Source organism: Clarias gariepinus, chromosome 11 (assembly GCF_024256425.1).
Source record: "Clarias gariepinus isolate MV-2021 ecotype Netherlands chromosome 11, CGAR_prim_01v2, whole genome shotgun sequence".
Classification (NCBI taxonomy): Eukaryota; Metazoa; Chordata; class Actinopteri; order Siluriformes; family Clariidae; genus Clarias; species Clarias gariepinus.
Window position 1 is genome coordinate 10,234,787 of NC_071110.1, and position 72,089 is coordinate 10,306,875.

Sequence of the window (72,089 nt, forward strand, 5' to 3'; positions counted from 1 at the left end):
TCTGGATAAATTGCACATGATGTGGGTGTAGTTTGGGAGATGTGCGTCTAGTATAAGTGTAAAATGTATGATTCATCTTGTGCTCTGTGTATATAGGATCAGCCTCTGTATGATGTGATTCATGAAGCTCTCCAGCGCCACATGCAGGGCATTGAGTTCAGGGAGAGGAACGCTGGACCACAAATCGATCGCAACATGAGGGACGAAGGTGACACATTTAGTAAAACAGAGCTAATGTTGTTGTTTTTTTAATGCTAAGCATAATTCTCCTTAATTTGGTCTCAGTCATTATCAGCCCTGGACTATTTCTTTACTATTTGTAAATTTACATTTGGTTTCCAATTGCCATTGGATCTCTTCTTCTGCTGCCTTGTACATTTTCTGCCAGGATTCAACATTGTGGCCAAGGTGAACCCGGACACCGGCTTTGTGTATGGAGGAAATCGCTTCAACTGTGGCACGTGGATGGATAAGATGGGCGAAAGTGACCGAGCTCGCAATAAAGGGATTCCTGCTACACCCAGGTACATCATCTAACTCAAACACACAGTGGCTAGAGAATGTGTATTCAGTTGGATATTTTGTTTGGTTTTTATGGTCTGCTTTATCTGTATATTTATTAAAGTGGTAATACTTGTCATTCATTCATCTTTAGTTTCTGCTGTGTCCGACTGTATCCTATTGATTGATTTATTAAAGGTAGACTTAAGTAAATAAATAAATATCTGTAGTTTTATTAGAGACTCTTACTTTTTTACATTTTACAGCAAATATCAGTACCTTTGCACTTCACAATTCTATACGGCGTTGCGTTACATAGCCACAGTGGAGTGGAGATTTTGAAGTGGGAATATTGCCACCTCCTGACTTTTATGTGTAATTGTATGATTTGACTTCCCTCTGTTGAAATCAGAAGCAGACATTCACAGGGGTGGAGGGAGTGTGTGTGGGTTTTTTGTCTTTTTTTTTTTGTCTTGTTTTATGTGTGTGACTTAAAGCCAACTAAAACCAGATCAGTACTTTTGATACTTGAGTAAATTTGAACGAATATAGTCTTTAAAAGTTTTTTTTCTAACAATATGTAAATGGGAGACTTCTGTACTGTATTTACTTGAGTAATATTTACCTGGGGTTTTCCCTCAAGTACTGCATTCGTGTGCTTTGCCCACCACTGCCAGCCTGACTTGACATATAAATGGGTCGCCTCATATTGACTATATTTTTTAATTGTATCTTGTTATTTAAACTGGGGAAAGTTTGGTTTTCTCGTAAATTGCTTTGATTCATTTAATTTCAGCAATTAATCAATTAACACACACAGTACTACACAGTATCCCCCCCACTAAAAAGTCTATCTATAACTTGAGTGTATATATAAATAAAACACACACACAGTACAGTATGTAGACATAGAGACATGTGGACAGGTGCTGAATGGTTAAAATGGATGCTCATCTGTTCCACTCTAAGACCCGCCAAGCTCCAGTGTGGTCTTTCTTTATTTTGAGTGCTTAATGATGAGTGCATGCTTGTGCTCGACTGTAACAGGGATGGCTCAGCTGTGGAGATCGTGGGTTTGTGTAAATCAGCTGTGCGCTGGCTGGTGGAGCTCCATAAGTGGGGACTGTTCCCTTACAGCACCATGACCATCCACAGAGATGGTGAGAACACATCACTCTCTGAAATCCTGTCATGTGGTGCAAAGGGTAGCATCATTAATAAACGCACACTTCATTCACTCATCCAGGTAAACCACTCACCGTGTCCTATGAAGACTGGAACAGAAAGATCCAGGCCAGCTTTGAGAAAATGTTCTATGTGTCTCATGACTCCAACGACCCCAATGAGAAACATCCTGAGCTGGTTCATAAGAGGGGGATTTATAAGGACAGCTGTGGCGCCTCGAGCCCGTGGTGCGACTACCAGCTCAGACCCAACTTCACCATTGCCATGGTGGTGGTAAGAACCGAGCCTTGAATTACTTGTGTTGTTTTATGTCTTCTGTACTTTGCCCTTAATGGGGTTACTGAGGTAAAGTGTCAGCTGAGTTATTGTCAGCACCAAATTATTGTTTCATTCCCTACAGGCCCCCGAGTTGTTCACAGTGGAGAGGGCCTGGGAGGCTCTAAGTATCGCTGAAGAAAAGCTGCTTGGACCACTGGGAATGAAGACACTGGATCCAGAGTAAGACTGACGTACTGTCACAGATGGTGAAGCTTTGCTAACGTCTAATTGTTAAACCTTAATCGATCTCTTCTGTGTTAAACAGTGATATGGTTTACTGTGGTGTTTATGACAACTCTCTCGACAACGACAACTACAATCTGGCCAAAGGCTTCAACTATCACCAAGGCCCAGTAAGACCAATCAGTTCTGATTCCTGATAACTGATACCAAGTAATCTAATGAGACTTATTCTTTGAACAGGTTTCTTATCATAACGACACGCCCTTATTCCTTTCTCAGGAATGGCTTTGGCCAGTCGGTTATTTCCTGCGCGCTAAGTTATATTTTGCCAAGAAGCTTGGAAAGGAAATGTATGACAAGACAGTGTTTCTGGTGAAGAATGTTCTCTCTCGCCATTATGTCCATTTGGAAAGGTAACCATGCTCCCACTTTCATATCTTTTTAAATTCTTATTGAAAAAGAATCCCTTGTAGAAACCCGTAATGATTTCTTTGGCTTGTTCCTCTGATGAACTTGTAAACAAGTGGTCACTTCAGACAGCTAGAATCTTCAGAGTGTTCTTGTTGAAGAGTGTGTGGGTTTAAAAGTAGAATTTAAAAGTATGACTCCACCATTTCTTAAGTAATAGGTTAAACACTTTCCAACAACAGCACATCGCAAAAGTATTTTGTACATCTCTTACCACAGTGGTTTACCAACAGTTACAGTTTTTATCTATCCCTGTATAACACGGCATACTTTTGATATGTTTATAGTCCCTCTCTGGTGATGAGACATAAGATCTGATGTACAGTAAGATGAGATGAGATTGAATGATCTGATATGTAAGATCAAACAAACCCCTTCATGACAAAATCTTTCCTGTATTTCTGTAACAAAGCAGTGGGAATTCTTAGAACTACTAGTTTCTTTTGGATTCTCTCGTCAAGGGGTCGTCACAAATAGAACAGGTTTTTACGCTGGATGCCCTTCCTGGCACAATCCTCCCATTTTATCTACCCGGGCTTCGGACCGGCACTGCGCCAATGGCAGGGCTCGAACCCCGATCTTCAGATCTTCAAATCACAACCTAGAGCATTAATACTAAATAAGTACTAATCCTAAATGAACTTTTCCTTTGTCAGATACAAATACATCAATTTTTCTGGTGCCACCGAATTGTTAGAACTTTTAACTTTTTCCTTAGATGAATAAAAAAAATTCAAAGAAGTCCGTTTACATATCTGAGTTTGCAATGTGAGCAAATGTTTACATTAGCATTAGCTCTGAAACAAACCTTCATGGATTTAGTTTTACTAAGAAACTGATTGACTAATTAAATTTGAAACGTTAACTTCTAAAGCTCAGATCACATGACATCATTTTGAATCTGTGAACAACAGGGCCACATTTTAATGCATTAGTCATTCTGTCCTGCACTGTAAAAATGCACTTCTGGTTGATGCTAACTGTATTTTTTATTGCCTTGTACCTACATGAGCAATGACAATAAAGTTGAATCTAATCTAATCTAATCTAGTGACTTTCACTTCATTCACTGTATTTTGTATATGTTTTCAGGTCCTCATGGAGGGGGCTGCCAGAGCTGACGAATGAAAATGGTCAGTACTGCAAGTTCAGCTGCGAGACTCAGGCCTGGTCCATTGCCACTGTTCTGGAGGTCCTTCATGACCTTTAAGCCTTCAGAGGCTTTTCAAAGGTCTACGTCTTCCTGAATATGTAGATAGTTCCATGGAGCCAGTAGAAATGTTATACAGCCGTGAATGTGCAATGTGTGGTACGAAAATGAGCTACTCTGTTCTCTGTTAGGATTTCTAATGTGTCTGATCCTCATTTTAAACTCCCATCTCATTTTCCCTAAATAACGCAATATCCCTCGACACTTAGAGTCCATTTAATATTGAATTACAATGAGGCTTTCTCCAACGGGATTGACTTCAAGCCTGTCGGTGCTACTGTTGTGTCTGTACCTGTGTGTTACTATGTGTTAGCATGCTAGTACCTACTGTAGTCTGTCAACTGCTGTGTTTTAGCATTATATTTGAAAAGAAAAGAGAGTATTTAGATTTAGTTTACATGTTATAGAATAACGTTTTGGTTCCGGTTTACAGCATAAGGATAAATGGATTATAAGAACTAGTAAAAGAAATAAATCTATAAGAGACCCAGAGTGTGATGGTTTTTTATTGATTTTATTCTTTAAACACACCCACAGTGAGGGGGAAAAAGTTGGTTGTTTTTAGTCATTTCTTCTTTTCTTTAATGCTAGCCAGTGTTTAAACAAGCCAATTAGATTTCCCCCTAACATGACCTCATATTAGGAGATACATTGGAACCTTGAATTACGTACATAATTCGTTCCGGAAGCGGGCACGTATTTCAAAACACACGTAAATCAAAGCGAATCTCCACAGAAGAAATAATGGAAACTCAAATTATTCATTCCACAACCCAAAAAAAGAAATACATAAAAATAATTAGTACCAAATAAAAAATAAAGTATAATTAACCTGCACTTTACCTTTGAAAATAATCGTGACAGAGCAGTGTTTCTGTTAGAGAAAGAGAGAGAGAGAGTGTGTGTGTGTGTGTGTGAAGGCTAGAGGAGGAGGGGTGATTGTGTGGATGTGAAGGCCAGAGGTGTTTAATCTCACGCGTGCACAGACACAAAGTGCAGGCTGATGCAGAGAGAAAGAAAATGGATTTTTAACCTCTCTAATGAGACTTATTTTTGCTTTACAGGTGTGTTATAATAAACAGTACACGCACGCTGTACACATGCATACAAACACAAAATAAAATATGTTTTACGCACACACACATGGTCACAGTGTTATAATAAACAGTACACGGGTGCACAGCTGTTGATTATACCAGTAAGAGTGGTATATTAAGACCGATCAGGGGAGACGATTACCCACAATTCTGTAGCACAAAAGAGAGAAAAACCATTGGCTCAGTTATGATCACGTGACGCTCGGCGTCAAAACAAGAAGCTCCTAATCCAAGACTTGCTCGTTTTTCAAGTAAAAATTTATAAAAAAAATGCTCATCTTGCGGAACACTTGCAATCCGAGGTTTCACTGTACTCTGCCCCGGCCTTCTGCTCAGCTTTGTCCAGCCCTGATGGTGGGTGTGGTTTAGCAGTAGCTTTTTTACAAAATGACACTGTTATGGTGAGGAAGTGGAGTGAAACAGAGGGAGTATGAGGCTGGAGGATAAAACATTGTATCATCTGAGGTGGACATCTGCTGTAACATCAACAGACACACTAGGGTCCTAGGAGACCTGGGTTTAACTTGGTAAAGAAATAGATCTTAAAGCATCTATTAGTGGACAGAGCAGTGTCTGAATTGAAAGTATTTTAGCAGCTAAAACTGATTCACAATGACAATTGTTAAAAGCGCTATACAAATAATTGAATTGAATTGAATATTAATTCATTATTATTTACCTTGCTGTGAAGAAAGTATTTACCCCTTCCTGATTCATTTATAGGCGACACGGTCGCCTTGCACCTCCAGGGTCTGGGTTCGATTCCCGGCAAGGCTTGATTCCCGTCTCTGCATAGAGTTTGCATGTTCTCTCTGTGCTTGGTGGGTTTCCTCCGGGGACTCCGGTCTCCTCCCACAAAGACATGTAGGTTAGGTTAATTGGTGTTCTCAAATTGGCTGTACTGTGTGAGTGTGTGTATATCTATGTGCCCTGCGGTGGATTGGTGCCCTGTCTGGGGTTACCCTGCCTCGTCCCCTAAGTCTTCTGGGATAGGCTCCAGGCCCCCGCGACCCTGAATGCAGGATAAAGCGGTACAGACGATGAGTGATTTATTTATTTTTTTGCATATTTGTCAGACATTAACGATTCAAATCATTAAACAAATTTTAGTATTACACAAAGATAACCCATGCAAATACAAATTTATTTTTAAAATGATAATTTTAATTATTATGGAATAAAGCTTTCTAAGCCTATGTGAAAAAGTAACTGTTTCTAAACCTAATAGCTGGTTGTGTGCAACTGTTGGCGAAATCAACTGCAATCAAGAGTCTAGCTAAGGAGTCTTTCATACTTTTTCACATAGGCCCAGATCGGTTTGGACAGCTTTTTCCACTTTATAAAATGAAAAAAAAATGTTTATATTTACTCGGGTTATCTTTTTGTAATATTAAGATTTGTTTGATGATCGGAATCATTTAAGTGTGACAAATTTGCCCAGAAAAAGAAGAAAATCAAGAAGGGGGCAAATACTTTTTTAAAGCACTGTATATTTATTAGACAATTTGAGCCAAGCACTACAACAAAGCATAAACATTTCATAATGACATTTAAATCTTTACTTTTAAATCATTTTGACATTAACAAAAGGGGAGTAAATTAGAAGTGTTCATAATAATGCGCTTGCGTCCATTACTGCAGATCAAAGTAGAGGTAAAGGTGTAGATCTGAAGTGTCCGAGTGCAATCAGAATGCAGAAAGCCATCATCTGAATTGTAACAACAAAAGTGTTTGAGAATAAAAATTGAGGTTATAGTGCAGAAGTGTAATTACACTGCAGATAATAAAGTTCCTGTATTTACCAGACAGTTCACAGTTGGAGCAGGACTGTCAGACAGCAGGATAGTGGGGCTGCTCACCATCGTCCAGAACTCAGGAAAGCTCTTTACGAATGTTGCACTGCAAGAAAAGCCCCATCACTTAAATACTGCATCTCTTTTTATTTTTAAATAAGACTTGATAATGCATGCAAAAGGAACTAAAACGCACTGATACCATAACACAATATTGTCTGGAGCAGGTGTAGGCGGTGCAGTCCACATGAACTTAATCTGGGTTAGTTCGTTTTCTCCAGAGTGGCTGATGGCTGAATTCTGGAGAACGAAAATGACAGATTCATCAGTTTTATCCATGCTCCTGTAATGGCACTCATACACAGAAATAATAAGGTTTATTAAAGATAAAAGACATAAAAATTAATGACTGAAAAACAGGTTGATAAAAAAATACTGTTAGATTAAAATAGACTTGATTAGCTTTGTTTAGGAAATTTAATTTAATCGACTATTTATGGCGGTACAGTGGCTTAGTGGTTAGCACTGTTGCCTTGCACCATCAGGTCCCTGGTTCGAATCCCGAGTCGGGTTTGTGAAGGAGATTCCTCGAGGTTCTCCGGTTTCCTCTAATAGTTCAAAAACATGCAGATTAGGATAACTGGCGTTTCCAAATTACTTGTGCTGTGTGAGTGTTGACCGAGAGTTGTACGAATGGGAATAAATACAATGGTCACTGTTGGACTACAAAGTTTCCTAGATAGATATGGAATAAAATCATTGTCAAAAATAAATGTATGTAATTCAAAGCATTTGTGTGTAATTTTTATTTAATCGTGTGTAATGTAACTTTGTTAAATTCCAAAATCTACGTCCACGGCAGTTTACAGATCCGAGATTTTGTGCGTCTGTTAGAGTACAACTTCACAAGTAAATGAAAATTACACAGAAATGCTTTGAATTACATACATTTATTTTTGACAGTGATTTTATTCATCCAGTGGCTCGGAATTGAACCCGGGCCTCCCGCATGGCAGGTGAAACAGGCAGTTAAGATTAGAATACTGTACATAGAATAAATAGATAGGTTCAACGAATAAAGAACAGATGGAATAAAAAAAAAAAAAAAATAGAACCTGTACACTACTTTGTTGTTGAAACAGTTGTGCAGTCGGACCAGACTGGTGGTTTCCGTCATGAAAGAACCCACAGCGCTTTTGCCTGATGCAGGTCGCGCTTGCAGCATGAAGCCAATAAATTTGGTGCTGTCCACAGTCTCCAGAGTCACTGGTGGTTAAAACAAAATAATTTTAGCTCTGTAGTCCATATTATATACTGATTCATGATAAAATTTTAAGTACGGATTGCTGATTAATGTTTTCCATCACGGTAGCTCAGACAGTAACTCCCACTGAAACTCAAATCACAGGTTTATATTAATGTGCTTGGTCTAATATATTTTTGTCTATAGTAACAGTTTATTCACAGGGACATGTACTGTATATACAAGGTAATACAGGGTCAAGATTAAAAAAACTAGATTATTACCTTATTTAACAGAGGGGAACAAACATTTTAAATAAGCACATTTTTAAGCACACAACTGCTTAGCTGCTATAGTGTACGTGATAACAGGAACTAATTTGTTTCACGAACAATGCAAAACTTTGGCTGCAACTACAAATAGGTTTAAAAAAATGTGTCATTTATTACGTGTTGTTATTGTATAAAAGGAGTTATGGAAAATACTCCACTTCGCATTGGGTTGCACCTCACCACCCTGGTGTAGATTATTTCTCATGTTATATTCCTTATTTCCTCCATTTTAACATGATCGCTCTTTTATGCATAAGCACTATTCTTTAAAACACCTCAAGTGATTAGCTGACCATTTCTAAAATATTATTACAGTATGTATTACCTGTGCCATTTTTTCACTGCTTTCATTTTTCCAAGATCTAATTTAATTTAAAATCCCTAATCATGTTGTTATAAGACCTGTGATCATGTCTCCTGGTCTGCATGTCCTGCGGTCCACTGTGACTCGGTACGGTGCTGTGGTGTTCTGAGGCACGTAGTTTGTGTGAGCCGGTGTCATACTGTCACACGCAGGTGCTATCGATCCATCGCGGTAGGCGTGCACAGAGCTCAGTGTGTATGTCGCTAACAGCACAAACAACCAGTGATGCATCTGAAGGAGAAAAAAGGAGGTATATACTGTATTTGCAATCACTATGCATGTTAGATAATGTAGTTAAAATAATGCACATTTTGCATTTTAAATGGATTAACAGAACCATCAATAACAAAATAACCACTAATCATTTTATCCCACTAATCCAGTTGGTCTATTATCATTTTAATAATTATGGAGTTTAATGACCAGCTACAAAAAAGATCTTAAAAATAGGGGGGGATTTTTTTTATTTCCCGTCTTAATGTTGCTTTTTTTCGTGCAAATCCATACCAAATACAACACAGGCTAGTGTTTGAAACTCTAAAGCTTAATCTTACCTTCAGCAGTTCTTGATTGTTGTACAGAGTGTTGTGAAGTGATGATGGAACCAGACAATATCTGACTAGAGGGTGGGAAATTCACCCTTTTCAGAGGGATTCGGTTTCATGTGGGTGGTTCTATGGTTTTTCATAATTTTTTGCAGTTTTTGTTGTTTTAAGCAGTTTTCTACAGGGCCCATATAATATGATACGGACATTTGATACACACGATGTAGGATTTGAAAAGGTGAAATGAATCTTTTATGGCTTCCATATGGTATTGTACCGACTGGATCAAAGACAGCTCAAACCTTAAGAATGAAAATTACATTCAAACTCCATAAAACTGCCAGTCCGCCACAGTTCAAGGCCGATTTCAGGGTTTAGATTCTGCTAATGTTTGACCAAATGCTGTGTTTAAATTCATCAACTACTTCACCAACATTTTAATTAAATTCACACTGATGTAGCCAGATTTTAAATATTAGAGATCGATACTGTACGTGGAACAATTCTTTTGTGTGGAAATTCATGTGGCCATACAGTTTCCAAAATGTATTTTTTAAATTATTTTTTAAAGTAACATATGTTTGCATTTGAGCTGTTAATGCAGTGCCAGTTCCAAGCTTACTGTAAATAAAATTGGAGGGTTGCATCAGGAAGGGCATCCCACATAAAACCTGTGCCAATTTTGTTTGTGGATTGGATGGTTTATATATAAAAAAAAAATCAATTTCAATTCAATTCATTATATACTCAGCAAAAAAAATAAACGTCCTCTGACTTTCAACTGTTTTTACTTTCAGTAAACTTAATGTGTAAATATCTGTATGAACACCAAAAGAGTCAACACCATAAGACATAAACTAAAAATGTTTCACAATGTGTCCCTGAATGAAGGGAGGCTCAAAATCAAAAGTACCAGTCAGTATCTGGTGTGGCCACCAGCTGCTTGAAGTACTGCAGTGCATCTCCTCCTCATGGACTGCCTATTGCGGACAGTCTGAGCACTGATGGAGGGATTGTGTGTTCCTGGTGTGACTCTGGCAGTTGTTGTGGCCATCCTGTACCTGTCACGCAGGTGTGATATTCGGATGTACCGATCCTGTGCAGGTGTTGTTACACGTGGTCTTCCACTGCGAGGATGATCAGCTGTCCTTCCTGTCTCCCTGTAGTGCCGTCCTAGGCGTCTCACAGTGCGGACATGGCGATTTATCGCCCTAGCCACATCAGCAGTCCTCATGCCTCCCTGCAGCATGCCTAATGCACGTTCACGCAGATGAGCAGGGACCCTGGGCATCTTTCTTTGGGTGTTTTCCATAGTCGGTAGACAAGTCTCTTTAGTGTCCTGCGTTTTCAGAACTGTGACCTTAAATGCCTACTTCCTGTAAGCTGTCAAGGTCTTAACGACCATTCCACAGGTGCATGTTAATTAATTGATTATGGTTAATTGAACATGCAGGGAACACATTGTTTAAACCCTTTACAATGAAGATCTGTAAAGTTATTTGGATTTTTACAACATTACAATATTGTTGAAATACACAGTCCTGAAAAGGGATGTTTCTCTTTTTGCTGACACCCCATCATCCAAGTTTAGTCATTGTTGATGCCACTCTAACAAGTTCTGAGTACATAAAGATAGCAGCCCATGCTCCCAGTTTATAAGCAAATATGTTATCAGTTCACTGGAATTGTTTTACCTGAACTTGGCAGGTAGAAAGTAGACGAATAACATTGAGTCAAACTGGCTTGCAATTTATTGATTTGATTAATCCAAATCTGGTGGCAAGTTAACTTTAGTGGTTAGCCCTGTTGCACCTTCAGGGTCTGATTCCCACCTCCGTGTGCATGGGGTTTGCATTTTCTCCCCATGCTTGGTGGATTTCTTCCATGTACTCCGGTTTCCTCCTACAGTCCAAAGACATGCAGATCAAGCTAACTGCCATTCTCAAATTGCCTGTAGTGTGTGTAATTTGCCTGCGATGGATTGATGGATTAAGCAGTAGAGACGGTGAGTGAGTGATTAATCCAAATTCCCGAATTTCTAATGCAGAAGTCTGATAAGGGAAGTGTATTACGACCCATGTCATGCAATACTACGGAACCTGTAATTGTGAAATGTAGCATAAAATACCATTTACAGTACACTGTATACCTGATGTAACAGAAAAGAAAGAAAAAACACCATTCTGATGATTCTGTCTCGAGCACAAGAACACACCAAAGCCAAACAACATTGAGTTTATTTCTTTTATTTTTAACGTCCATTACAGGTCACCACAAACACAAAGTAAAAACAAGAAACTGTACAAAACAGGAAAAGTGTGAGTCAGTGAATCAGTGATACAGTACAAGAGAGTGTGTTCCATACACTCTAATAAAACAGCATATCCTTTACCATGGATCAGGAACAGCCTGTGCAGTGAGGGGAGCTGCCTGAGGGGCCTGATGAGAACAACCCCTTTTAGTATAGCACCTTCTGTATACAAGGATAGGGATACAGGCTAGAGTGTAGTATAGAGTGGGGTTTAGTGGAACGTTAGTGGAATGTAACAATGGACGATCAGAAGTCTGATGAGATGTACGAGTTGGGATTAATGCTGGGAAGGAAAGTTTGCTGTGAGAGTTAAGTTTAAAGTAAAAGTTGCCCAAGCAGTTTAGGTAAAACATTGAGTAGTTTAGGCAGAACAAACTGTGTGTGATTGATAGGCAAAGGATCAGATCAGTGGGTAGTATAATGGTATCAGTTAATATTCAGTTTCAGGGTACGCTATACGTGAACAAAAGTGAGAGTTTGGTACTTTTGTTAGCCACGAGCGATCCAGAGAGGCCAGATCATCATAATGATATATAAAACCTTACATTCAGACTGGAATGGATCACGAAACACCACGAGAATGAAAAATGAATGTCTACTCTTTATTATTACTGTATGCTCAGGAATTTTTATGAGTATCATGTTTGAGGCAGTTTAAGGGGTCGTGTACGTAGTTTATAAAAAATCAAGGTTATGGTGCATTGTGAGGTTTACAGTGTAAAAGTTTAAGTGTAACATAGGGATATATTTTGGGCGAAAAGTATATATACACACAGTGGGCAATAATTCCTAGATCAGTATACCAAATACCCAAAACTTCCATGTGTAGTTTCTTGGTATAACATGTTAGGATGCTTTTTAATAACTAGTTATAAATTAAGGTTTTAGGCATAATTAGTGTAGTTTGTTGATCACAGGTTGCCATATGTACAATAGCTATAGGAAGATTACATCCAGCTGGTGTGGGGGTCTAGAAATTTGGGGTAACAGTTTAGGGTCATAGAGATACAGTGCATGTGAATAGATGTGTACAGTTGGGGTTCTTCACATTGAGTGGAATGGCCCAGTTTGGGTTCAGCAGCTCTTTAGTGACCTTTGGTCTTGCAGGACAGACAGCAGGCCTTCCTGTAGTACCAGTGTGTGCAGAGCTTTACTTTCAACACCAAGGCACAGTTTGCTGTCGCTTTGTCCTCACAAACATCCTCTGCTAGATGAGAGATAGAGGGGGAAAAAAAACATGTAACCATATTTTAGTATGATGAGCATGAATAAATAAATACGGCATGTGCCTAAAGTGCAGTATATCCTGTATATAGTCTAGGGACACACTGATTGGGCTACATTATTAATTTTTGGAATAAGATGTGTTTCATCTTCATGTTCTGGGTTTTATCATCCATTAAGCTCTGCTAAGCAATTTCCCTTAAAGGCCTTTTGCCTAAATAGTTCGATTAAAAAAAAAAAAAAAAAAAAAAATTTCACCTCAAAGAATTTGAATAAAATAATCTCTGTTTTAACTGTTTTTTTTTTTGTTTGTTTTTTTTACATCATGCATGCACAAGCAGTCAGTCAGAGTTGAAGCTTAAGCTGGGGAAACACTAGATGACTTTCATGATCCTAAAAGATTCTGAAAAGATCAGGGCCTGTTTTCACAAAGCTTCTTGGAATTCTTTGAGAGAGCTCCTATCTTAGCTTAAAAAGTCCTAGCTGGGAGTCCTAGACTAAAAGTGATTTAGGAAACTTCTTAGAGCAACTCTGAGTAAGGAAAGTACAAAAACCTTTATCTTAGTGAGGGGGTGTGGTTGACCCCGTTGCTAGGGATGATGCAGCCATTCAAGGACTTCGATTGGTTGATAAAAATAACCTCTGACCTCTGTAAAGGTCTTGAAATACACTCTTTGTGAAAATAGAACACATGATATCATATTGTTTGTATATAATTAAATTGTATAATCATGACTACAGGCTACTTTATGCAAATTGTTCGTTATAGACCAAATATCTTAAAGATAATTAAACAGCCAAATGTTGAAAATATGTCTACATTAGAAGCAACAAATTTCCACACAGTAGTTACTATATTAAAGTTCTTACATTTATTTACCATACTGATTTTATTATTACTTTTATTTTACCATTTCAGATTGATTGGAGCAAAATGGCTGACCTTTTACCAATTTACATGATTGCAGGACAGTCTATTTAAGTTGCACTTTTGGATGGTATGTAGTGAACAATCCAAGAGAGATGTAAGGGAGTAAAACAACAAGAAAACCTAATTGGACAGAAAAGCAGTGTTTTCTTTTATCTTTATGTTCAGTATTTAAAGAATATTTCTTCTTTCCACCATTTCGTCCTTTGCTATAGAAACTCTTAAGCCTATTAAAAGTCCTCCCCTCTACTCTCAACAATTTTTACCTTAGTAGCTGTTTTTAGGTCTAAGATGTTTTGTGAATCATTTTTATCTTAACTAAGATTTAATCCTAATTTTAATGGAAAATTCTAAGAAAATGTCATAATTCTAAAAATTTTCTTAGAATTTCGTCACTAAGAGCAACTTTTAGGCTCAAGAAGCTTTGTGAATACGGGCCCTGAACTAAAAGAGGGATAATGAACTACACAATTTGTCACTCAGGCTGAGGCCAACTGCACTCAGTAAACCCTTTATGCACAACTCTTACAAGAGCAATACTCAACTTTAAAATCGTATTTATATTTAATTTAGATTAATAATAATTTTATTAATGTTTAACATTTATTTTTTATATTTCACTAGTACTATTATATTTCCCCTTCCTCTATTGACAGTATGCATTCCCTGTTCGGGTTGGTGACCACAGCAACGGTGTCCAGAGTCGTCTCTGAAAAATCAAACATGCTTCTATACTCTGACTCCGATATACTCTGACTCATATCAGAAAAAGCTGTTTTTTTTTTAACAAAGGTGCCCGGAGGTGTTTCCTGGTTTTATTCAGTGAGCGTTATGTTTTGTGTGAGCTGCCACACATTGTGCCACTGGGGTTGTGTTCACTGTTATCGGTTGCATGTTACCTGGTGCCTCAGTAGGACAAGCCTGTACCTCGCAGCTCTGTCTGGCCTGAGGTTTCAGTGTGGAGTCGCAGCTGTGGCCGATCTCCTCTCCCTGGTAACACCTGACTTCCCTCACTCTCACACCACTTCCACATGTCTTACTGCACTGCAACACACACATACACACACAGTCATCACATACCCACCCTTGAGTTCGCTGTAATAGCATGTATAATTTTCTCATGGTTGGGGAGAATAACATATAGCGTGCTTTAACTTGTGTCCGGATTGGCAGGGTACCTATAAAGGTTGGAATTATTCCAGTAGACTATGAACTAATCCTGCTACAATAGGGCTCAAGTTTCAGCTCTTGTTGTTCATTGGGTAACACCTAGTCTTTGTTCCATATGCATTTATAGAAGCATGTTAAATACTGCTTATACGATTACACTTCTTTTATTCATTTAGTTTCAGTAGATGTTGTATCCTGTTCAGACTCATGGTGGGAAAAGTGGGAACATACATTTCTGATATAAAATTTAAATGTATACATTTATATTTGTGTCACAAAGAAGGAAGGACAAAAAAATTCATGCACAGGCCAAAATGCATGGAGGATTTATCTGAACTTAGGCACCATCCTCGGCCACTTTAAGCCCTCGACCCACAACTGACCCAATTGGAGGTCTGGAAAGTGGAAGGTGTGTCTGGTCATGTACCTGGTAATAATGTAATGAGAATGTTGTGACCCTCCTTACGTGGGATTAATTAGTGGTTCTAAAATAATGCCATTCCTTAATCTGACTATAATGTCAGGGTCACTCTAATGCAACACAATAATGAGCACAAACCATCCAAAAAGTTGTCAATCAAAGGCTTCTATCGTCATGTGAGTATGGCATGCATGCATATTTTATTTAAACTCGTATTATAACTACACAGAAAACTAAAAATAGTTTACACCATGTTTGATTATGTTTGATCATGTTTGAATACTGTACATAAGTTAATTAGCTGAAGTCTTTCGAATTCTAATTCTAATTTTATTTGTCACATACACAGTCATACACAGTACAATATGCAGTGAATTCACCCTGGATGGGACACCAATCCATCTCCTTGCACACGCTCAATCACATCCATGAGTAAGCACTTCACACCTACATGCATGTGTTTGTGAGGTTTAAGTAAATCAGAGAATACAGAATATGTTCATACTTTATTAGATCTTTAACAGATAGATTGAATTTGAGAATTGTCAAACAAAAGCCTGATATCATCCGTGTTGAAGAGCACTTGAGTGTGGCTCAACTCAGTGAAGTTACCTGAGACCAGGAGGTGGTGAACCATTTGGAGCAAGGCCTCTCGAAGCATGGTGCCCTCTCCTCGGGTTTGGGCGAGTGAGCACATGCATGATCAAGAAACTCCTTAAACACTCCAGCTTCAAGCCCGGCACACACCACCTGCCTGCTCTTTACCCCACGCCCACATGTCGCATTACACTGCAACACATTTAAAGAGAGATGCTAGAAACCAAATGCCACTCACACACAAACACATTTATTGGCAGAACTAACACACTGTTGCGCTTTGACTATCTTAGTACACTATCGCACTTTCAGGGCTTTAAAATTCTGTGTGTGGCATAAGTATGTGAACTAATCAGTCCTGAACACTGGCTTAGAGGAATTTTAGCCAATTTAAACACTACATGCTACCCAAGAGCATTTAGGTCAGACATTTGACCCTCCATTCCAAATCCCTAAATTTATTCTTATTTTACCATTTTTTGATAGAACAGTTTTTGTGGTTAGAGTAATGGTCTTGCTGATCTTTTGAGATTCAGTTCACTGCTACTACCGCCACCATGTTTCACAGATAATTTAAATTTCTTATGCTAAAATACCATGTATTATTTATGCCTGCTCTTTTTAAGTCTCATCTGCCGACAAAATCTTTTTCCTTCTGAATTGTCCACATGATTTTTAGCGAACTGTATATATGTGTTTTTAGAGAGCAGTGGCCTTCTCCTTGTACCTCTGTCATGCACACCATTTAGGTTAGGGTTCTCCTGATGGTGGACTCAAACATTAAAATTAGCCATTGTGTAGATGTTTAGAAGTTACCCTGGGTTCCTTTGTTACTTCCTTTGTTACCTATACTCTTTTGGAGTGATATTTGTTAGTTGCCCACTAGGGAGGGTAACAATAGTCTTGAATTTCTTCCATTTATGCACAATCTATATAGATTGGCAGAGTCGAAACTCTTTATAGGTGTAACGTTTTCCAGCCTAATGAGCATCAAAACAACCCTTTGTGAGGTTGTCTGAAACATCCTTCACATGGAGGGACAGATGCCCCCCAGCCTTGGTGTATATGCATCGTTACTTAAAGAGTTGGGTGGCCAGATCAACACCTGATTTACCGTCATTTACATGCAAGTCTGTGGAATGTGGGAGAAAACTGGAGTACCCGGAGGAAACCCACCAAGCATGGGGAGACACAGGAAAACAGGTTCGGCACTCACACCTCATTCTCAATCCCATCGTTCGAAACCTTTTAATTTCACCTTTAAATTAACTGGTAATTCTGGAGGTTGACATAATTTTGCCACACAAAGACATGTTATTGGACTACAGCAGGAGCAGTTGTAGCTTAGTGGTTAAAATGTTGAAAAAATAATTAGAGGGTCATGGGTTCAAACCCCAGCAACCCCAAGTTGAGCAAAGATGTACAGTATAGTAAGGTACAAAAGTTGCTCTAAATGAGGGCATCTAGAAATGCCATAAATGTAAAATAAAAATAATAAATAAATGATCAGGTATAATATTTTTGTCTTATATGTTTAACTTGTTTTACATCTCATTTAGGGCTTGTGTGAAGACCTGATCATGATTAAGGTGACAAAATTCAAAAGTTTATAAACTTTTAATCTCCACTTATAATGAGCACAAGATACCAAAGACATTTTGAGGGTGGTGCAGTATGATTGTTAATCCTCGTTATAAAATTTTATCTTTTTGTATGATATCGGAATACAAAAATATCTTCAGGACTCCAGTTCTACAAGTTTTGCTAGATTTCTTACATGGATGTGAACTTTGCTTTACTGTAATTAACCAGACTTTTTACCCCTTAAATCTAAAAAAAATCAAAATTATGGAAATTGAAGAAATATCTATTGTACATCTATTTTACTACACCAATCCCAATGTGTAACTCCACCACATTTAACAATATCCAAAGTTTCTTTAAAATCACAATATGTAGCTGTAGCTATATACTGTAGCATCAGAATAATTTGCCTGCATCAAAGTGGAATCACATGAAGAGATGCAAATTATATCCTGAATATTATATAACCACTGATATTCATTTACCCGTTCCCACTCCTGCTCTACCCAGTGTGCGAGGCAGTTTGGGGCTCCACACGGCTGCACGGTGAGGGGCTTCAGCTCCCGATCACAGTGACCATCAGAGATGACCTTTCCATTCCCGCTCTTACACACCACGTAACGCATCATGCGGCCTTCTCCACATGGCCCTGAGCACTTAGACAGAGAGATCAAACACGACCATACGGAGCCAGAGAAGGGATTACGGATTAGAAAAAATGTTAGTGAGCAAACACTACTGAGCTGTTAAATATCTCAGAACTACTCATGTTGTTTCAGAGCTTAAAACAATAGACGCAACCATCTTATACTCGCAATCACTTTTCTCCCCAATGTATAATTAGCTAGTAGTTGCAGCCCAAAGAATGGATTCTTATTATTCTAGATTCATATGTCTGTTCTTTTGTCAAAATTTCATTTGCAAATAATGTAGAATGCTATTTTTTTTTTAATAACGCAAAGAGATGCTCATCTCTTCAGTAAAAGCTGGTGCAAAGCGTCATGCCTCATGTAGACTCACCGGTCCCCAGTCCGAGACAGTCCACCTGCGGTCACATGGAGGTCCGTCACACTCCCTTTGATTGGGGGGACGTGTGGACTCGTTACACATGCGAGTATCCATGGAACAGCGCACCTCCCTGCTCCTCACACCACGGCGCCCACACCGTGCTGAGCACTTTGCACATACACACACACATCCAAACTAAAGACCATATTCTCGTTCCATTCAAGCCCTAGACACATGGATCTATTTATGGATTTATTCAAAGTCCAATACCGGTTACCTGGAGTGTTTAAAAGTCGCACAAAAGTTGAAAATCATAAATACTAAAGAAATCCAGATTCTCTGTCTCGAAGCATATTCAGCATAGAACGACAAATCGCAATAAATAAGTGACAAATAAGCACCTTGTACATACTGACCTCAGACCAGTCCGACACCTCCCACTGAGGGCCGCAGGATTTGGTCCGGCAGGATTTGCGTGACATGGGCTTGTGCAGTTCAGCGCCATGGCACAGATCATCATACACAGAGCTGTCGAAACCTGGTGCCATCATCTTCCAGCAGCGCACAGTCCGAAACTGAAAGCCCTCACCGCATGTCCGTGAGCACTCGCTCCAGCGGCTCGTCTCCCACCTGACACACGGAAACCCACAAACACATAAAGAGACAGAAACATACACACCATGTTGCTCTAGTTGTGATCTCCTGGACCCCACAGTATGTAATCAATTGTGTGTGTGCACAATGACGGTCCTCCTTAAAATGTACATACATGTGTGCCAGCAAAAATTTGAAAGGAGGACTGTCGTTGCACATTTCATGCAGGTTTTTGAGTTTTCTGACCTGGGCAGACACTCTCGGCCTGTGCAGAACTCGTATGTGGGCTCAGGTCGTGTCAAAGCACCACAGTAACTCTCATCAACTTCAGAACCATCGTATCTTACACACAAAGCATATGCTGTGGTGATACCTACAAAACGAGAGAGAAGGTAGGACAAATGTAAAAATCATTCTATTAGTTATTTTCTATCTAGAAAAGAGATGAGTATTTATCCAATAAGACTGTTAATTTGATATTAGAGATACCACTTTGTGCAACGCATGGCTATAATACCTGCATCCTGAGCTAGCTAGCTAAAGAATACACCAACCTACCATTATGATTACGTAGGTCCCCACGTTCTGACACCTATTCATCTTAACCAGCATTAATCTTTTCATCAATTTGTCTACAACAGCACTTCTATTGGATTCGCTCCCCATGTGCATCAGTAAACCTTAGCCACCCATGACCCTGTCGCCAGTTTACTGGTTTTCTGTCCTTGGATTACTTTTTGTGCAGTGTTGGAGTTGGTTTGACCCAGAGTAACTTCAATACTACAGCTCTTGTGGAATGTTAATCTGATGGAATAGAAGAGCTAATGTAGCTCAAACTGAAAAAAGGGTTAATGCTCATTTCAATAGAAAGGGGTCAGAACACACAGGTCATTACTGTTTCGGTGACAAAAGGGGGACCTACTTCAGATCAGATTAGATTCAACTTTATTGTCACTGCACATGTAAGTGTTATAGTTAGCATTCAACCAGTAGTGCATTTTCCAATGCAGAATAAATAGAATAGAGATAGTAGATAAATTACAATGGGTGCAAATGAGCAAATGATTATAGGTGGTGCATTAAGGAAGGTATTGTATGAAAAGTTAAGTGCAATGAGTGCAATGGTTACAGTCAAGAAAACAAAGTCTAACACTCAATATTAGACGGGTGGTCATAATGTGGTGGCTGATCAGTGTACAGTAAGTGTTATATATATTTTTAATGTCTGTTAAATAACACATCACTAAGAGTAGAGAGTGTGATCCTGAAATCCCACTTGTGTCCTGTACAGATTTATTTTTCAGGCATGGTTAAGCAAAACTTAAACATTACAACACGTATTGTGTTTAAGCGACGGTATACCGCTACCTGCTTTATGAAAATATCTACTGTTAGACATATAAACTTGATATCACACAAATTTAAGTTCAGATTCAAAAATTTTACTCGTTTCCTAGGACTTAGCCAGCTTGCTATCTGGAGCTAGCTATACGGCATGAGGACAGGTTATGTTTCCAAATCATATAAAATCCTGATGATTTTAATATGGGGGGCAAATATACAGTAGAAATGTTCCTATGTTAGTTCTTGGGCAGTTATATGAACTATAATATAATACATATATCATTCTGCAGAGATTATGGTTTAAAATGTACTTGTTTGGGGCACTGGAAATTCAGAGCAAGTCTCCTTTTATGCCTTTTCTTATTATACCAGTTTTCCATAGTATAGGGTATAAGGTGTACAATTGGCGCTTTTAAAAATTTGCTTAATCGCAGAATTTCTTGATGTGAGAAATGACATCTACATTTGGCATTGGTTAAAGAAAACTAGTCTTTGGTGTTGAAGCAGTGGCTTGGTGTGCATGTTCGTGTGTTGGTTCATAATTGCACCTGTGGTACAAGATGAACTGCAGGGTGCGTACGCAGATACCTTCCATCTGTACACTCCTGCCGGACTGACGTCATGGTCAAGAGACACCACCTCAAACTCATTACTACAGAGAGAGAGAGAGGAATCAAAATAATATAGACAGACATGAAGTATAAGGCTGACTGACCCCGAGGTTAGATCTTTTCTCTCTCCCTCTGTCTTACTCTGTACCAAACCTCACTCATCCATCCCGAACCTCCCCACCTGCACTGCAACTTCTCTCCTGATCCTTCCCTCCTTCCCCTTCTCAATCCCTCTGGCTGACCTGTCAGTGAGTGGGAGGTGCTCTGGTGCCCCCTGCTGGAGTTGGAGAAGTTGAGCTCTGCTCTGCGAGGTGCTGTTCAACCCAGGCTTGAACTTGTGCTCTCTCTGGCTCGTGGTATGAATCTGCAGAGCCAAGTTCTTCTTCATGGGGGAGCTGGAGTTCGGCTTTAGTGTAGAACAGTCAGAGATGGACGTACCATCTGCACAAGACAGCAGCTTATACAGTTTGTTCCTCACACTCTTCACCATGGCCTGGGTCTCATTGTTCACAATAGAGGAGTCGCCTTCAATCAGTTCAAGTTTGGACCCTGGAAAGGTTCAAAGGTATTCTGTTCATATTTTAACACCACAGGTTTTAGTTTACCTAACTAATTAAACATAATGGACTGAAAAGTGGACTAAGTTGTATTACAAGCAATTATTTACACAGTCATCCATCCATCCATCTAATACATCCAGCAGTGTGTGTGTTTGTGTATTTCCAAGACTTCACTGTCGCTATATGACAAAAGAAACACACTACTCATTTTGTGCTCACCAAAGCTATCCTGCTTTCCAGACTCTCTAAGGCGTAACGCCTCAGAGTTTTCACTGAGGTTACACGGAGCCTGGTGCTCCCACCGAACATCTCCACGTGCCTCCATGGTCCCCTTATGGTCCAGGGTTGTACCCTCGCTCTTCTCTCTGCGATCTTCCACCTCGTTCCCGGTAATGGGAAGCTGCGGATAGGAGGTATTGGCCATCATGCTGCTGATTGGGTGCTGGTCCTGTGTGAAGGATGCCGGAGTGGAGGACACGCGAGGCACCGTGTACTCATATGTGATGTGTGGCATCTTTCCATTAAGGTTATAATACTTTATACAAAGACAAAAAAAAAAAAAAAGTTTCAGCACTACACTGGGTCAAATGAGTCAAAGTGAACAAGTTTAAAAAAGTGAAAACTAATATTATGTGCAGGAGTGCAGATGTGAAATAAAAATCGTTTAGCGTGTAAACATATTACTTTTGGAATACTATAATAACATTCATGCACTAGGGACAAAATACATGTTTAATTAACCATATAGTCAGATTTAATAATTTACCATTAGATCTGGTATATTATATTGATTTAAGGCCAATCAAAAATTATAGAGGATGGTTGCCAAACATTAGTAAATACCGTTTGTAACTTCTGGTATTTTGGTGATGGTGTCCCAACTCAAGTCAAATCTTACTAGCAGACACTTACAAGTTCAACTAACATGACATTTTTGGAAAGAAACTTGTGGCCTTTACCATAATTGTAACGACATGAACGTAGTCCTGTATCTAAGAGCAGGCTGACAATTTTGCCGATAAAAGTAAAATCACACGAATGTGAGAAAATTTTTGGGGAAAAAATTAAAAGAAATTAAAAAAAAAAGAAAGAAGTAGTGGTTCTATTAGGATCAGTACATACCTATATACCTACCATGACGTTCAGGCCCTGCTGGGTAGGACCCTGGGCCATGATGTACTCAAAACCATCTGAGAACAGAGTAACTGGCCTCCGGTACTTAAACACTGTTCCTGCTATAGGGAAGTTGCGTGGGTTGTCGATTACAGTGTTGCCATTAAAGAAGAAATGGCCAGCTTCATCAGACAGAGCTAAATGGGAGAGATGATGACCAAAGTTAACCTTATGAACATTTATCTGCTAATCATACATTATTTTTCTAATTGATAATTGGTTCTTGCTGTCTATCAGATGTTAAAGCCAAAGTGTATTATGTCTCAACTGCATTTCACATTGTAACCTATCCATCCGTTATTTAAGTTGGCCTGCATCAGATCATGGCCGGTTCCCACATGTCAATTAGTTTTCACCCATCGCATAACAGCTTCCAATCTGGAAAGGTGAAAAGGATTACTGATTGATTAATCTGTGACATGTGAAGCATCTTCTCAAACCGCTGCACAATCTGCATCACAGTGCAGCATAACATTCTCGGACAACCCCTCCCACTCCGTTACTCTTAGACTCCCGGCCAAGATTGTATGTGGCATCATCAGGATTTCATCAGATGATTAACTAACACTGCTGTTGCACCACTTGACAATCGACCCAGACCATACTACAGCAATGGAAGATTCTTAAGCATCAATTTAAAAATACTAGTGAGTAAATGCCATATACAGCAAATCAAGGGTAAGACATGCTTATTTTGCACCATGTGCTTGTTAATATGGCTCAGTGGTCAGCACTGTCGCCTTGCACCTCCAGGTCCTCGGTTCAATTCTCGCATTGGGTCTGTTTTGCATGTTCTCCCTGTGCTTGGTGGGTTTCCTCTGGGTTCTCTGATTTCCTCTGACAGTCCAAAAACATGCAGATTATTCTAATTGCCGTTTCCAAATTGTCTGTAGTCTGTAAATGTGCATGTAAATATTGACTGGCCGTGGTCGTACAAATGGAAATAAATACAAACGTCACCGTTGGCATCTATTGATCACCATTGGCCTTCACTGTCACTCGTTGGACTACAGAGGGTCCTATACTGTGTGTATATATTCTGAAGCAATGGAGATTTTACCCAAGATGTTTTCAGTCTTCCTGCGCTCGACGATCTGGATGTCTGTTGCTCCAACAGGTATGTTAGTTATAAAGGCATATCCTAAGGAGTTAGAGAAAAATACCAATTATTACAGATTAGTTCTAGCATTTTAGTGCCCCTACAAAATCAGCTTCATGGTAAAAAGTAAACACCATTAATTCAATCTACAATGTCAAAGTAATGATTTGAGAAATGAGAAATGTCATAAAAGGTTTCTCACATTTATAAAGTTATTTAAAAGGATAATTACAGTGCAGTTGGATGGAAAACGAGGGCCCTTAAAAAAATAAAAAAAATAAAAAACCTTAACCCTAAACTGCTCAAGGTCTGAGCTTAGATTGTATTCTGTCCAGCATTGGATAGCAGTGCCAGACAAATGAATAGATGTTAGTGTAAAAACAGGGCCTTACATTTTTTTATTTTTTTTGCTAAAAAGACTTCACGTAACAAATTAAATCATATAATAAAACCCCCAAACCAGACATATTATTATACATATATTAAAAAATGTTTCACATTGTGCCATGTTTTTTTCCCCATGTGAAAAATCTTGTGTCCTGAGTAAACAGATGGTGACCTCTTAGTGGTATTACAGTATAAGATATACCTAACTGTGTGATCCCTTTTCGGAAAGATCCTGAGATCCGGTAACAGGTGTCACCGCTTCCACCGCAGACGCCACATCTGTCTACAGATTTACTGGAGTACAGTTTCCCATCACAACCCACCACCTGGATGTGGAGACGGAGACAAGAGAAGCTAGTATAGACTTGGAGTCAAGATATAAATCAATCAGAGGCATTATAATATGTTATTTAGTTCCGCTTCTGTTCATTGTTATTAACTCTTATTAACTCCTTGTAAGGAGTTTTTATTCAAAATGTTACAACATTCAAATAGTATAACCAGATAATTCCATTCCAATGGTCATAATTTCCACAGATTTACCATCCAGTTATTAGCATTAGTCTAATTTAACAAATATACAAAATAAATATTTACTCAATGTATTGTATTATTTTTATTATTATTTTTATTATTTTTTTTTTTTTAGCTGATTTTCGCCCTAATTTAGACATGTCTAATTGCCACCGGTCCATCACAGCACTCTCCCATCAGTGACAGCCACACACCAGGGAGGGTGCTGGCTAACATGTGCTTCCTCCAAGTCATGAGAATCTATTGAGCTCATCTTTTTCAATTTCTGCTCACACACCATTTAGGATGCTCGTGGCATAACCCAGGAATCGAACTTGCTATCTCTTGACAATCGGGTGAGACACAAAATTGTACTTATTTGAATAATCATATGAAAAGACACATCATCTCATCTTAAACTCTATCTACGGAGGTGATTTAAAAACAGTGTAGCCTTCTGGAAATAAGGGAAGTATGTAACCTGGCAGTGGCCCTCAATGCAGATGCCCTTGAAGACACCATTCCTGCAAAAGGTCCCGTCGTGTGCCGGAACCAATAGCTGTCTCTCTCCCGTAGTGGTGGTGCACTGCAGATCACACGGCTTACTGGAAATGCTGATGTAATCATCTGGACAGGACATGACATAATTAATGCTGTTAAATCTCTAGACTCTCGAGTGTTCTGCTGGAGATTAAAGTTAGTCATTGTGTCATAGAAAGGCCTCTTTTGTTCCTGAGAGGCCACAGAATTCGGAAATAAACCCAAACACCCATCTATGTGAGAGCATCTATGGAACAGCTGTCCCAAAGCCAAGAAGGGAAGATCAGAGAGACGTTTTGTGTCTACAAACAAAGTGAAATAGGGGCAGAGTTTTAAAAGGGACCATAAGAGAGAAATGGGAAGAGAAGGCCTGGCTTGCACTTTCATCTGAATAGGATTCTGGTGACTTTGGATTGTTAGAAGGGCAAAGGTGAGGAGAACAGGTGGCAGAAACTGGATAAAACTCCAACGTGTGTGACTTAAGAGCTAAGGTGTTCAGTTAGCTCCCCATCTCCCCAACACCTCACTAGGTCATTGCATGTTCGACTCTCATTCAGTTAGTCTACTGTACCAATTTTCTGTTTAATTCAGGCACTTTGGGGTATACTTTCTCCAAAGTGACTTATGATTGAGTTGCTGCATTATATAAATGAGATGGTTATATATAATACCATAACTATTACGGCTATAATGTAGTGCTATAACTATAAATGTATACAGTAAATGGACCTTAATAGCTCTCCTGGCATTCTTTATCTATAAACGATAATACTGATCCCTGTGTCCAGTGATTAAATGATCCTGGCTGATTACAAATTGTTACATACAATTTACAATAATAACTGTATTCTAAGGCCCAGCTTGTGGAATTTACATTATGTTCCTTCATTATAGCAATAAAAACTAAGACAATAAAATGAGCATACTTCCATTTTAACTTTGAAATGAAAAGGGTGTTTTACCTGGATAGAGAGGAACCCATTCATAATGTTTCCTGCTAAAGGCTTTAGAGTTGAACTGGGAGCACTGGTGTTGTTTGAAGCTAATTCTGCTGTTCGGGCATGGCTAGGCAATAAATACATTAATAATTAGACAGCGCACATATAGTACAGTAGCAAGGCTTACAGCATAGCAAACTGTTTGTACAGAATACAGCATGAAAACGGACATGTCAGAATGCGTGTGTATTCCAGGCAGCTTTGGCAGAACGCAGTTCACACAGTTTCTCTTTATCCATTAATTATGTTCAGCCCTACTTCAGGGATTCCAAATCGCATAAAACACGCACATAAAATGCGCCCTACCTGGTTTGTACACAGTTGATACCGCTTAGGCGATCCAACACAGAAGGAACTGTTAATGTTGTGTGTGCTAGTGAGCCTAGAAAGAGGGGAAAAAAAAACAACAACAAACAAAAAAAAAAAACACCCATTACACCAGAAGCAGTTTATCATTTGATTATTGCTCATCTTAGTATTAGGCAAATACAACCTTAGACAAACAGCAATGTAATTTTTTTTTACCATGCCATCATTTATTAACCCAAAAAAAAAAAAAAAAAAAAAAAAAAACATATGGGCGATACGAAGTACCACCTTCCACATCTTTGTGGAGGAATTTTGGCCCATTCTTCTTTACATCATTGCTTCAGTTCATTTGAGGTTTTTGGGCATATGCTTATACACAGCTCTCTTAAGGTCCCACAATGGCATTTGAATTGGGTTAAGGTCTGGACTTTACCTAGGCCATTCCAAAACCTTGATACTTTTATTTATTTTTATTCTGATGTGCTAGGCATTAAAGCCAAACAACTCCACTTTGGTCTCAACAGGTTTCTTCTGGCAACCCATCCAAACAAACCGTACTTGTTCAGTCCTCTTCTAATTGTGCTGAGTCAACCCGGTAGGGTGTGAGAGTTAGGTCTTGTGTTTTTGTATTTCTCTGAGCATTGCATGGTCCGAAATTCACTCCTAGGAAGATTGGCAACTTCTGTCTAGAATGCTTTCCTCTTGTGAATTATCTTTCTTACTGAAGAAAGTTGAAATTGTTTGAAAATGTTTTTTTTTACCCTCTTTCCAGATTGATGTGCAGTAATAATTGCATGCTCCAGACTGCAGACTGACATCAGCAGGTGTGCAGACCATCAATTAATCAAGGGCTGATAATTAGCAGCTGGCTACACCACTTACCCTCCTCATTCCCGTGGAAGCATTAAAGAAGGTACCTTGTATCACCCACATGTTTTTCCTGCTTGTCCTCTTCTTTATTTTAATTAAATAATGGCATATTGAAAGACGTTAAATGATGTTATATTAATTAAGTTATATGTTGTCCATCACAATCCAGGGTATAAATAAAGACTAGTTTTTTTTGTTTTCACTAAAAGCATTTCTTTTTTCAGGCACATTAGATATTCATGGCAGGATTATTTATTTATTTATTTTTGGAATTGAACACAACGGTTTGCAATCATGTTCCACATTATTTTGCAATATGTAGTATTAAATCATTTTAATACTTCGCTCCAAAACTGAATCCATCCTTAACTTATTTGCTAACCCCAATGCCATCTTGCATCAGACAATCTGGATCTGATGCATGCTATGCTGCTCCTCTCACGAGAGACTACCTGGCTTACATATGTGCAACTTTCCCAGGCTTGTTCGCCCCTTTCGGCCCACTCCAGATGGGCCTCCTCCTCATCTTTCTGTTTCACCACTGAGATCCCCCTCCCCAGCATGTACACACACACACTCTCACACAAGGGAGTGCTAATGGGGGCCAGCTGGCCTAGCTCAACATGAGCCCTTATCGGCAGAGGAATCTTCCTAAAGCGGCCGCTTATTTGTTCTAAAAGGCATTTATAAGTATGTTTGTCTGGACAGAATTGCTGGTGTCATGTGAGTGGTGGTTGGGTTAATCAAAGGCACATAGACATACCATTTTTCTCATCCTGGGGGTTATAAGAGGAGAAATCCTCTTAACACTCACTAAACACTTACTTGCACACCACAAGCAATTTAAAATGCCAATTAATGTAATCTGCATATCTTTAGACTGTGAGAGGAAACCAGAATACGTGGTAGAAACCCAAGAAACATCCAAACTCCACAAACAGTCTCGAAGGTGGGACTCAAACCCTCAACCCTGGAGGTGTGAAGCTATAGTGATAACTACTATGCCACTGTGCACCAATAAAAAAAATAAAAAAAATAAAATAACTACTAGCACTACTTGGCGGGGAAGATCGCTATAAGCTATAATCACCATATAATCACTAATTACACATCATTACAAATATGTCCCCTGTGTTCCACTATGCAGAAACTGTACTAAAAGGAAATGAGAGAGAAAGTGTACTGATTATATATTGCAGAAGCACTCAACCACATCATCATAAACACAATCTGCACCATGTCGGACCTGATATCTGATATCTGATAGGGAATACTGACCAACAATGAATAATTCGTACTGGAGGACATGGTGGTTTTATGTTTTTTATATTAGTTATGTACTTATACACTCACCTAAAGGATTATTAGGAACACCTGTTCAATTTCTCATTAATGCAATTATCTAATCAACCAATCACATGGCAGTTGTTTCAATGCATTTAGGGGTGTGGTCCTGGTCAAGACAATCTCCTGAACTCCAAACTGAATGTCAGAATGGCAAAGAAAGGTGATTTAAGCAATTTTGAGCGTGATATGGTTGTTGGTGCCTGACGGGCTGGTCTGAGTATTTCACAATCTGCTCAGTTACTGGGATTTTCACGCACAACCATTTCTAGGGTTTACAAAGAATGGTGTGAAAAGGGAAAAACATCCAGTATGCGGCAGTCCTGTGGGCGAAAATGCCTTGTTGATGCTAGAGGTCAGAGGAGAATGGGCCGACTGATTCAAGCTGATAGAAGAGCAACTTTAACTAAAATAACCGCTTGTTACAACCGAGGTATGCAGCAAAGCATTTATGAAGCCACAACACGCACAACCTTGAGGCCGATGGGCTACAACAGCAGTAGACCCCACCGGGTACCACTTATCTTTACTACAAATAGGAAAAAGAGGCTACAATTTGCACGAGCTCACCAAAATCGGACAATTGAAGACATATGAAGAACAATGTTGCCTGGTTTGATGAGTCTCGATTTCTGTTGAGACATTCAAATGGTAGAGTCAGAATTTGGCGTAAACAGAATGAGAACATGGATCCATCATGCCTTGTTACCACTGTGCAGGCTGGTGGTGGTGGTGTAATGGTGTGGGGGATGTTTTCTTGGCACACTTTATGCCCCTTAGTGCCAATTGGGCATCGTTTAAATGCCACGGGCTACCTGAGCATTGTTTCTGACCATGTCCATCCCTTTATGACCACCATGTACCCATCCTCTGATGGCTACTTCCAGCAGGATAATGCACCATGTCACAAAGCTCGAATCATTTCAAATTGGTTTCTTAAACATGACAATGAGTTCACTGTACTAAAATGGCCCCCACAGTCACCAGATCTCAACCCAATAGAGCATCTTTGGGATGGGGTGGAACGGGAGCTTCGTGCCCTGGATGTGCATCCCACAAATCTCCATCAACTGCCAGATGCTATCCTATCAATATGGGCCAACATTTCTAAAGAATGCTTTTAGCACCTTGTTGAATCAATGGCATGTAGAATTCAGGCAGTTCTGAAGGCGAAAGGGGGTCAAACACCGTATTAGTATGGTGTTCCTAATATTAGGTGAGTGTATACTTCATATAAGTTATGTCTGCACCTTAATAATAAACTTTAGTATCCTTTTCTTTAGGGTTGTGCTCCAACTTTACTTGCGTGTTGAATATAAAGCCATGTTCAGCACTGATGGCACACAACACTAACTACTAAGCAAACACAAATGAATAAAAAATATGAAAAAAAAAAAGGAAAATGTGTAAAATATTTCGCAATGTAAATAGGATCATTACTGATCATTTTAAATTAATTTTGGATAAAATTCTAAAACTCTTTCTAATGTTAGCTTCATTAAAAGACTTTACTGAGTAATTTGGGAACTCTTTAATGACATAAAACCAGAACAGTCCAATTAAAATGATGTGAGTCAGAGTTGTTCTACATGACTGACACGATGGCGCGTCTTCACCCAGGATTTTAAAAGTAGGGGTTCGTCTTCTGCCTACAGCAGAACTGATTTCATGAAGTTTGTTAGTATTCCAACTTTAACGAGCGTTCAGAGCGGTAAACTGCGGAAAGCTCTGGAAGAGAAAGCAGATTGTATGAGTTATAAAGCCTGAGCTTAACAGAGTGTAATTGCATTGAGATTTCTGCTCCATTTCATCCAAAAGGACATGCGGTTTTACCCTACAGGCTGTGGTGGGTGACGTTACCCAGGTTAAGGAGTAGGTTCACAAAAGGGTCAGACAGATGGAGGCGTAACGAGCCTTGTACAGCTAATTACCAAGCCAGGTCTAAGAGGAGTTTATTTCAGACGGTACTTTTTCCAAAAGGTCCAACCCGTTATCTTAGTGTTAATGGATAAAACATTGTCTCCCTCCTCATGAAGAGCAGCGGTTTATTAATTTCACAATATTCATGTATGATAACTTTACCCAGAAACTGGCAGAAATTTAACCAAAGGGTAGTCAAGGAGAACACGGCCAACATCGGACCTGCGTTTAATTGTGACGTTTCAATGTATTTTCCAGGACGTCTAACCTCTGCTGCAGACAGTGGCGCTCCTGCGAGCGAACTCCTCCTCCGCATGTCCAGCTACAGGTCGACCAGCTGCTCCATTCACCCCACCACTGAGCCACTTCTTCCAGGTGGAGCTCCTCTGTCCCCTCCCTGCTGTCCTAGCCCAGGGATACAGAGAGAAAGAGAGGGAGAGACGAGGAAGGAGGATAAGAGGGGTAGCATTTTCACTCTTAAAACCCAAGACACTATGAAGACCTTGAAGACTGATAATCGTTCGCTTACTCACTCATCGTCTATACTGCTTTATCCCGTATACAGGATCGCGGGGGGCCTGGAGCCTATCCCAGGAGACTTAGGGCATGAGGAGGGGTACACCCTGTATGCCAACCAATTCACAAACTACGGGCGATTTGGGAACGCCAATTAGACTAACCTGCATGACAATGGACTGTGGGAGGAAACCCACCAAGCACGGGGAGAACATGCAAAGTCGCACAGAGCCAGGGTGGGAATCGAACCTGGAACCTGGAGGTGCAAGGCGACAGTGTTAACCACTAAGCTGCCTGCTAAGGTAGTTTTACCAGATCACTTTTTTCTATAATAAACAGTGCATGTAATTTAGACTTTAATGAGTACATTGATATTAAGACAACATATGCAATCTACAGTATCTATGGCACGTATTCCTGTCCTCAGTTATTAGTTAATAATTAATTAATAGATGAAAAATACAGTATGTTGCAGAACCTTTACGCTGTGAAGCCGGGTTGTCCCGCTCTGCACAAAAAATGCCTAAAACCATGGAATTCTCAAGTGAATTGTGAACTTGATCTCCAGATCTCCAGGAAGCAATCAAGGAGGCGTGGATTGAGTGAGTGACACCGGAATGCTGTAGATGTCGTTTTTGACTCTTTGGATCCGGTAGGTAGAATAAATGACTTCATATGAAATATTGATTGCTGTATAGCAATTTCATTGCATGAAATAAAATGTTTTTATTATATTTGAAATTCTATTCTATTATATTATAAGCAATGAATCTCACTTTTGTCTCACAGCTTTTGGCCACCGCTATATACTGAGATTTTTTTTTAACTAGCCAATTATAAGAAGTCTTCACTTAGAACAAGATTTAAATGCCGTTCAAAAGCCGGAAAAGCACTTTAGATGGGGTGGTGTACAGCGGCTTAGAAAGTTTTTTCCAGAATCCAATGTCCAAACTGCTCACACAGGGATTTAATCAAGCTCTAAAGGAGAAAAAACGGTGTGAAAGCCGTGAAATCATATTTTCAAGTTAACAGTTCCCAACAGATAATACACCCCTATAGATGCACACACTGAAAATCAATAAAAAAATATTTAAACCATAAAAAACAACATTTTTTTATTGTTTTAAATGTAAAAAGGGCATGGGAAAAGACACCTACTGTAGCCACCACTAAAGAACATTTCGTTGCTGTAACTACCTTGAGTATAAAACATAAATAAAACATATTGTATTAATCTTCAGAATTTCCTGACCTCATGGTGAATGTTTTATCTATAGAGAGCTTAAAAGCCACATACATATATCTATGATTCTGACATTATAGTGTGATTTCATGCCTCGGTCATGCTGTAGTGCATGCTGATACACACACACACACACACACACACACACAGAGTTACGAGTTACAGGAGGATGGCTGAAATGTAAACTCAATCACAGGGTTTCAAAACAACACCTCTCCTTTAGAGCTCAGTAAAGCTGTGGGAGACAAACACCAGAGCCATGCAGAGGCAAACACACTCCTCCTGCACTTGTCCTGCGACACCCCGGGGCAAAACTCAACAATTACCAGCTGGATTCTAGGAAGTGGGGCTTAAAGAGGTGGCCTCAGGTGAGCTCTGTGGATTTAGTCACTCAGACGTGACGAGAACTTGTCCAGGGCAATGCAACAAACATGAGATGAGAATCTGTAGAGTCAACCTATTAATGAGAGATGTGTGTGTGTGTGTGTGTGTGTGTGTACACATGTATCATAATAGTAGAAGCCATTTTTACACTCAAAACCAATGCTATTATAAATAAAGCTTCACAAGAACATCATGGCATTGCTCTTATTAGACTTGTTTTTTTGCATTGGGTGTCGCTAGCCCCAATGCATTTGGCAGGATTTTCATGCGAGTTTATCATCGGTGTGTCCTCTCTGCTCATGCTGTCTCAGCTTCATCGCCAACAGCAACTGTGCGACTGTAAACTTCCAGAAAGTGTAGATAAATGTTTGAAAGAATTTTTGAAAGCACAAATAATCCACAGCTCCCTAATTTTACAACCAGCCATAACTTCCTCAGTTTAATCTTCTTCACTGAGGCTTCGAGTCTTCTGTTAAACACATTTTCAAACTTCTGTTCTTCAAAAAGCTTCAGTCTCCGGAGACGTTAACTCAGACTTCCACGGACACAACCCTTTCCTAATGAATTGCCTTCACGTTTCCGTCCGGTTCTGCTTGGATGCTCCGACGATCTATAACCATCATATGTTTTCCCCCTCTTTACACAAGACAGAGTAAACAAGTACAAGGGGGAAAAAAGAGATAGATGGAGGGAAAAGCTGGGACCTTTGAGCTCAAACTGATAAAGAGAGACAGGCAGAGAAGAGTAAAGCAGATGAATAATGAGTCGGACAGACAAAGAAAGAGTGACAGAAGAGCTCAGTCCATCTCTCTTCAGAGGCCCTGAATGACTCAAACACATGAAAGGACCGAAGGCTGCAGGCAAATTATACCGACTCCTGTCTGTCGTCTAGACGGAGAGATAATCACTCTTCCTAATGCCTGAACGTGCACTTTACTGACACTCGGGCACGGCGCTCAGCAAATCTCTCTTGACTGATGGGAAGGGTCTGTTCTAGTGCTGAGTGAACAGCAGATTTGTGGTTTTCTCCGAGTCTAAAGTGTGGGAGTACGGTCCAGTTCTGTTCACCACCAAGTGGGACAGCTTTCTTATACTGTATATGGAAAGATAAAGGATGAGGCGAAGAACATCCTTTGCTGTTATCTTGTAAATAAGAAACAGCTGAGAGCAGCAAAGGCACAGCGTGTAAACTTGTTTATTCTTATTATATTCAGGAATGTTTGTGTGATTTTACTCTCCATCTGTATTACTACTAACGTAGCTGGAAATTGAAAAAATGTGTAATTCAAAATAAATCTGAAAAACAGGAAAGATTGAAATAGATTATGGCTTTGGGTAACATTTCCCTGACGTTAGCACCCATCACAAGCATGCGTTGTAATTTTATTTGAACATTAAAACAGACGACTATACATATGTATCAAATTTAGAAGGATTAGAAAGTTTAGCACCAGTGCAATGTGAGATGAGCCGTGTTTTTGGCCTTTAAGCAAGACCTTAACGCCTCCATTGGGTATATTTATTCTCTCTCTTCTTTGCCTCTAATTCTTTTCCCCTCCCTCTATCATTCTCTCCCTTTGTGTCCGTCTGGCTCCCTACTGTTTCTCAGTGGCTTTGTCTCACAAATATTACATTTACAAGATAACAGCAAAGAACTTGCATATAATGTGTTACAAAGCACAAGGACACATCTGCCCCAAGTCTATGAATCACACACACACAACAGAAAGACACCCCTCATACCCTCACAAGCCCCCCCCCCCCTCCACCCCTTCAGCCTCAGGACCTTAATGCATGTCCAAACAAGAATTTGCATGCCCATATGTTTTGTGTCTCAATAGCCTTTGGATGTTTATATCCTAAATAGGCGGAAAGCCCTTAGAAAGGTCCTGTCTGCAGATATGTGTGTGTGTGTGTGTGTGTGTGCGGGTTCTGAAGCAGGAGCGCCCCTAAAAGGTAACAAAACTTTATCAGTTTAGTCTTGATGCAATCATGATAAATCCAATCAATTTAAATAATGTTTTAGTCAAACTGGGACTCTTAATTGTGCAGAACAACTGAACACAGGTATGAAAGTAAAATCTCCCTTTATTTCTCTATATAATCCCCTTCAACAGTACTGCATTTACTCCCAGTGTTTAATTAGTGCTTGGAAACCATCAAGGTAGAAAGTTTCCTCAGTACGCCAGAGCCATGTCCGGACTGTCTGCTTCCGTCATGTCTGAAACACACAATGGCCTCCCAGGAACGTCCTTAATGGACAAAACATGTGGCTTAGAGCGAGGTCAGGACTGTACAGGGGATGTGGCAATGACTCCCGACGTCCCTGTAATGTGCAAGTGGTGTTTTTAAATGAAAATGCACAGACAGATGCGTCTCTTCCACAATTTGGAGACAAGTTATCCATCGATTTTCAAGGGTCACGGAATGTTCACCGGAACGACCGCAGTGGGCTCTGTGCCACCTCAGCTGGGATCATCATTCATGGACTTACAGCCTTTTTTAATATGTTTGCTCCATGTTAAATGTTTTACTGCAGCTAAGAGTCTCATCACCATACTGTACTTGAAGTCTTCTGTAAATGTTAACTGGTTTTTATTCTCCACAAATTTCAACTCCAAGTCCCGGTTTGACTTGAACAGTCTCTCCGGAAATACAGCACCAGACTGCAAATATTCAAATATTTGTGTGCATAAACATGTATTAGTTGGTTGGTGCTGTATTTCTGTTTCTCATTCAAGATGTTATGGGTTGTAGCTTTAACGTTTGTAAGTACAGTAGCTTAAACGCTACATGTAGACATGTCTAGTGCAGTAAAAGAACCATTTAATAGAAAAAAAAGTTATTACAAACATAAGAGATGATGATGTTTTAATTTTAGATCTTGAAAATAAAAGTTCAAAGCCATTATAGACACCTATGAGATCATACATACAGAAACCATTTCAAACCAGTCTCAGAGAAGGAAGTACTGCCAGTACAACTCTTCCACCATTACATCCATCCCATTAAGGACTGGAAGCACGATTCTTAGCTCAAACTTAACACAAACAGCCTTTATTCTAGTCATCTAAACTTATACATTGATATAGTCTTTGCCCTATTCACTATTGCAATCTAGGGCTCATCTTTAACCAATCTCTTTCCTTCTCACTTCAGTTTTAATCCTAGCCCGTGCCTCTGTTACTTCCCACCTCAACTACTGCAATGTTCTGTTAAATGACCTTCCTACCAAAACAATCTCCATCCTACACTGTATCCAGAATTCAGCTGCTGGAGTTCTCACTTGCACTGAACAATCTGCTCAAATCTTTTTTTTTTTTTAAGTTCACACAGGTTATCAATTTCGTATCATATTCAATAGAAAACCCCTCATTTTTACCCACTAAGACTTCAATGGCTATACCCCTGTTATCTGCCTGAACTGTTACTTCCTTATACCCCAGCCATATGTTAAGGTCATCTGGCTCCAGTTTACTCACAGTCCCTAAATTCAAACTTTAGGCAGGTCCTTAAGTGTTGTTGCAGCCAAAATTTTACAAAGATTTTACTTCCACAGAGCCTTTAAGGAGTCTCCTCCACCTTCTAGTTTAAAACCCAACTCCAAATCCATCACTTTACTCAGTGCAATTACTGATCGTAACTGTATAGCTCCAGTCTCTTTCTTTTTAATACATTTAATTCCCTCTGTTTCTGGTAAATGTCCTGTCATTCTGCTGACAATTACATTTGGTGTACTGTACATGTTAAGATAAAGCAAAAATTTGTATTTTATTTATTATTATTATAAAAAAGAATAATGGGACTGATTTTCCTAAACAGGACATCTACAATTCTACCTTAAACTTTGTTTACAATAAGGAACACTAGGAGGTGTCCTCCTGGACAAAGAGTGACAATATTTTCCCAATATCAGTATCATACAGCACCGTAGTATATTGTTTACCTAATTAGTGATTCTCATTTTTACAATTAAAAATACTGCTAAAACTCGTAGCATTCCACCAAGTCATATAGTGTTCTACTATAACCGTAGTCAAAACAGCTTCCAGATACTACAGATCCAGGTATCTTAATTCTGCATGATATGAGAATAACTTGCATGCCGATACTATGGCGCATAGCGATCAAGAGTATTCATACACTGGGTATATTAACTAATTAAGATATTGCACAAGTTCATCATAAGCAGGAAAGATGTGTTGACTATGTGTGTTTACAAAAAAAAAAATGCTATCATGTAGAGAATGTTTTGTAAATACAAAAGTTTTTTTTTTTTTTCATTTTGATTTAAAGAAATAATAAAAAATGCATGGAGACTTTCTGGACACCTAGTAAATCTTATTTTCTTTAAGATATTTGTACACTCAAAGGTGACTCAAAAGTATCCATGCACAAGATTAATTAACATGATTAAGCAATTGCACAAGTTCACCATGATAAAAAGAGTTTGTGTTTACAAACATTTTGCAACAAAAAAAAAAAATATAAATGCTTGGAGACTTTTTTTAGACACCTTGTATATCTTAATTCTAAAGGATATTCGAATGACTTGCATGCCTACATTACAAGATGACTCCAAAGTAACCATGCACTGGGTAAATTAACATAATTAAGCAATTGCACAAGTTTATCATGATGAAGAGAGACGACTGTGCATTTACAAAGAAAATGCACTCATGTAGAGGATGTTTTGTAAATACAAAAAGTAACATTTTGCAACAAAAACAATAAATGCAGGTAAACTTTCTGGACATACTGTCCAAAACTAAAAAGTTGTAAAGATAGTTTTGCACATTTCTGGCAAATGCTTCATTCATCAGGTATTGAACCACACACACACACACACACACACACCTTAGAAGCTTAGGGAGAACCCTAAAAAGGCGTCCTCTTTAAAAGCCTCATTAGACTTAAACCCAATGCACCAAAAGGAGTCTGTAACAGCATTCAGCCTGAACTACTTCGGAAATTCCTCAGAGAGCTGAAGACTCCAGCTGGGCTTTGATCTCAGAGCGCACAGCCGCACAAAACCAACAGTAGAGTTTGGACAAACTTTTTTTTTTTTAAACTGCACTAAAACTACCCGGCTGTCCGCGCGCATCTGCAGAGTTCATGGTCCTGAACTTACCTTAATGCTGAACGCTGCGGCTTTGTCAAATGTCCATATGTTGAAGAAAAGGCAGTGAATGAGCGTGTGTACGAGTGCTGAGGTCCAGAGGCAGTGCATGGTTCATGTGAGAGAGGGGACTCCTCGCCCCCTGAACTTAAAACACCGCCAGGAACAGAGGGAGAGCCAGTGATGGGCATCGCGAGTCACTTCACCGAACCGACTCTCTGTGAATCGAACTGCGCGACACATGATTCGTTTGTTTCAAACGACTCGTTTGTCAGAAGTGTAGCTAATTTTCCCTGAAGGAATTGCAGTGTTTTACATGTTTAGTCAGTTTATAGCCTAAAATTTTAAACTATTTATTTTTTTTTACGTAAAAAAAATAAAAAAATAATAATAATAATTTGTGTCAGCCAGGGTACAGCACCCCTGGAGTAGATAGGGTTAATTATAAGGGCCTTGATCAAGGGCTCAACAGTGGAAACTTGGCAGTGCTGGGGGGCTCGAACCCTCAACGCTCTGATCAGTAAACTACATAGTAACCCACAGCCTTAACCGTTTGAGCCTCCATTGCCCTAAAATAAAATAAAAATGTTTTAATATGCTTATTTTCAGGAAAATGGCCAAGCCACTATGGCCTCGCACCTAGTCTAGGGTCTAGGGTTCGATTCCCGCCTCTGGTCTATGCATGGAGTTTCCGTGTTCTCCCCGTGCTTGGTAGGTTTCCTCCCACAGTCATGCAAAGACATACAGATTAATCTGATTTGTGAGCCCAGAATTTCCCGTAGTTGGTGAATAAGAGTGTGAGTGTGTGTGTACTGTATGTGTTTCCCCCGATGGATTGGCACCAATCTAGGATATACAACACTTTGAGCCCTAAGTCTTTTGAGAAAGGCTCCAGGCCCCTCAGAACTCTGTGGATAAACAGGATAAAGCGGTATAATGAGTGAGTGACTGACTGAGTGACTGACTGAGTATTTTTCAGGAAATTTTCTGAACGTTCCTAAAAGGTGTTACTCATGTGACTATGGTGATTTTAATATTTTCTTACCAAAAAATACTAATATTTTCTTATACATGACTAAAGTATACACCTAGTATCAAGCTGAAAAGAAAGAGTTTTTTCTGGCGAATAAATAGATTTTTTTTAAATAAGAGACATAAAGTGTCATACCAAACTTCCTTTCATCCAAATAAGAATTCACACAGGACAGGACAGCAGTTTGAAATATGGCACCCATGTGATTTATATGGACTTTTTTAAATGAATTATTCTTTGTAAATGTTTAAAAAATTACATTTATACATCGCCATTATATTTATTTTGTGGTGCAAAAGTTTCCCAAAACATTGTATTTTTCTCACGTCATGCACAAGGGGGAGCAAAAAAACTAAATATTTAAAAAGCTTTTATTTTAGTTGTGCCTAGTCTTCGAGTAAAAATAATTCAATGTTTTTATGTAAAACACTGAAACAGCAACGTTCAGAACTTCTTTGCACATGTGCTCTAGTGTTTAACAGAGGTCCTCGATGGTACATCACATATGCGCACGTATCTGTCTTACGCTATAATGGACAGGTAAGGACTTTGTAAAACATGATTGTTTAATTGATTAATTATTATTTTTATTACAAATACATAGCCGCAATGTGGCTTAGAGGTCAGCACTGCTGTCTTGCACCACCAGCGTTTACATTTGATTCCCATCTTGGGTCTGTGTGCATGAAGTTTGCATGTTCTCCCCGTGCTTGGTGGGTTTCTTCAAGGTACTACTGTTTCCTCCCACAGTGTAAGTGCAGACCAGATGTGTAATAATAATAATAATAATAATAATAATAATACCTGCAATGTTTTGGCACTGTGTCCAGTGTCCAGGCCCCCCGTGACCCTGAATAAACCCAGGATAGGTATAGATGATGAGTTAGTGTGTAATAATAATAATAGAGTGAAAATGTTAATGGTCAGATATAGAGACACAGTTAACCCAAACAGCAATGGAATGGTCCTTAGGTCAAGAAAAAATATTTTTGTGTTGTGTTGGTGAAAAATAGCACACAAATTTATAAATCCTTTTTTTTTAATGGTACGACACCTCAAATTTAGGTGTAAATTAAGGAGAATCAGATTACACTTGTTAACAAATAATATATTAATATTTATTAATTTATTAAGTCTTGATAATATCTGTAAGTTGTAATTATAAACAAAGGATATGCAACTGTGTATAATACAACATGGTAAACATAATGTGGTAGACTGCAAGATATGACCTACTGTACAGACCATGTTTTTGGTTAACTAGAGGAAAACCTGGAGAAAACACAGACAAGTGAAGGATATGCTTAGAAATTGTGCAGAGATAGTTTAGGATTTAAACATCCTATTAGAAACATTTAGTACTAATTATTAAAAAAAATATTTGTTACTATTAATTTTTTTCAGATATCAGATTGATTGAACACAAAATTACATTTATAAGGCTGAATGATCTTTAAATATACTGGGCTCCAAACGCTTTTATTTTTCCTACTAGCAACAGGTTACCATATATTTCTTGTGTCCCAAAAATTTATACATTTATAGATGTTTTTATGTGTGCAAATGTGTTTGATGCAAAGCAAAAATTACAAATACAAAGAACTTGCAACATTAAATTATTTGCAGCAATCTTGTGATATCAGTTACCAATATTTAGTGCACAATGATGAAATAATGATGAGATAATGATGAAGAATTTCTGAACATCAGTTATTGGTTTTCAGGGTCTTTTTTGCAAGATCGTTGCAATTCTCGAGCAATGTCACAATAATCTCCTTGCAATTTCAAGTATTTTTTGTTACACAATTTCCTGAATATATGTAATGATTTGAAAGTACAGAGTCATATCAAATAAGACTTAGACCATTTCTTTATGATTACTATATATTTTTTATTGTATTGTGTTGCACTGTTTGTGAACTAATGTGAACAGCGTATGGAATCTGCATGTAAAATTAAATAATTTAAAGTTGATTCAAAGTAGTTTGGGTGATGTACTATATAGCAAACGTTCCATAAAAAAAAACATTAAAAAAAACGCGTTTAGCTTTGAGGATGGGATGCCATTTATAATTTACTGGGACTGACAGGCACAGAGGCTACAACTTCTTGATTGAGAATGACATACAGGATACAGAGGTCATGCCCTGTTTCAGTGAGATTAACAGATACAGAGGCCACACCTCCTCTACTAGTATTGACAGTGACAGGGGCCACATCTCCATTCACACATAGTCCTTCGGGAATGGCAGAAATGACATGCCATGGCTGCTTCAATGAAACTGACAGGCACAGAGGCCACAACTTATTTACAGGAGCTGATGGAGGAGCAGTGGGACTGACAGGCACAGGGGGCCACACCTCCTTCTTTGTGACAGGGATAGACCATGCCTTCTTCACTGGGAACTGGCGCTCAAATACAGAAAGACAAGTCACAGTTACAAAGAAAGTTATGTCTTGCATGCATCAGACAAATTTACTTGTTTAAAAAAAACATTTTTATCAGATCGCAATGCATTATGGGTGGTTTCTGCCTTAGGAGTCTACACTTCAGCCCTTTGAGGGATCATCTAATGCTGTGGCTCTCAAAAGTGTAGTGTATTGTGACCCCCACTGGGCCCATTAAGCATGTCAGGTAGTGTCATTTCTTTATTATTATTATTATTATTATTATTATTATTATTATTATTATTATGGTTGTTGTTGTTATTATTATTATTATTTGCTTATGTCAGTGATCATCCTCCTTCAATTTATTTATTATACAATTTTTGAACTTAATGGCTAAAATGACTGGACAACCGAATTTAAATATTTTAAAACAAACATTAATTATAACCATTGTAATATTAGTCTTAAAATTGTAATTAGCCATATCTGTCATGAACCCAATATGTTTTGTCAATGTAAAGGAATAAAATGAATTTGTTTAGAAATAATAATTATTTAGACAAATACATATAGTGACAAATAGACATCATCCAGCTGGATAAATTTGCATTGTTTCACTATAAACAGAGCAGTAAAATACACAGACTATAACAAACATTCACTTACATTTAAAGAGGTCCCTGAATGCAAAAAGGTTGAGAACACCTGATCTAATAGATATCCCTTAAGCTTAAGTGTTAGAATACTGTATATCTAATAATGCCCTGACAAATTTTAAAAAAGAAAACATTTTTTTTAAAGTTTTGAAGCACCCTTTCTGTGATTTAAGCTCCAGACAATTTCATCAGACTCTCTTTTCACCAAGGTGCTGTATGTAGTCACTCAAGAGGATGTTACTATGCAAACATTCAGTATGCCGATAATAGTAATAAGCAACACAATGCAGTGTTTGTCTAGCAAAAGCTACAATAAGTATTATTGAATGAAACAAGTTTGTACTGCCGATTTGTGCAAGACGGCCTTATGCCAGACTCATAATTTTTTTCTGTATGTTATCTTTGTAGTGATGCACATTGCAATACAGATCCTTATGGGTTCACATATGAGGTTGCCATTATAAATAAATGCACTGGGGTGAAAGGGGTTAGAAAAAAAGCCCAAGCTAATGCACATTAGGAAGCCAATCATGCGCCTTGCACTAAGAGAATGTGATTTTAAATTATATGAACAAATTATAGAAATTATGAGAAGATCCAAAATGAATGATACTGAAACAGAAAAACATAGAAAAAACAAGGCAGTCAGGACAAGAAAGACCCAAAACATAAGTCTAATTACTTTGAAGCCCAAGAAGTGAACCTGCTGAGTGACATGAGCTGAAGCTTATCCACAATGACTGCAGGTAGATGGCGCTAATAGTCCAAACATGGAACACTACCTGTCCCTGCATCTGTCTAATGACAGGATGTTTTAACAGCACCGTAGATGGCACACATGGTTTAAATCAGTCCGTCTGGCGAGTCTATAATTGTCAGTTATGTAAGAGAAAATTAAATACCAAACCAATGGCAGGCAGCTTTAAAAGGTCTTAAATGTGGTCTTGTACATACAAATGAAACACACTAGGGCTTATTGACTTTGGGTGTCGAATATATTTTCCTGTATTTAGCATAACAGAATAAATGAATCCTGTTTAAAACCCTTAAAGCAGTACATTAGATTACATTATCGCCATGAGATTATTTTAGTTATTAGATTTGTACTATAAGCTAAAAGCATTGTTCTGTAAATGACCGGTGATGCTTTTGATACAAACTGATATCAAACTATTGTCTGCAAACAGTGTGGACCTTGTATTTGTCTTCGGGTAGTGAAATGAAATCATTCATGTGTTATGTTCTGTTAACATCTTAACAGCTTTTAACATCTATCCAATGATAACAACAAAGTAGCCTTTTAGTAATAACTGTCTCATTGATGTATGATTAATGGGCTCTCTTATAAAAAAAAAAGGCTGAAATAAAAAACAGCCCTGGCTCAGCTGATCAGCTGATAACAATCCCTTTAAGAGATTTAATGTGTGTAAACGCAGAAAACACTAAAATGTGCAGTCCAGTGGGAATAAAAATGTGTTCTAGTCTGTAATTCTCTGACTCCTCCCTGTCTGCAGTGATGGAGTCAAGTCCTTCCCACTTTCCTTCTTCCTAGCCGGCTGACCTTTCAGGATCCATTCATCAGAGAAAATCCAAGGCTACAGCACAACCTGCACAGCCTGGAAAACAACAGCAATTTTTTTTCTTTTCATAATTAAGCAGGTTATGCATTACGTCACCGAAGCTCTACAAACCTTAAAGGGAGTAGGAAACTATTAAATTAAGTTCTAAATTAGTTTAAATATTTCATGCAAAGGTTTTTGGACTGTGAATAAAGAAGATATCAAATTAGGTATTTTATTCGTGGATTTTCGGATAAGCAGCATGATGATGCTCTCATTAAGGTTGTTATTGTTGGCTTGGAGTGGTGCATTTTGCTTCGTACCATTGGCGTGGACCAGTGTGATGGAGAGCGCATCCCAACAAAACCAGGTTTTAGCAGAGGAATTTGAAGACGCATTGATGGAGGATGAACTGGACAATCAGGAGAACATTTTAACCCAGGTAAAGTTGCTGAAGAAAGTGATTATAATGGCATCCGTGGGTCAAATAAGTTACCAACTGCATACCAGGTTTAAAAGACTTTTCCAGTGTATTGAAGAAGAAGAAAAAAACAAGTTTATTATGCCATTTTTTTTCCTTTGAGTGCAGAAATTGCTGTGTTTAAATGAGAAATTGTTGGTTGTCTAGTGTGATTTTCCAATAGAGTTGGTGTAGTGTGCACACTTTGTTGTTTTATTGCACACACCTGAGCTCAAGCTGTTTATAAATTTTAAACCCTGTTAGAAAAATGCCACGCAAATTCAGTTATTGCAGTCATTTTAGGTAGATTTTAGTAATTATAAATGTTAGTATTTTAGTATTGTGTATGTACACAAAGATAATATAACAATTCAAACCAGCCAGTTCATAGTGATTTACATCTGCACTGAACATCTTAATCTAACAGTGTTGATCTAAAACCTCAGCTCATAGGTGACTATGACAAAGTAAAGACTCTCTCAGAGGGCCCTGACTGCCGCTGCAAATGTCTGGTCAGACCGTTAAGCAGGAGCGCCTGCAAGCGTATTGAAGAAGGGACGGGAAAGCTTGAGGATTTCTACACAGTCGAGACAGTGACCTCAGGACCCAACTGTAAGAAGTGTGCCTGCATTGCCCCCCCATCTGCTCTCAATCCCTGCGAAGGAGACTTCAGATTTAGGAAACTCCAAAAGGCTGGGAAAGATGATATCAAGGTAAAAAGGAGAAAATAAACGTGTATTTCTGCAGGTTTAATTGCTTCTTGTATGGTTTTTTTGGGTTGTATTTATTCCAGTTGAAAATGTTAAAATATATATTTTCTGCTCAGCACAAATATGGCTAAGGTATAATTGTTTCTATAGTTTTGCACCAGAAGTTCAAGGATAATTAAAGTCTATTTCACCTAAAATGTTTTCAGAATACCATGTCGAAACCGTCATATGCTTGTGTTAAATCACATTGTTAAGCAGTGTAGTCTGGTTTTACTGTATAATACAATATAAACTATATTACTGTTATATGTATAACCTAGTACAATTTAGGCTTGAACATCTGTAGATGGAATAATAGAATCTGTTACAGAAAGGTTTGTCCATGTTTATACATTAGATTACACTACGTCATACTGTGCCCTAAACCACGTTCAGGTAGGATATATCTTTAATGTCTAAAGTCTTCGGATGGGACTAAATTCTCACTAAGCAAACGTTTGACATTAACTGATCTGATCAGCTATCCCCGGTTTTAGGGGAAAAACTGTGCAAACCGCAAATAGTTTTTCTATTGATCTGTTATTTTAAAATCAACTAGGAAGATTGTTGGCTTTCTTTTGACTAGGGTATCTTCCTTTAACAGCTTTCCACCATCATGGATTTACTTGAAGGAGCTTTGTATGGGATGGATCTGCTAAAGTTGCACTCAGTCACCACTAAACTCCTGACACGTGTGGAGAACATAGAAAAGGTAAATGATTTCCAATCTTCTCCATTATGAGAACTCTCAACAGAGATTTCAAACACTTTCTTTTAGTTTACTAAGTCCGTGTAGTAGATGGCATGAAAATAAGAATAGGACAGAGAAATCGAAATAATATGCAGGTTTAATACCCCAAATAGAATTACAGATATATTATACAGATGGATTGAGTACAACGAACAGTATGCATTAAGCTATACGTACAGATTTGCTGATAAACTATAAAGACATGATGAAAATAAAAGGCTATAATTATGTATAGGTGCAGAATATACACTGATCAGACATAACAACAACAACACCACCAGGTGAACTGAACAACACTGATCACCAAATATACACCAGCAAACTGGTAACAGGATCATGGGCATCCAAGACTCACCAATGACTGTGGGGACCAAATGCTAACCTGTCCAGTCCAATCCCACAAAAAAGCCAATGCAGCACAAATCGCTTTAAAATTATTTTTTTTTAAAGGTGATCATGATAGAAAGGCACCAGAACACCCAGTGCACCACAGCCTGCTGTGCACTGGTCCTGGTTGGCAAGGAAGCCCAAACCCGCTGACCAGGCCTCCAAACTCCCCAATCCAATTGAACATCCATAGGATGTATAGGACAAACAAGTCTGATCCTTGCAACCCACATCCAAAGGATCCAGGACCAACATCCTTGTGCCATGCAGAGCCATGCCCAAAGCGGCCAGAGCCAACCCAACGGCAATTAGCGAAAACATATTAGCTATCTGATGGTTTTTACTGTTAACACCAAACTAATCATACTCGATTTAAATTCAACAGTACAAATAATGGTAAGAAACTGAATAATACTGCATGTCTTGGTTGGAACTGTGAAAAGAACAATGCATGCTAAGGCATCGTCAGCATTAGGCAAAAGGCATTCAAATTTAGTATGTTTTCACCCTGGACCACTGCTGAGCAAATCTTTTCCCTCCAGTCATTTTCTGGAAATGGGACAAAGGAGCAAGAAAGCGTAAAAGAACAGAAAGGACAATGGAACAACTCGCTCGACAACCATCATCTGGAGAAGAAAAGACGTTTGAGCGAGCTGGAGCCCTCACTGCAGAATAAAGTGGCTGCAGCTTTCTCGCACACAGAGGTGAGTGAGATACACCAGTCACAAGCCATCTCTCTCTCTCATACACACACACCTACACACAACACAACACACAACAGTGTACGGTTCCCATAATAAAATGCATTTTTGAAAGCCCAAATAATACCATAAACCACAAAAACAGGACAAAAATGCTGTGTAGAACCCAAAAGACTGTATGTTTGACTCACATTCTGCAGCTGGGTTAAATCAGGAATGAGTCAGACTGCTATAAACTGTGCCAGAGTTTGAATTGGATTCAGACTGAGATCTCCTTACTCAAATGGTTGTTGTCCAGACATGAGTGAAATTGCTGTGTTCTCACCTGTACATACATCATCCCAGGGGTGCATCATTAGCACTATTGTCCCTGCTCTCTGAGTAAGAATGTTAACTTACACATAATAGGAAGTTATCACGCTTCTCCAAGCATGTTCAATCCTTTTATTTAGGAGCAGCATTGAGAAAGTCTGATGAGAAAAGTGGGAGGAACCGCAAAAGAAAAAAGAAAAAGAAAAAACTACCTCTCACACAATTACATTAAACTCTTCAGAGATTGCAAAGTAAAGCAGAATCTGATCCAAGCACATAACTAAGCAGTTAAGTACCTTACCTCAGGGGACCACAGTGGTTCTGTTTTAGCCTTGCAAATAAGAGTGAGTGTAATCCCACACCAGGAACCCCTTTCATGCACTGTGGTACATCCCATACACTATCACACCAGGGTCAGATGTCTGATAAGGAAGTGGGAGACCCCAGACTTGCAAATCAGACTTCTTCAGAGCTCCTGGTACCAACAAACACAACCAAGACCCACATACATTCAGAAAAAAGAGACAATTTGACTGACCAACCACAGACAGTTTCCTGCAGGCCATTGGTGGACATCATTTTACACACGAATATAACAAAATCCTAAAATATAACTAGCTCCTATTTAAAAAAAAATGCTGAAATCCACTTTTTTCCCTACTTGTAATCTTTCATTTGGTAATGTGGGTATAGTGTGCATTTAAAATGATTTAAGATGCATAATATATATATATATATATATATATATATATATATATATATATATATATATATATATATATATATATATATATATATATATATATAGGGCTTTACATCATCAAAGCCGCAGGTCCAGACAGAATACGAAGGCGTTTCCACTGGAACACATTCCTGGTTTGGTCTATTGTTCCAACATGCTTTAAAAATCCAACATTGTTCCAGTACTAAGCCAACAACTCAAGTGTGTCTGAATGTGAACCACATGATAGTTCTAAACTCACTTATCATGACTACGCTGCCTTGCTTGTCTCTACAGCAGTACTTTAAAACTAAACTCTACATACTGTACTAAAGGTACAAATAATGACCAGGTGAACCTGTGACCAGGAAGGTTTTGGTGTTTTTTTTTCTTAACATCCCAGGAAAATTCTAATTACAGTACATAGAGACACTTATAGTGTGTAACATCTTTGCAGCTTAGCAAAACAATATTAACATTTAAATTATGTTAACAACACCACCAAACACTGATTATATATTTAATTCAAATGCAAAACAGGTGGTCTAATGTATAATTACACACAAATTCTGCACGGGGATACCAGGCTAACCAAGCATCACACTAAGTCCCAGCTCTGTGGAACGTATTAGCCGACTTTGCTGTGTCAGCCTGGCGGAGTCTAATCCAGTATTATTAGATCAAAGCCAGCTTGACCAAAGCCTGTCACAAGCATTAATATATGCCTCAAATTCCTCCTTATTTCACAGTGTAGCCTTTTATTAAAGGACCAGCAAAATTTGGCAAAAAAAAAAAAAAAGCACAGTGTTCCCATGACTCCAAATGCAATCAATCAGCCAGGATGTACAGTATGGTCTCTGATGGTTGTGTTCTCAGAGGTGTCCTGACATTTTCCAGCATTAGAGCTTTGGGGTAAAACTAAAGTAAAGCATGCAATCATGTTTGGTTTTGGTCATGTGTATTTTAGTCAAGGCCCATTCTAATCTGTCTAGAAAGCTCTTGCCTATCAAATGATAAGTACCAACCAGGGTAAGCAAAGGCTATTACTCGCTTTCTCTAAAATATATGAAGACAGATAAGCATCTTTTTAAACTTTTGCTGACACAAGGAGGTTTCTAACACATTCAAGCACTACTGTACCTGCCCACTTCTACAAAGCTCACAGAGGCCCATGTTTAGCTACTATTGCTACGATTGCCACCGCTCCCCACCTGGGAGAAAGCCAGTTTGCTTCTTGGGACTCCTGGCCATGAATGCTGCAGCACCATCAGGACTCGAATTTGTAACCTTCAGATGATAGTGCATAATAGTGTGTGTGTGTGCGTGTGTGAAATTCGTCCTCAAAAAAGTTAATCAAAAAAGTCATCCAAGTACTCTTTACTTTGTAATGCGTTTCACCCAACACTGAGGGTAGAGTTCATATTTACTGTAGACAATAAAAGAAAACCGTTCCACCAGCTTCAGGATTAAATTCAGATACAGCAATGGATATTTGGAGTAGTATACAGATGCAGAGACAAATTGTGGGTCAATGTATACAACTTACCCAATATAATTTCATTGCAGAAGAAGTATGAAGAGAAGTTTGTAGGAAGCCAGGACTCCAGCAGGCTCCTGAAGAGAAGTCATGTTGAAGATTCTGAGGAGCAGAAATCACTAAAGAAAAAAATGGGACCAAATGGGATGAACATCAGAAGCATGACCTTCTACAAGGCTGATACTGAAGAGGACGACGACGGAGAGCAGAACGGTGAGTTTCCCCATATGGCTTCTGGTTCATTTGACATGGTGATACGGCTGATAGTAGGCTGATAAGGTTAAACCAACTTCTCTATTCGACAGTAGTCACTGATTCTTCCTGTGGGAGAGCCAGACATTCCCAAGTCAAACTTTAGATTTAAAAACAGGTGGTAGGTCTGCCCTAGGATCTCTGTTCAGTAGCCCATGCCTGATATTTATGTAGTTGGAGCTGACCAAGGTGCATTTTTTCAAAGTTGCCTAAATAAATACAACCACTTTATTCGACAAGGTAACCCTGCAAAGGAAGTTCATTCCTGCTACCTGTATTTGACACCCTGTATTTGGTCATTGTCTTCTTATATACTTTAGTTTCATCCAAATTTCTAGCACTGCACTAATGAGTTACAGGAAAAAGAAAAAAGGAAAAAAAGTCCAGTTTTTGCCATGTTCCTGGCACTTTTGTTTGCCAATTGCTTTTAACCATGATTTTCTGTGTTGTTGTTCTAAAGATTGCATAATGTATTAGTTGGAATTCCATTATCCAATGAAATGTTTTCCATATTACAATGTAATTACAATTTCTTTTTCGAAAAGCAGACTGACTTTTTTCACAAACCTTGCAAGTTTACTGGTTAAGGTCATTGTCTACTCTATCATAAAGTTATGGCCTCATTTTTTAAAATAATTTTGCACATTAAAAAAAGTTTGTTTAGAATTTTCATGATTGAAAACCTTTACTGATGATTTACTAAGCTCTTCTTCTCGCAACTGTGAATCCTCCTCTGCAGGAACAGATGATGTGTTGAGTGGTGATGGCTCAGTGGATTTAATAATAGAAGACCAGATCCCCAAACAACAGGACACTCGGTCCTCAGACTCCCAAACTACGGCATCAGATCTGAATGGAGAAACCACCACAAAGGTGCTGACTATCACGAAGCAGCCGAAACAAGCATCTTGGGAAACTGAAAGGATGGTTACAACCAACACAGCTACGCTGCTTTCCTCAACAGCCCCCTCCACTACCACTACCACCACCACCACCACCAGCACTACCACCACCACCAGCACACATTTAACGACCACCAACACATCAACCACTGTCTCTGCTCCTCCTAAAGCTCCAAAACCACAGAGCAACTCTACATCTGTAGCAAAAAAACACATAGTAAAATCTCGACTTAGCTGGGATGAAGAATCTGTCGTCGCTACAGACGCACCCAAGAATTCTGGTAAGGTCAAGTTGTTTTACATCATGGTGCATATTTGGACATGTTTATGTGGTGGTTTTCATACAAATCAGCAATCTGATAATGCTGTAGATCATTATAATCTTTAGCATGTGGTTAGATTTCATTGAACAAATCATAAAATGATTACAATATGATTTTAACACAAACAAAATCAGTAAACCTGTTATTGACCTATAAAGGAATATGTTAAATAAAACTCCAATTTCAGAGTTTATGGTCATGTCTGACATTGGCTTCTCTAGTTTTGCACACTAGATATGAGGCTAAAAGGTACAGTAAATGGAGGAATATCACATCCACACATCTTTCCCATAAATACATGGCCACTAAATACATGGCCACATGTTTATATACTGTTATCAGGTACCTTGTTCTTGTGCTCAGAAGAAATTTCAATTCAATTTTACTCTAATACCAATATCCGACACCCCATAATATAATGTGATGTAAGCATATTGTACAGTACACATTGTTGTTCTAATGAACAGATAACATGGTATGGATGCGGTCTGTAATTTCTTCACTAATAAAGACCACAGCAAGCCAGACTATGAATTGTACAGTATTTGGGTTTCCAGATGTGATGGGATGTTTGGGTGGGGATGTCATGTTGAACAAAAGTTATCATTACTTTCATAGAGAATGTATTTTACCACTACCAGAATATGGGGATGGTATAAAAATGTAGAACTCTCAAAATGAGCATTTTTTTTGGTCATAGAAGCAATTGAAAACAACAATAAAAACACATTATCATTTGTATCTGTGCTATTTCTTTGCTCATGTGATCCATTTTTTTATGATTTGCTCAGTCACGTTTGGGTAGTTGGTTAAAATAAACTAAAATTCAGTTTATTATATACATACATACATATATATATATATATATATATATATATATATATATACTGTTTAGAATGCCGCCTTTGCATGAGACAGTTTTTTTGTTTTGTTTTTTTCCTGGAAATATTATTATGTCTTTATAATTTGTAGGTGTATGCAAGGACACGCTAGCTACTATCGCTGACCCTGTGACTAAAAATACTTTTGGCCGAAATGAAGGCGCATGGATGAAGGACCCAAAAGGCAATGGCAATGTTATTTATGTCACAAACAACTACTTTGGAAGCAACCTACTGGAATTCCGTGATATGGAGACATTCAAGCAAGGTGATTATTTTATTAGCCACTGTAAATTAAATCCTATTGTACTTATACAACTATCAATAATTTAGCTAAGTAAAATAACAGATTGTATTTGTATTTAAATATTGGACAATGTGGACAAGAGTTATGTCTGGGTTTATAAACCTGTGTTACTTTGCTGCATTTTGCATTCTTGATAGTGTAAAAGCCCTGGTAATAGTTAGTGTTTTGTAAATCTTCTTCTATTTTATAGCGATGAAACTCTGGGCATTGTGGGTATTAATATTATTGTATAATATTTTCTAATCAGGAAGCATCAGCAACTCTTACAAACTCCCCTACAACTTCATCGGCACAGGTCATGTGGTCTACAACGGTGCCTTCTACTACAACCGGGCGTTTTCCCACGACATCATCAAATACGACCTGCGTCTGCGTTATGTGGCGGCTTGGACCACACTGCACGATGCCATGTTTGAGCATGATGACGAGGAGGCACCCTGGAGCTTTAGAGGACACTCAGATGTGGACTTTGCTGTAGATGAGAGTGGCCTGTGGCTGGTTTATCCGGCTCTAGATGAAGAAGGTTTCCACCAGGAAGTGATCATCTTGAGCAAGCTCAGTCCTTTTGATCTGCAGAAGGAGAACACATGGAGGACAGGCCTGAGGAGGAACAACTACGGGAACAGCTTTGTCATCTGCGGTGTCCTATATGCTGTGGACAGCTATGAACGCATAAACGCCACCATTAGCTATGCTTTTGACACGCATACACACACTCAGATGGTGCCACGGCTGCCCTTTATGAACAACTACACTTACACCACGCAAATAGACTATAATCCAAAGGACCGCATGCTCTACGCCTGGGACAAGGGGCATCAAGTGACCTATGATGTCATATTTGCCTATTAATTACTGTATGAGATGGTAAATAGATCTTTAAAAAATTGCTGTTCTGCACTTTTGTTAAAGAAATACAAGACTCAGCAGATTGTAGATCAGTCTGCATGGTCGGTATATATTTTTTATAACATGCCACTATTTTTTTTTTGTTGTTTGTTTGCCTGGTCGCATTGCATAAAGTGCATGTTTCCCTAAAGTGCTTTTAATTTCATGATGAAACAGTCATGCCGTTCGACTGGCTGGTCCTGCAGAAGCTTCTTATGCTAGCAATGCCTGTGATTGCTCATTGCAAATCAGGGGTACCCAAGATTTATTCTAAAAAAGACTTTGACTTCGAGATGCGGCTACTTCCAGCAGTTATGTATAATGAAACAGCACCACCTGCTGTACTGGAGCACTTGTGTGCCACAGTATGCAGAGAGTATGCAAGCTTATAAGCCCACGAAGGTGGTTTCATCTTCATATAACCTGTTGTGGTTTCTGCATTAAGTATAATGAGGACTTTAATGACAAAGTTAGTGTTACGGCTTGTAAAAATGTGTATGCATTTTGTAAATAATGTAGTTAATTTAAAATAAATCCAATGCCTGTACTTGTGCAGTGTGCAGAGTGATGAATCATGTGACTTAAAGCCATGATGGAAAATAATATACTGATAATTTCACTCACTCATTCTCTATACCGCTTTAACCTGTATTCAGGGTCACAGAGGGGCCTGGAGCCTATCTCAGGAGACCTAGGGCCGGAGTGCCAATCCATCTCAGGGCACACACATACACTCACACATTCATTCACACACTACATGCGATTTGAGAACGCCAATTAACCTGATCTGCATGTCTTTGGACTGTGGGAAGAAACCGGAGTACCCAGAGGAAACCCACGAAGCACGGGGAGAACATGTAAACTCCATGCACACAGAGACGGGAATCGAACCGGGACCCTGAAGTTGCAAGGCAACAGTGCTAACCACTACACCATTAAAATAAACAAATTTTGTACATTGCAAGGTGTGAACTAGTGTTTTAATTTTTGACTATTTTTTCTGACCCTAAACTGAGGAAGATATAAACAGAAAAAGCTTTAAAGTGGATCTGATTCTGCCAAGCCCTACCATTCTCATGACAAAAAAAAAACTTCAAAGAAACAACAGTATACAATAAATGAGTTAATAAAATACATTTTTTAAGTTCCCAAGAATAAAGGCGGTGTGAAAGGATGTGAAAGGTTTTTTTTTGCATCAAATACCATACAGTACTTATTGTAGTTCTAATGTCAGCTTTATAATAATTTCACTACTTCCACCTTTAATTAAGCAAAACTTACCCATAATATCTATACTCTAGTACTTTCTTCACCCCAGCAGTAAGTGGATATATTAAAAAATTTAAAGTAAGAGAGTAAAAGAGTAAAAGGCCATTATTTGGCAGACAGTTCTTTCAGACCGCAGACACCAGTCTCAAGAAATGCATCTGAGCAATCCATTACCAGTCTTCCCAGCCAGGTTGGCCTGGTTCATTTTCCTTCACAAATCTTAAGGGAATCTACTGTAAAATATGTCATGACTTACATATGGTTTACAGCAATATTTCCCAATATTCTGAATAAATAAGGAAAAAATACAATAATTTATTATATATTGATAAATAATAATAATAATAATAATAATAATAATAATAATAATAATAATAATAATAATTTTACATAACAGGCCAGTAAGTGGGTTTGCAATTTTAATACCTTTATGATTATGTCTCTATTTTGAATATTTATTGAACATTAGACTTTGAAAGATATTTACATAAGCAATATTTCTCAAAAATATTATTTAAAATGTGTGGGTTTTTTTTCATTACAACAAAAATTCACTGATCTGGGTTTTAGGTAATGTATCGATAATGTTTTTACAAAAATAAGAAAATGCAACACATTTCAAATATAACTGAAGTTGACAGCTATTTGTAAGTCGACACCTATTTAATTTCACAGTATATGAGGGTTTAAATGCCTGGGAAAACCACTTCACTTGAAATGAACATGTGTATCTGTCAAAATCACATGTTTCAAAAGTATTTAACGATCGCTTTAACCTCTTCATCACTGGGGCTCATTGTCAAAATGAAAGGTTTGGCTAGTTATTAAAGGCATGATTTGTTTTTCCATCACTTCATTTTAAACAGAAACCTCTGCTTCCCTCTCTGTAGTGAGGCAGAAAGCCTCTGGGATCCTCTGGCGAGACGAGAGGAAAGCTTTCTTGCCAGACCAACTTTCAGGAACTGACCAACGGGAATATACTGCAGGCCAGTGTCTACATGCATTGGCAAAACTCAATAACCTACTCCAAATTAAAGAAAGACAAGCTTACAAAAATCTGAGAGGTTGAGATTATAACAAGTTTAGAAAGTTTTAATATCCCTTATATTAAAATTCATAAATTACTATTAAACATAAATGGCACCAAATTTCACCTGGAATAATGATGTCTATGTTTCAGATGAAGTGTATCAGCATTTCATCTATGCACAAAAAAACATCTATGATTGTTATTATTATTTCTGCAAAACTCCTGAAAAGTGAATGATCAACCCCAGAGATATTAAGATTTGTTTTGGCCCAGATCCCTGTCTGTCTGCAATGGCTACCACACAAGGTAACACAGTTCTTCCATTCAGCATCCTGTGTCCCTGTATAACACACACATTGAGGAAATGCTGGAGACCATTCCATCATCCGTTAACGAGTTTATCCTGGTCAGGGTACTGGAGCATATAAAGGAACCAAATGTTGCCTAATCATCAACAGACATTTGTTTGTTTTCCATATACCTTCAAACTACAAAGATACACAGCTCTTATTCAGATCCATATTTTTGCGTTCTTTAGTCTTCCATTGAGTTGATCATTTTTGAAGAGATTGTGTACATCCTAGTGCACCAGGACCACTTCCAGAAACATAATACCGTCCTCATCTGTTCACACACTTTACTCCATTTGGATAATGTATATTAGACAAAGAAACACTATATATTTATTTATTTATTTATTCATATCTTCGGCAGAGACTCTTATATAAATAATAGCAAGAGTCAAGTTATTAAAGCCCTATGCATTATACTTGTATATGATTTAAAAACATAACCTCTCCAGAGGGTTTATGTTTTTAACTGCCACAGAACCTTCCTGTTTGGCTTCCTGCCCTCCCTTGCCCTGACCACTTCAGCAGAGATCTTAAACATGCATTATTTGTTTCATCTGTATCTGTTTTTTTTGTTATGTTTTTGTTTCTTCATGTTTCCTATGTGCTTCCCATCTTGCTCATCATTCCCATCTTTATATTTTTACAGGGCTCTTAAGCTTTGGTTGAATCCTCTAGTTCCTGAAGGATTATCCAGCTGTTAACCCACATATACTGTACCTTACCTGTATTTGCTTCAACCCTGTATTTTCTAAGCCTCTGACACCTACTGTAGATTGAGTGGGCAACCTACAGTAGGTGTCCATCAAGCACAGAGCTGCTGAGTGGTATGGAAAGTAAATGTGGAACTGTCATTGGGAAAGAACCTATCATTGAGTAGTTAAAGTGGTATTCTAGGAATCTTCTGTTTATAGACAGCCAGGAGGACCACCTTCCTTTCCGACTCCACTTAAAATTGCTACAGTGGATTTACAGAAAAACAGAATGCCTTGAGATTTTAACTCTTTATCCAGGGTCCCAAATTCTTCCCTCTCTCTTCTATTGTCTTTTTTTTTTAACTTCCAGGTTTCCCACCTTTAAATTGCACATTGCTTGTTTTTACACATTTCTCATTTTCCACATAAAAGAGGACTATAGCTGCACTCAGCTGTAATTTAGTTTATCATGTATAATTTATACACTTAATACACTTTCTTTTTATTTCTATTTTACGTAGCAACTTTGTACATGTAAAAGTTTCAGCTTAAAGTTCTTTATATTTGTTTTTTTTTTATTTCTCTATTAATTATATTCTATTAATGTCATATAAAAGAATTTTATATTCTTATTTCTCTATTTAAATGTCTTATTATTTTAGGTCATACAAGCATTTCACTGCATATCATACTGTGCATTGCTGTGTATGTGACAAATAAAATATAAATTTGAATTTTCATTGTAAGGGACAGAATCAGTTGTACCATCAAAATAATGTTTGGCTCGAAGTTAAATGAAGCTATCTAAGAGACAATTTAAGTAAGACTTAAAAATATAACAAACAATTGATTAAAGCAATAAAACACATGTTACATGTATATTTAATCTTGTGAATATTTTATTGTCTGTACTGTGTAAGAACATAGATTTGACTGTGGGTGGTAAAATATGTTCTCAAAGTTCTAAGATCCACTTGTAAAATTCTCCATAATTATTAGTGGTGCATAGTTGTGCACTACATCACTCAGCTTTTATAACAGTGGAAATATGGCACTGGTCCTAAATGGGTGAGCTGGTTCGCTGGAGCAGTACCAACCCCGGGCACAGCAGTGTGCCAGTACAAAAAGGAGAACTTGTCACACCTACAGACTCAATCACTGTCTCTGTGTTTGCTTTATTGTCTGTTTTTTAACTAGACTCTCTCACATGATGATCACTGTCTCTGATCCATATCTAAACATGTTTAAGATTTGTTACTATGGTTTCCCGCTATGCTTGTCTTTTTAGCTTTATTGTCTTTTGTGATGGTTGCTGGTTCCCATGTTCTCTTTTACATTTGGGATCTTCTCATGTCCTGACCATGTCTGCCAGTACTCTGACCCATACTCTTGACTATTATTGTGGTTCCTAGTCACTCTCACTTTTCCCCTATAAGGCTTTATCCTGTATTTAGGGTCTCGGGGACCTGAAGCCTATCCCAGGAGACTTAGGGCACGAGGAAGGGTACACCCTGGACAGGGTAGCAATCTGTTGCAGGGCACATACACTCACACACCCATTCACACACTACAGGTATTTTGGGAACGCCAATTACCCTAACCTGCATATCTTTGGACTGTGGGAGGAACCCGGAGGAAACCCACCAAGCACAGGGAGAACATGCAAATTCTATGCACAGAGACAGGAATCGTGCCTGGCCGGGAATCAAACCCAGACCCTGGAGGTGCAAGCCGACAGTGCTAATCACTACACCACCGTGCCACCTTGGTTATGATTACAATGCATTTAAATGCTTTTGACTCTCAAATGTTCAAATAGCATACTGTATAGTATATACTCAATGAGCCATAGAACATTATGAAACATTGGAGGATTAGACTCTTGCTTTAGTGCTCTTAAGTGCTGAGTTGACAATCTGAAACGAATCGCAGATTTGTGTTGGATAGTATTGGACTTTTAACACCCTTGACACTTAAGGATAATCACATTCCTAGCACAATCCTTCTCTTACAGTACGCTCTACGAAAATCATATCAATGAAACTACACTGCCTGGCCCCCCCAAAAAAGTAACACACTCTAAAATGTTGCTGTACTGCCTTTCCTTAGATCATAGCACTGCCATTGTTTTAATAAGCTTATGCAATGTCACAACATTAATTTACCTTCAAAGTCACATTAATTTCTTTCCAATATCTTGCAAGTCGGAAGTCTTCTTTAGCATATACCAAAGGACTGGACTCTGTGGTAGCCAATGCATGTGTGAAAATTATGTCTCCTGGGATATGCCCATGCCATCAGGAAGGAAAAAATCCATTGGTGGAAAATCCTGGTCATTTAGTATATTTAGGTCGTCAGCTGACCTCATTTTTGGACATATAACTTTGCTGAACCTAGACCAGACCAACTGAAGCAGCAACAGACGATCCGAGTTCAAGTGTTTAAGTGATCTCCAATCACAATCATCCAAAAAACTTTCCAACCACATTTCTTCCTTGAATATGATGGTTCAGCACTATCCCTCCAGATTTAAATGATGTGTTGAACAGTCATGTACCCAATTATCTCCTTAGTTGTTTTCTTTGCTTGATGCAGGACAGTAATTTGGCCCTTCTGACATGATTATTTAAGAAATGTGATGCTACTCACTGCATCAGTTAGGGTTAAATAACCAGTTGCCAGCTGAAACATTTTAATCACTGCAGTAATTATCCAATAGAAGTCTCTTTATTATTTGCTTAGTTAAATCCAGGTGGTGACTATTTTTTTCCTGGCTGGGTAGTGTACAGTATATAGCTCAAGCAATGATACAGAAGAGTGGTGCTAATAAAACTTGCATGATTCAAACATATGATAAATGATATGAAAAAACTCAGATGACTTCCGCACTTCTCATAGTAACATGACATATGCGCATAAGAGAGGCAAAGATGTGGAAAACCTTCTCCATCTGGATTCTTAAGGGAGTGTGATTAGCCAAAAACACACATGTCCGGTGTTAATGTGAATGTGTGCTTCAAGTCTGTACACGGACATAAAAATGTTTTTTCAGCTGTTATTTCCAGAGAAGAACCCTTAGGGCCTTCTAGGCCTTGTAAGGCCCTATGGCTTTTTCTCTAACTAAAAATGACATTTATAATGTTTTGTTTAAAATCTTGACTTCAGTTTATCTGAAAGTATTATGATTGTTATAGTAAACGTCTGCTGGTGTTTGAGTAATGATGTAATGTTTTTTTAATTATTATAATTATACCTTGGTTAAAAAAAAACTACTAAAAAACACTAACTTGGTAAAATAATAACCAATCTAATAAGGATGGAGTCTTTACAGATACAGCTCACTCACCCAGTCATATACTTCCATTAATAACTAATGTATTTACAGAGTTATTAGAATATCATTCTAAATAAATAAATACATCCAAGTCTTTCTAATATCAGGGATCTCTGTAAGCATGAGCCCAAGCTAACCACTAACTTGCTTTAAATAATTCAATTGCTGATTTAATGTATATCCAGTGCGAATGATACATTACAGTGGCACAGATATATAAAGGTAACATAAAACTGCTGCTTAAACAATGTTTCAGGTGCTTGGAGAAGATAACTAACTCTTTACTTCAATATGTAACATATACAAATACTTTGTTAAAATAAATCAAATGTTTTAATCACCTCAACAGTTACAGTTACAAATACAGATCAAAATATGATTTGCCCTTTTTTTTGTTGCCAGAAAGGTTCACAGTGCATCTGGTTGTAACTAAAAGTGTGCAGGTCTGAGATCCAACAAATACTTCACATAAGTGGGAGATGTTTACTGTGGAGGAGTGAACACATGCTGAGATATTAGTCTTGCAGGACGTATAAAAACCACGTTCATTATAATATGAGACACTTATAGTGCTCATTAATCCTTGTTAAGCTCCTGGACAGGGTTACTGTAAATTACTACATGTTACTAATTTGTTTTGATTTATTATTTGGAAAATATTACAGGCAGGTTCAAAGAAAAAATAATAATTGTGTCAGCAAACTGAACAACAATTACACAGATATACAATGAACATACTGAAAAAAAAAGTGAAAAATTCTACTTCTAGCAACAGTCAAATGAAGCCCTCCAGCAACTCCATCATTAGAGATGAGAAATTATATAATTTTTTATAAATATAACTTTCGATTTTGAAACCTCATTAACTTACCAGCATACAAAAGTATGTGAACCCTTTGGGATTACGTGGCGTTTCGCATGAATTGGTCATAAAATTTGCTCTGATCTTCATCTAAATCACAACAATAGAAAAACACAGTCTGCTTAAAATAATACTACACAAACATTATATTTTGGAAAAAGTATGTAAACCTTCGGATTTAATAACTGGTTGACCCTCCTTTGGCAGCAAAAACCTCAACCAAACATTTAGCAGATGCTCTTATCCAAAGCGACTTACATTTTTATCTTATTATACATCTGAGCAGTTGAGGGTTAAGGGCCTTGCTCAAGGTGGCAACTTGGTGGTTGTGGGGTTTGAACCTGGGATCTTCCGAACTATAGTCTAATGCTTTAACCACTGAGCTACCCCTGGCCCATACCAAATGTTTCCTGTAGTTGCAGATCAGATCTGCACAACAATCAGGAGTAATTTTGGACCACTCTTCTTCACAAAACTGTTTCGGTGTAGCAGTATTCTTGGGGTGTCTGGTGTGAATCGCTCTCTTAAGGTCATGCCACAGCATTTCAATCGGGTTGAGGTCAGGACTCTGACTGGGCCACTCCAGAAGGCGTATTTTGTTCTGTTGAAGCCATACGTTTGTTGAATTACTCGTATGCTTTGGGTCATTGTCCTGTTGCATCACCCATCCTCTGCGGAGCTTCAGTTGGTGGACAGATGGTCTCACGTTTTCCTGCAAAATGTCTTGATAAAGTCTGGAGTTCAATTTTCTATCAGTGACAACAATCCGTCCAGGCCCTGGGGCAAAAAAGCAGCCCCAAACCATATTGCTCCCTCTGCCATGTTTTACAGTGAGGTTTGGTTTTGATGTTGGTGTGCTGTGCCTTTTTTTCTCCACACATTGTGTTTTTTTTCAAACAACTAAATTTTTGTTTCATCTGTCCACAGAATATTTTGCCAGTAGTGCTGTGGAACATCCAGGCGCTCTTTTGCAAATTTCAAACGTGCTGCGAAATTTTTTTTTTTAGGAAAGCAATGGTTCCGTGCTGTCCTCCCATGTACTGTACTCCATTCTTGTTTAATTTTTTCCTTATTATAGATGTGTCAACAGAAATGTTAGTATGTGCCAGAGATTTCTGTAAGTCTTTAGCTGACACTCTTGGATTCTTCTTTACCTCATTAAGCATTCTGTGCTGTGCTCTTGCAGGCATCTTTACGGACGACCACGCCTAAGAAGAGTAGCAACAGTGCTGAACTTTGTCCATATGTAGACTTAGTCTGTCCTACCGTGGACACATAAACATCAAGGCTTTTGGAGATATTTTTGTAACCCTTTCCAGCTTCATGCAAGTTAACAATTCTTGATCGTAGGTCTTCTGAGAGCTCTTTTCTTCTTGAAACCATTAAACCCAAAACTGGTGTGTGTTTTTAAAGAGCAGGACAGCTTTTAGCAACACATCCAATATCATCACACTGATTGGACTCAAGGTTGGCCCACTCCTGGCTCCAATTAGATCTTGAAGAAGTCATTAGGCTAGGGGTTTAAATCCTTTTTCACCCTGCACTGTGAATGTTTACATGTTATGTTCAATAAAAACATGAAAACTATATAATGATGTGCAATATTATTTTAAGCCGATTGTTGTGATTTAGATGAAGTTCAGAGCACATTTTATGGCCAATTCATGCAAAACTCCACGTAATCCCAACGGGTTCACATACTTTTTCTTGCAACTGTGTATATAGAAACATTTAAGTTAAAAACTGTTATATAACCTTATTTAAGAAGCTTTAAACATTTTTGTTTTGAGGAAAAGCTGTTGTGTTATGACAAGCCAATTGCATCACTTCTTTCTGTCATATGATCAGTGAAATAAAGGAACTTCCCGTGCTACAGAGCAGCTGACATGAAGTGGTTTGAATATGTTCAAAAGGTTTTTGGAGGATGATTAATCCAAAAAAAAGACGCTTACTGTACATGCCACAGTAAAGCACTTCGAATTTTAATTTTGTTCTGGAGGTGAGTTCTTATAGCAAAAATATGTATTGCAAAACTAATTTTCCCATAAGAAATAATGTAAATGCAGATGATTCATTTTAGCCACCCAACAATATTACCAATATTACAAAAATAATTGTGAAAAAAACCACATAGCTTTTGAATGCATGCTAAATGGAGTGTTGGTATCGTGGGGTGACTCTTTGAAAGCAGCTTTTAATGACTGAAAAAATTTGTAAACACTTTATGTTGAATGTCTCCCAGAAGTACATGAAACTTAGCCAACTTTTGGTTCGGTTCGGTTAAGTTAGTTTGTTGGTATGCCAGAGCAATTTTTTTTGCAAATTTCAATTCTTAAGGTAAAAATTTGTAAGGGAGGTCATTCAAATGCAGAGGTTCCACTGTACTGATTTGTATTGTCATTGCATTACACCCTTAGTTTATAGATGAAAGCTAAGTATCACTCAGATACTAAAAAGGAGCAGCGTCAATTATGCATTACTGGACCCCAGGCAGACATAGCCATTAGGACTTAAACTTATGGTGTTCTAATGATATGGCACTAATATTATGAGGCAAAATTTTGCGAAACCTAAGAGCAATCACATACCAGCTTTCTAAGAAAGTTGTAAGCAGATTTCATATACATGGCAGTAATTTTCACTTGTCAAATCAACTAATTTACAACTGGATCAATTTGCTCCCCTGTGTACATTTATTTTTCTGCAGTTATGGTTGATGCTATTAATCAGACAGTGAAATGAGGCTCATACTCAAATTTCATGTGAATCCTTTGCCACCATGACCAAATTATAGAGTATATATTGGCATACTCTTTAGGAATAAGTATGGTCTTTTTAACTAGTAAATTATACCTTCCATTGTCCAGTAATCCAAGTATTTTCTTCTAGTTTCCAGGGAAATGAATGTGTATTTGTCACGAAGTACCATTGTCAAAAGATTTTCAGTATGGAAGACTCAAACTCTCCAACAAAGCCTTTTGGTCCAGCTGCTCTTTCCCAGTCTCTGGCTTCCTCCCACACCAGTGAAGCTCATCTACAATTTCTATATTTTTTAACCCTGGTCTTTGAGTGAGTAGTCCGTGGTCTGCAACAAAGCCTGGTGAAATCAGACACTGAAGCTCTGTTTAAAAGATCAGTCAAGAGAAGATCTGAGCAGAGGAGCAACCAGACACTTTGACTACAAGAAGAAAAGAAGAAAGCTGTAATATCGTTTTGTTGGTCGTAAGCTATCAGTGCATGCAACAGTTCAATTTATAGATTCATATTTCTCAACGTCCTGTGTGTACTTCTCTGATTTGTTTTACATATCTCTTAGAAAGGTGGGTAGGTTTGGAGAGTGGTTGGCTCTGCACAGCTGTTACCAAGAATGTATAATAAAACATACAGTAATGATACATAATATGAAATATTCTAAATGCAAAATACTGTAGACTACAAAACACCGCTACAGTAAATAAAATTAATCATTCTGTATTTCAAACTAATGGGAAACTTCACTGGTCCTATGGTGTTATTAGATGTAAAGTCGTCATGGTTTCTAAACATGTTCTTCATGTTACTGTATAACAAACTATGATTTATTTCTAGTAATAACTGTGTAGTAAAAGATGTAGTCAATAAAGTGCTATATATTGTTTTTCCTGGTGTAAAAAAAAAAAAGGTTTGGCAGTCATTGTGCTGTTCAGCTATAGTTTTGATAACTGCTTGGTCCTACAAAGAACATCCGGCTGTAGAGCAGTTCTGACGAAAATTCCCTTTTGTAAAAGCTACTACAATAACTTGAGTGTCAGTTTATGTGATGTCACTAATTATTTTCTAAAACACTTACTAGGTTCTAAACATACACAAAACTAATTTACGTGTGTTTCCGTGGACAACAATAAAATTTCCCAAGGTCATCCCAAACTTGAGCGGTAGTGTGTGATATATATATACTGTATATATATATATATGGTATGTACTGTATACTATGGTAGTGTGTGATATATACAGTATCTAGACCTTCATAATGTCAAGGACAAGGCCTTCATGATGGAGTTTTGGAATTTTGAAAGTTCGCTAATCTCTGCAACTCCCACAGAAGAGGCTAAAGACTTCTTTCAGAGCTTGAAAAAAAGAAAAAAAAAAACATGCAAAGCCTTGAAAATCAGGGCATGGCACATTTCCTCCAAGTTCTCATGAGTCTGATTCTGGCACACCATGAGAGCGAAATGCACTGCTTTATTCTCCTGAGTATTCATCACGTCAAAATAACGCTGCAAATCAGGCCTGTGACTTCAGAAGGCCGGTCTGAAAGGGACTAATTGTAGGATTGTTATCCCTATATACAGTACCTCTCACAATCTTAATGCTGTCAATGTGAAGCCCAGAGCAGAACTCAGTGCTGATTTATCAAGATTGGAACCATGGGAAACCACATCTGCGCAGAGGCAGGGACATGAAACACATCAGGAATTTTTGGAGCACATTCAGAGAGAAACTGAGCACAAAGTTCAACCTTTTTCAGGTGATTCGCCGAGTTCAGTGTGATTACGGTCATTTAGGTGGAAATTATGGGATAGTCTTACAGACCGTGTGGACTGATGGCTAAAGCACTGTTGATGTCTTGTGATTTTTAGGATAGGTGGTTATAATAGAATGCATATCTATGGAGGAATCTAAATCTAATCACTCTTTAACGCAATTATGCTAAAATAGGCCAGAAGATGTTTAATAATTTTATGGTGAAAGAGTAATCAGCTGTAAGGTCAGCAGTATGGCATGGAAAATCTACCCTAGGAAGGATTTCAGTTTTTTTTTCCTTTCCTGTTGGCACTAATGGCTATGCTGCTTTTTATTTTAATCTCATAATAATTTCAATATGCATTTTCAGTCAGTAATTACACTTAATGCTGTTTGGGGTGAAATTAAATCAAGTCAGCATTTTGGTACGATTCAAAAACATCTGCTTTTTCATGAGATTTCTGGAAAGCTGGAAGGTACCTGGTCCCTAAGTAAAACCTGAAAACATTACTAACATTGGGTTGGGACTGTTGTTTGTGAGACAAAACACAAACAAAGTAAATCATATTTACAGTACAAAGCTAACATACTAACCAGAAAATCACAGTGCTTGCACAGTTGTAAAGGTTATTGGGTAGTAGCTCAAACCCAAAGAGAAAAGGGACACTATTGAGCACTATTAAGCAATTACGCAATAAAAGCACAATTGGTGTCTAGAATACCCCAAATAACTGTGATCATCACATACTTAATGCAAATTTGGTTTCATTTAACAACACAAAATTCACCCTTATCTACTACAGTCTCATAAAATAACACTTAACACACACACTTAAAACACACCTGATCTGATCTGATCTGACCCAATAAATAATCTATAGTTATTGTCATGAGGAAGATGAGAAACATCTGACCCAACGATACAGAAAAGTTGAAGACTAGACTTGCTATTAAAGAACCCTGACCTTTAATGAGGCCTTAACAGTGCCACGGGCTGATCGCAGTTATTTGTGCTAATGGAGTCTGAAACAAGTATGGAGCGCATGAGTGAAAATTATTTGGGCATTTCCATATTGTAAAACCTTTTATTAATCTTAAAAAATCTATTAATATTTTTAATATATTACACTTTTACCATTACTGGAGATACTTACACTTACAGTTAGTTCTGAACTTAGGCAATTAGATCTACAGTATATTGTTATCACAACTGCATACGGTTTATAGTACGTACTGAGATAAAAAAAATATATTATTTTTCCTGAACCCAAGGTGCCAGATACAAGTGAGACATACATACCATCAAGAAATTGTGCCAGGAATAAATAATACTCATCAGGTATAATACTCAGGGGTCTGTCAGGCAGCAGAGTATAAATACTTCAGTCACCAAAAAAAAGATGTTTAAATTGACAATAAATTAAACACGAAGAGCATGCAACCCATGTATCTAAATCTTCATCTAACTTACCAGGCTTACACCAAAAAAAAAAGTGAGACGTCTTCAGGCTGGATTCCACTGTCTGTGAAAGTTCTGGATAACATTAAAAACTAATGTACTAGAAACCCATTCATATGAAAAATGCATTTTCCATATAGACTACACACAGAGGTTAACTAAAGTTCTTTTTAAATATGTGAGTATTCTCTCCCAGCCTTCTTGTGAGAGAGGCCCCCTAAAGAGGCGCTTCAAAGAAACTCACCGGTGCTGTTCATCTCACCCTGAAACTAGGCTTTCATCTTCTTTAGTGACTTGGGGAACTCAGGATGTTGATCCAATTAATCATCCACTAAGCAGGTCTTGTCAAATCTAAACCCCAGACATAAACTTTAAGGTCACAGTAAAATATACAGTACCAGTAAAAAGTTTGGACACAAATTTGGATTTATTTTCTACATTCTAGGAATAGAAGATCATTTTTCATAATTTTATGAATAACTATGAAATAACCCATATGAAAATATGTAATTAAGCATCAACAAAAACAACAATCAGTTCTTGCAAGAACAGTATTGTCAAGTGCATTTGCATCAAGCATTATGAAGGCATTACAGAGCATAAGTACTGTAGGAGACACATCTCAATATTAATTATTTAAAATAGATAATTGCATATTCAGGAGGCCTTCATTACAGTTTTAAAATGTAGAAAGAAATAAAAATCAGAAGACCATGGAGTTAGAAGGAGTGTCCAAACTTTTGACTGGTACTGTATAGGAAACTGTGTTCATCCCACAATGACCATAGAGGATCAAACATGTGACGTTTACCCGTATTATAATTTTGAATTGGTATACATAAAGAAGTCTAATTAATGTAATCCCTATGTTCTGTTTAAGACGTTACAATGCACTTACAATGCAATCACTGTCCACTTTATTAGGAACACCCTGTACACTTACTCATTCATGCAGTAATCCAATCAGCCAAACATGTGGCTGTAGCAAAATGTATAAAATTATGCAGATACAAGTTACAAGAGCTTCGATAGCTTAATGTTCATGTCCAAAAAAAGCGGAGGGGAAAAATTATCCCAGTCATCTTGACCATGAAAAGCTTGTAAGGCCCAGAGGCCTCTAGAATTTAGAGGATAAAGCTCACTAAAGCACTCTTTACAACTGTGATGATCAGAAAAGCCTCTCAGCATCACAAAAAAAAAAAAATCTTTTATAGTCTTCAGCTGTCTAGTTTCATTAATTTTCAGCCTACAATGGTGTGAGATTTTTATTCTTTCCTGACAAGAGATAGCGTAAGTGTGTTGTAGCCCATCCACCTCTTGGTTTGATCTATCATGAATTCTTCGATGCTTTTCCGCTCACTATGGTTGTAAAGGGTGTTGATTTGAGTTGCTGTAGACTTCCTGTCAGCTCAAAGCAGACTGGTTATTCTCCTCTGATCTCTCTCATCGATGTCTACTTCAGTCTGCAGACCCTCCACATTCAGGATGTTTGTCCTAGACAAAGAAAAAAAAAGGAAAGGTCACATTATTACAGCAGTTACAACTTGACTGCACTTTTAAAGTAAATACATTTTAATCTAAAACAGTGTGTAATGATTTATAAGTGTATTTCTTAAGGCACTTTTAAGAAACACAAACTCCATGGTGTTTATTACACCCACTACATACACATAATACAGGCAAGACACTAAATGTTACTGTCCAAACTGTCAGACGAGCAGGAAGTGCGTGTGTTCATGGTGAGCCCCCCGACCGTGGGTCAGAGACTTTGTGCAAGCAGCTGAATCAACATGAGGTTGATGAGTTGCAGAAAATCAGTCCTCCATAATGACCAGGCTTTCTACACAAATTCCTCAGACCTTCCCGGAGAAAGTGACAGAGAGAGGCCTGCTCTTGTTGTTAAATGTGAGGACGTGGTTTAGCAAGAAAGAAATATCTCCAAACAAAGGATTTTTAATAGGTCTCTAAAAATACCGTTTTCAATCATCCTTTAGCCATTTAAGATAAAATATGCCCATTTCAGGAAATTAGATTTGCTCAGTGTACTTTATCAAGTCCAAAATCACAATTATGGTCTAACAGATTAAAAATACTGTATGAGACATGGTGTTTGTTGTTGTTGTTGTTGTTGTTTAGGATCTGAGTCATTAGGATATAATGACTCAATATAATAATAATAATAATAATAATAATAATAATAAAGCTTTGTCTATATAGCTCATCTATATATATGCAGTTGAAAATGTGAATCCAACTCTCGTTTTAACAATTGTTAATTATACTGATTATCCGTCACCAGCATGGGTAAAAGTAAATCAGTACGGTCTATAATACGTACTAGAAAGAGGAGAGACCAGCTGCCTGCCAAAACCAGTCATTTAAAACCAGTCACAGGGTCACGTTCAGCAAGAAAACACATCTGATAACGTTATGTCATCTTAAACACTTTGTTTCTCGAATTGCCTCTGAAATCTCTATGTTGTTAAGTTTGTTAGTTCATAGATAACACAAGGCTAAATCCCAAATCCCTCTCTAATTGAACTAATTGCGTGTAGGTGTGAAACAACCAACATGGCACACTAGTTTTCATTTAATTTAAGAAGTTAGCTAATATTCTACAGTAGAATACATCCCACAACCTCTATGGTTTATTCTCATCACCTTTCGGCTACAGTACATAGTACCGTTAAAAGAATTTTAAAATAATTTCTCCTCTGTTAATTACACTAACTGTCAGTCACTAGCTGAAATTTGTGCTGTTGTACTGAATATCAGCACGTTGGGGAGAAAATGTGTTTTGTGGTCTGATTAATTTCCATAAAGCTAATAACTGAAGATGTGTGATTTAAAGAAAATTTTTCCAAAGGGAAAATAAATAAATAAATAAATAAATAAATAAATAAATGTAGATTCCAAGTGTTAAAGCAAAGTTAAATAAAACTCTTGAAGCATATTTATAAAAGTTTTAGGTGGTGAAAAATGTGAAACAACCACAAAAATCGGTAAAGACAAATTGAGAAAAAATCATAAAAAAGCTTTAACTGCAACTAGAAAGTTTCAGTTAAAAAGTATTCATGTAATGACTTAACTGTTAATCTTTTTTGGTCTGGGTTTGGGATATAGTTACGTTTTTTTTTTCTCCACTTTCTCACCGAGTCCATGTGAAACATTTATGGGCTCTCTGGTGTCATTCTCCCAAAAACAAGCCAAGATGAAGCAGTTCCTAAAAATAAAATTAATCAAATGTTAATTCATGTTAACAAAGAAAAATCCAGAGAAACACAATTATTTCTACTTAAGTTGTAATTAAAAAGTCAAAAGTCTATGCCTCAATTGGTACTGGTGGTAATTCCAGAGCAAGGTGGGAGCAGCTATAAAATTAGTGTAATATACTGTAAAGATGTCAATAGCATGAAAGAATTCAGTCAGAAGAATGTTATAGCTTATGGTACGGATTAATTGAAAGAGAATTAAGGCTGAATTTTGCCAGACAGCACAGATGGTTTAACCAGAACAGGCTTTTTTCTCCAGGCGTGAGTTTAATAATGCGTTTTATTAAACCCTGATGGACATTTTATCTGAGGACTAATAAAATGTGAATGCTGAGAAGTGCAACGTGTGCTGTGTAAATCTTATCATTTTACAGAGTCATTTTGCTCATACTGTAGCAAACCGATAATGTCATGTTCAAATCAAATGAGAGTTAACGTAGCAACCGTGACAGCAGCAGCGAACTCCTCAGGGTAAGTCTCCGCACTGTAGTGGTTACTAGAAATGTATTATTTTCACAGCTCTCAGGGTTCGATGTCAAAACCTTTTATTATCATAAAATAAACACAGGAAGTGATGTAATGTCTTTCTTGTCAAAGCTTGATATGTTGCATACCAGTTTAGTGTTAATTATTACAGACAGTATAAACATTGGGGTGTCACCCTGTAACCTATTTGCGCGTACAGAAAACAGAATCATTACACAATTAATTATTTAATATGACAGATTTTTAAGCAAAAACCATTTGACATCATACAATGCCAACAAAACACACCTGCACTCTTATGACTTGTGAGCAAAAAATGTGGTTCCATTCATATAGGTGTAATTTTTTTAAGCATGTCTATTTTTGTTTCACTTGAGCCTAAACTGCATGTCTTTGGACTGTGGGAGGAAACCAGAGCACATGGAGAACTTACAATAAGCACGGCAACATGCACACAGACCGGAGGTGGGAATCAAACCCAGGCCCTGGAGACGCAATGCAACAGTGCTAAATTACCACTCAGCCACCATGTCACCTAGCAACCAAACCTATTTATGTCAAAACCCATAGTGTGAGTGTGTGTATGTCTGTGCTCTGTGATGGGACTCGCACCTCATCCAGGTGTACACTGTCTCGTGCCCTAAGTGTCCTGCGATAGGCTCCAGGCCCCCTGCGACCCTGTGTACAGGATAAAGCAATAAACAGTAGATGATGAGCGAGTGAAAGAGTGAGTGATGTTTGGTTGCTTGGAACAAGTATAAGCCTGACAGAGCTAAGGTACATTACTCAGAAAATTTCTTAGGAGAAGATTGCCAAATGCTTCAATGAAGAAAATCTGCCTTGACTTTATAGAGCATTTGTAACTAATAAACTAGAAGAGTTTGAACATTGTAGAAAGAGAACCTGCAAGGAGCCTTTCCCATATTTGGTCTTGATCTACTAAAATCTCAAGATTGAAAGATTTTCTTTGGCTGCTCCCAGCAAGGGGTCGCCAAAGCAGAACACCCAGTCCGCACTACAACTTAGCACAGGTTTTACACCAGATGCCCCTTCTGACGCAACCCTCTCATTTATCCGGGCTTGGGCACTGGCTGAGAATCGAACCCGGGCCTTCCGCATGGCAGGCGAAACACCTACCACTGAGCCACCATGCTGACATACTGTATAAGATGTTTTCCATCTGTGAGTAAGATTTGATACCCTACAGCTCCTTAAAAAGCTTTATTTCCCTAATATTTAACAGATGCTACCTAAGAAGCAAGCAAAGCAAACCCCTCTCCCGTGTCTTGTGTAATGCCTTTGATTGATTTACAGTACATCAATGTTTTATTTATAAGTAGGTTACTTCAATACGATCTTAGTTAAAAACCAATTAAATTAATTTGTAAATGAGATGTTAAGATTAAATAATAAGGTTTAAATTAGGTTTTAATAAATAGGTTTATTGTCATTCAGCGTGTTAGACATTTTACCCAAAACCAGCATTAGGCCAATAAAACTTAAGCATGTTTAGAAAAATATGACCCTAATTTCATCTGTCGTTAAATAATCAATGTGTTAAAAACACTATGTTTAATTCAGGCTTTTTATAAGTTAGCATTTGATGCAGAGTGAGTAATAGAGAAAGACTAAAATGAATGCAGTACCTTGCCCTCAAACATAAAGTCACAGAGATCAAGCATTAAGCCAAGCCTGGCATACCTTGTATAAACTTACAGTAGGTATTTCCACAGCTTAAAGGGTACGCCAACAAGCTGGCACAAGTGGCAGCCATGACTGATGTAGCCTTTTGTGATTCTTGATATGATGTGCAAAAAGTTACACCTTGTACACACACAAGATTAAGAATAAGATGCTTTCAGTGCCTGCTTTAATAAATCTGTAAAGGCTCCTAAAAAGGTATGGGTATGAGAACATGAAGTATTTCATTCAGCCTAAGATCCTATTAAGGAAATAAAAGACTGGCAAAAAAAATCATGAAACATCATCGAACATTTTTTTTTCGGATTGTCA

General features: G+C 38.1%; 4 protein-coding genes across 9 annotated transcripts in view; 2 read left to right on the forward strand and 2 right to left on the reverse strand.

Moving 5' to 3' along the window:
- agla (amylo-alpha-1, 6-glucosidase, 4-alpha-glucanotransferase a) overlaps positions 1 to 4,357 on the forward strand; it is a 29,396-nt gene extending 25,039 nt beyond the window's left edge. For all 3 annotated transcript variants that reach the window (XM_053507338.1, XM_053507337.1, XM_053507336.1), the window contains 8 exons: positions 97 to 208; positions 389 to 524; positions 1,549 to 1,661; positions 1,748 to 1,959; positions 2,087 to 2,184; positions 2,270 to 2,357; positions 2,467 to 2,600; positions 3,748 to 4,357. In XM_053507338.1, the coding sequence (XP_053363313.1) occupies positions 97 to 208; positions 389 to 524; positions 1,549 to 1,661; positions 1,748 to 1,959; positions 2,087 to 2,184; positions 2,270 to 2,357; positions 2,467 to 2,600; positions 3,748 to 3,865 (1,011 nt within the window). In that variant the 3' untranslated portion in view covers positions 3,866 to 4,357. The remainder of the gene's footprint in view (positions 1 to 96; positions 209 to 388; positions 525 to 1,548; positions 1,662 to 1,747; positions 1,960 to 2,086; positions 2,185 to 2,269; positions 2,358 to 2,466; positions 2,601 to 3,747) is intronic.
- A 2,128-nt stretch (positions 4,358 to 6,485) lies between these two features.
- On the reverse strand, positions 6,486 to 9,286 carry si:ch73-14h1.2 (putative ferric-chelate reductase 1). The gene is made up of 6 exons (XM_053506882.1): positions 9,249 to 9,286; positions 8,733 to 8,925; positions 7,882 to 8,021; positions 6,958 to 7,055; positions 6,765 to 6,861; positions 6,486 to 6,670 (listed from the first exon to the last, which is right to left on the reverse strand). The coding sequence occupies exons 2-6, from the start codon at positions 8,923 to 8,925 to the stop codon at positions 6,605 to 6,607; spliced, it is 594 nt and encodes a 197-aa protein (XP_053362857.1). The 5' UTR covers positions 9,249 to 9,286; the 3' UTR covers positions 6,486 to 6,604.
- Positions 9,287 to 12,318: 3,032 nt separating this feature from the next.
- si:ch211-267e7.3 (ADAMTS-like protein 2) lies at positions 12,319 to 38,197 on the reverse strand. 4 transcript variants are annotated; one of them, XM_053506813.1, is made up of 18 exons: positions 38,019 to 38,197; positions 31,013 to 31,144; positions 26,608 to 26,683; positions 26,266 to 26,368; positions 25,245 to 25,390; positions 24,453 to 24,576; positions 23,825 to 23,905; positions 22,726 to 22,901; positions 21,811 to 22,126; positions 21,274 to 21,580; positions 20,969 to 21,072; positions 19,323 to 19,449; positions 18,899 to 19,112; positions 18,495 to 18,650; positions 17,960 to 18,130; positions 15,906 to 16,082; positions 14,602 to 14,746; positions 12,319 to 12,754 (listed from the first exon to the last, which is right to left on the reverse strand). In XM_053506813.1, exons 1-18 carry the CDS (start codon positions 38,195 to 38,197, stop codon positions 12,636 to 12,638), a joined length of 2,853 nt encoding a protein of 950 aa, XP_053362788.1. In that variant the 3' UTR covers positions 12,319 to 12,635. The 4 variants fall into 4 exon arrangements, with proteins under 4 accessions (XP_053362788.1, XP_053362787.1, XP_053362789.1 ...); XM_053506812.1 differs by having other exon boundaries at positions 12,319 to 12,757; XM_053506814.1 differs by having other exon boundaries at positions 12,319 to 12,757; positions 31,013 to 31,149; positions 38,019 to 38,143.
- A 5,475-nt stretch (positions 38,198 to 43,672) lies between these two features.
- On the forward strand, positions 43,673 to 53,363 carry olfml2bb (olfactomedin-like 2Bb). Its single transcript, XM_053506703.1, has 8 exons — positions 43,673 to 44,087; positions 44,552 to 44,818; positions 45,459 to 45,566; positions 46,535 to 46,696; positions 49,293 to 49,476; positions 50,255 to 50,698; positions 51,713 to 51,889; positions 52,176 to 53,363. The coding sequence occupies exons 1-8, from the start codon at positions 43,908 to 43,910 to the stop codon at positions 52,778 to 52,780; spliced, it is 2,127 nt and encodes a 708-aa protein (XP_053362678.1). The 5' UTR covers positions 43,673 to 43,907; the 3' UTR covers positions 52,781 to 53,363.
- The last annotated feature ends 18,726 nt before the right edge of the window (positions 53,364 to 72,089 follow it).

What these genes read in the sequence shown, in the direction of transcription:
- olfml2bb (XM_053506703.1), top strand. Translation starts at nt 43,908, where the DNA reads ATGATGATGCTCTCATTAAGGTTGTTATTGTTGGCTTGGAGTGGTGCA. An exon ending in GTGTGGAGAACATAGAAAAG is followed by an intron (nt 45,567 to 46,534) that starts GTAAATGATTTC and finishes TTTTCCCTCCAG; the next exon opens with TCATTTTCTGGAAATGGGAC. An exon ending in TATGGAGACATTCAAGCAAG is followed by an intron (nt 51,890 to 52,175) that starts GTGATTATTTTA and finishes TTTTCTAATCAG; the next exon opens with GAAGCATCAGCAACTCTTAC.
- si:ch211-267e7.3 (XM_053506812.1), bottom strand. Translation starts at nt 38,197, where the DNA reads ATGCCCATCACTGGCTCTCCCTCTGTTCCTGGCGGTGTTTTAAGTTCA. An exon ending in CCGCAGCGTTCAGCATTAAG is followed by an intron (nt 31,145 to 38,018) that starts GTAAGTTCAGGA and finishes GGGCTAGGACAG; the next exon opens with CAGGGAGGGGACAGAGGAGC. An exon ending in TCACCACCTCCTGGTCTCAG is followed by an intron (nt 14,747 to 15,905) that starts GTAACTTCACTG and finishes TGTGTGTTGCAG; the next exon opens with TGCAGTAAGACATGTGGAAG.
- si:ch73-14h1.2 (XM_053506882.1), bottom strand. Translation starts at nt 8,925, where the DNA reads ATGCATCACTGGTTGTTTGTGCTGTTAGCGACATACACACTGAGCTCT. An exon ending in ACAACTGTTTCAACAACAAA is followed by an intron (nt 7,056 to 7,881) that starts GTAGTGTACAGG and finishes TTCGTTCTCCAG; the next exon opens with AATTCAGCCATCAGCCACTC. An exon ending in CTCCAACTGTGAACTGTCTG is followed by an intron (nt 6,671 to 6,764) that starts GTAAATACAGGA and finishes GTTACAATTCAG; the next exon opens with ATGATGGCTTTCTGCATTCT.